General features: G+C 42.0%; 1 protein-coding gene and 1 gene segment (V, D, J or C); both read left to right on the top strand.

The window, feature by feature from the left end:
- The first annotated feature begins 13,254 nt into the window (after positions 1-13,254).
- Positions 13,255-14,600, top strand: LOC111749010 (immunoglobulin kappa variable 4-1-like). The segment is given in 2 exon segments: positions 13,255-13,303; positions 13,529-14,600. Coding segments are annotated over 2 exon segments (483 nt in total).
- Positions 14,601-41,270: 26,670 nt separating this feature from the next.
- LOC104847394 (uncharacterized) lies at positions 41,271-62,419 on the top strand. Its single transcript, XM_064268304.1, has 4 exons — positions 41,271-41,319; positions 41,545-41,980; positions 61,099-61,238; positions 61,462-62,419. Exons 1-4 carry the CDS (start codon positions 41,271-41,273, stop codon positions 61,794-61,796), a joined length of 960 nt encoding a protein of 319 aa, XP_064124374.1. The 3' UTR covers positions 61,797-62,419.
- Positions 62,420-72,089: the final 9,670 nt, after the last annotated feature.

Genomic DNA, 72,089 nt, shown 5'->3' with positions numbered 1-72,089 from the left:
ACCCTGAGAGTATGGCCCCCAACATGCTTTCAGCTCAGTAATGAGTTCACTCCTGAAGTTTACCCTTCCACCAAAGGTTGAACAGACCCACGGAACAAAACAAGGCTAAAGGAGTGCACCAGCCCTGGGACAGGAATTGAAAGGCAGGAGAGAATAGGAAAGATAACAATAGGGAACAAAGGATTGAGAAGGGAAAGTGTTGACATGTCATGGGGTGGTCAACTAATGTCATAGAACACTGTGTGTGCTAAATGTTTGATGAAAAAGAAGTTTGTTCTGTAAACCTTCATCTAAAGTACAATTAAAAAAAGAAAAAACAGATTCCTACTAAAAAATATTGTCTGGTATATGGTGATACCAGGTTAATTGATTAAGAATGTTGGAATCTAGTGCTACAAACTCTCTTTCCCTGGGACTCAGTGAATGAAACTCCTAAAGAGCCTCAAGTCAAAAGAGCTTGATAGGAAAGAAAAAATTGTCTCTTATACATACACAGCCAATAGCCCAGTTTAAGGCAAGGGGAAAAGAGGAAAGAATTTTTATGCCTCAGGTAGTAAATATGATATTCCTGGTAACCACTTGTTGACCTTGATGAATATTCTGTCTTATTTCTCTTTCTTTACATGCATATATAAAGTTGTTCTGTTAGGTTCAGTAATGAATCAAATATAATCAAATCAATTTGAATCAAATCGAATTGAATTAAACAGGATAGAATGAAATAACAAAATATGATAAAATGAAACCTCATCAAAGAAATTTGAGCTCCCTAGAATAGTCAGGGAAAACCATAAAGTTGAAGAAAAATTTAGAGGCTATAAGACCTAGATAGAAACTTACTTGGGCAGATCTCACTCCTCTTTCATATTCTTTTCCTTGGAAATTAGGAACCTCCTTATTTGGTTCTCTCATACCCGAATATCTTGACAGTCCTGGGTGAAAGTTGAAACTAATTATGAGAATTAATCTTAATTGTCTATCCCAGAATGCACCAGCATTATTTATTTAAGGCAAAGTAAAGATTCAAGCAGTCTCTGGGTGGCACAAACAGATTGCACTCACCTACTAATCCAAAGATTGATGACTCAAACCCCCCAGCAGTGCCACCACAGAAAGGCCAGGAAATCAGCTTCCATAACGATTACAGGGAAGGGAACCCCGTGGAGCTCACTTCTGCTGTGACACAATAGAGTAACCATTATTTGGAAGGACCATGAAGATAATGGGTTTTTTTTTTTTTTTTAATGAATTATTTTCATTTTTAAAAGGGCAAAACTTGTTGATTATATTAAAAAAATATAACAAATGTTTACTTCTCAATAATATTTCTGAATAGCAAAAGAGCAATATCTTTTATTTCTGGCTTGATACTAAAGTTACAAGATTTATTAAAACTGATGTACCCTGGATTCAAACTGTACAATTAATATTGCTCGTAACAAAGCTCTTTTACCCTCAGAACTTGTACAAAAAAAAAAGATAGTGGAAAAACTCTTATAAAAGTTGCCCGAGATTGATATCTGCAGGCAAACAGAGGGACAGGGACAGGAAAAGGGAGACAGAGAGAGAGGAAGAATTTGACTCAATGGCAGTGAGTTTGGTTTTCTTGGTTTTATAACAGTAACACTTTAATGTGTCAGGCAAATACAGACATTTTGGACTCCAAGCTGAAACAGGAGAAACATGTCAAGAATTTGACCTGAGTGCCCCCTGGTGTCCTGCTGACTTAGGACCAAAAACCAAAAACCAAACTTGTGGTGGAGTGGAAAGGGACTCATAGTGATCCCAAAGGACAGAGTAGAATCACTCCATAAGGTATCCAAGGAGTGCCTGGTGGATTCAAACTGCCAACCTCTTGGTTAGCAGCCTAACCCTTAACCAGTACGCCACCAGGGTTTCCTAAATACAAAAGAAGTACAGAATCTCCACTCTCCAATGTTTGTCCCTCTTAACAAGGAGCCCTGGTTTTGCAGTGGTTAAAGTGCTTGGATGGTAACCAAAAGGTCTGTGGTTTGAACCCACCATCTGCTCTGCAGGAGAAAGATGAGGCAGTGCTCTTCCGTTAAAGATTTACACCCTTGGAAACTCTATGGAGCACTTCAACTCTGTCCTACAGGGCCGCTATGAGTCAGAATCAACCCATGGGCAGTGGGTTAACTAGAGCACCTGCTTCCATAAAGAAACCCTATGGGGCAGCTCTACTCTGTCCAAAAAGGTTTCTGTGACTCAGAAGTGACTCAACAGCAGCAGGTTATTGAACTAGAGCTCAGGAGGCTCTGGGTGGTGCAAGCAGTTCAAACACTTGGCTGCTGAGCAAAAGGCTGGAAGTTTGAGTCTCCAAGAGGCTTATCAGGAGAAAGGCAAGTTGGCCTGCTTCAGACCAGTCAGCCATTGAAAATCCTATGGAGCCCAGTTCTACTCTTACACACACGGGGTCACCAGGAGTCTCACCTGACAACATGGTAACTGGTTAAGTAGAGCACGAATCCAGGGATCATGTCAAAATGAGCTAGGGGGTCTGAAAACGACCCAGAGGGTCTTCCTGGGTTGCCAGGCAACATGTTGGCTGAGGTCTGGTGGCTGATGTCCCCTAGTTGAAGGCGATCTTAAGCTCTTATTTCTGAGAAGTACCCTTTATGGCTGGCACAAAATGGTGTGAAATATTGTCCCCCCTTAAGATAAATGTTGTGTATCCCATAGGCAAGGTGTAGGGAAGAATATACATTCTATCTCTGGATCTTTACTGTGTGCCTTTTTTCTTAAAGGAACGAAGCAACTGGTAGGCCTCTTTGAGTTCTGGACTTTCATTCCACCCCCAGGTATACTGGTGTGGCCCCTTCACCAGGTACATGGAGTCGGCCAGCATTGAGAGGGCCTCAGAGTAGTAGAGGCTCTGTAGCACGTCCAGCATGCAATGCGGTCAGTTAGGATGTAGGAGACTGAACAAGGCTATCAACCATCCTGACATAAGTGACACTTAGAGGACACCCTCCAAAGAAAAGCCGGAAATACTTTTCTTTTAAAACACTTGCTAAGACAGGCCTATAACATCTCTCAATTAAATTCAATGAGTTCAAATCATGTGAATTATGGCCCTTCAGCTGCTGGGGACTCTCTCCCAGGGAGACAGCCAGGGTCCTGGAGACTGTGTCATCGCCATCTGCTGGCAGGAACCTGCAATGACAGGCACATGGGATGATCCAGAGATGTGCAATCAGGGATCCAAGAAAAAACCAAACCAAAATAATCTCTATCTGCCATAGGCTGACAGGCCCGTGTCACTTGTAGCATTTTTTCATATCTCATTTTAAAATCGTAGCTCTGAATGGAGGGATTATTCTGAATAGAAAACTCCATCTCCGTGTTTAAAAATACCCTCTCCCCTGGAACAGGGCAGAGCAGGAGCCTGAGGTTCTGGACGGTGTCACCATCCTGCAGCTTCTCTCTCCTGTGATGTTGTTCAGGTACCACCCTCCAGAAAAGGGTCCGTTTATGAGGCTCAGATCAGCAGGGCTGAGCCCAGGGTGGGATGGTGGTGAGGGGACATTTACCGCAAGAGCCAGGCACTTTGATAGTGAAAGTCTCAGAGCACAGGGTTGTGGGAGAAAATCTTGTAGGTGCTCTTTTCTGACTCACTCTTTGAATATGGCAGTGATGGGCACTTATGGTCTTGGATTATCTTCCCCGAATGAAGGTTTAACTAGTGATGTGGAGCTAGTGTTTGTGCTATACTACTACTGAAAGGTTAGCAGTTCGAATCCACCTCTGGGTCCTTGAAGAAAGGCCTAGCGATGCACTTCTGTAAGATGAAAAGCCACTTCATTCTGACTCGTGGTGACCCCATGTGTGTCAATGGTATGGTTTTCAATGATTAATCTTGGAAGTAGATCACCAGGTTTTTGTTTATTTTATTTTATTTGTTTTGAGGCTAGGACTAGGAGCTGAGTGTATTAACTGTTAAATATAATTTTTAATTAGTTAATTATTTTTTGATTGTTTCATACGTGGTGGTAAATCTTGCCCTTGTTATTCCATCTAGCCTACAAATGGAAGTCTGTCTTCCACCGAGTTTTAAAATTTTGGTGACTGCATTACTAATTTGTAGAAATTCAACTTGTTCTTCTTCAGATCTGAAGTGTCCCCACTTTTGTTTTCTGTACCTTGCATACAATGTTAAGTATGTCATTTGTTTCTTTGAATAAACTCGTATAATGCCCAAATGTGAAGTATGAACAGAGCTCCTTTTGTTCCCTGTTATTTCCGTTGCATCACATTCGTATTCATATCATGTTGTTGTTCTGCATCATCACATTGGTTCCAACTGATAGTGATCCTCTGTGTACAACAAACCGAAACACCGCCTGGTCCTGAGCCGTCCTCACAGCCTTTGCTATGTTTGAGCCCAATGTTGCAGCCACTGTGTCAGCCCATTTCTTTGAGGCTCTTTCCCTTTTTCTCTGACCCTCTACCTTATGACGCATGATCTCCTGCAAGGACTGCTCCCTCCTGATAATATATCCAAAGTAAGAGAAATGAAGTCTCACCTTCAAGGCTGAAGAGTTCCAGGCCCACCGAGGCCATCCATACCTGGAATGAAACTCTTTGAAGAGTTGGCATTCAATCACAGCTTTACAAAGAAATTGTGCTTGTTTTTCCCTCTCCATTTCCACAAATGATTCTAGAGCCCTTTTATCAGGTCCTACCCACTGTGGGCATGATAGGTTCCACTTTCTCATTGGTTCATATTTCCTTTCTGATCTGAGCCCTCTGGAACCCTAGCTCAGTATGGGCTCCCTGAGGACTTTCAATACGAGTAAATTCAGGGCCTGTCTTCCATTTCCCTGGCCCTTCCATAGCCCCGGAATCCAATCTCAAGTGCTTGCAGTGTCTTTTAGGTATCCTTCAGGATACAGTATCTTCAGAGCTCAGACATTTTCTAGCTATAAATTTTTATCAAACACTGAGACAAAAATTTCCCGTGTTCTTTCCTTTTCTTCTATTTTTTTCTAGCATTTTTTACTGTTTCACAAAACCGTTGATTTGAGGAAACTAGTCCAACATTTATGAAACCTGAACCCATTTCAAATGGTTTTGTTAAAATTGAAGCTATTCGTTAGATTTTAGGTGTTTCAAGCAGCTGAATGGGCTGCTAACCTGAAGATTGGCAGTTTGAACACACCCAGGGCTACCCTGGAAGAAAAGCCTGTCAGTCTGCTTCTATAAAGAATGCAGGAAAGAAAACCCTATGGGGAAACTCTACTGTGTAACAGATCTGGTTTTCATGAGTTGGAATGTGCTGGACTACAAGTTTTTTTTGTTTTTTGGAGAGGTATTAGACCTTCTACTATCCTGCTTTGTTTTTTCTCTTCATAAAATTATACTTTATGTGATATATTTGGCTCTTGAAGTACATTGGCTAGTTTCACAACCTATCGCCCATGTAATTTGCTTTCCATTCACTGACTGCTTTGCATAGGCCCCTCCAACAGCAGGCTGGCTGCTCAGATACTATAAACAGGGCCTTTGCTATGGGAGCTGATCTGCATCGGGCAGGCAGGGGCAGCAAGATGGTGCCACACACTCTGGTCCTCATGTCCCTCTTGCTCTGGGCCTCTGGTGAGAAATGAAAAGTCTTTCAACCTCTCCAGAATAGTATCTTTCTACACTGGATAAAGGATTTTAACATATAATGTTAATGACAGTTATTTGTAAAATGGAACCAATTATTTGTTGATATTTAATATCACTAGAAGTTGTGGTATAAATGGTATATTTTGTTGTATGCGTGAAAAAGTGTGTGTATGAATGTATACATGGTAATTGTCTACTCTGATTGCAGGTGCCAGTGGGGACATTGTGCTGACCCAGTCTCCAGCCTCTCTGGCTAAGTCTCAAGGAGAAACGGTCACCATCAACTGCAAGGCCAGCCAGAGTGTGAGCAACGACTTAGGCTGGTACCAGCAGAAACCAGGACAGGCTCCTAAGCTGCTCATCTCCTGGGCATCCAGCCGGGCATCTGGGGTCCCTGACCGGTTCAGTGGCAGTGGGTCAGGGACAGACTTCACTTTCACCATCAGCAACTTCCAGCCTGAAGACGCCGCAGTTTATTACTGTTTCGCAGCTTATTCTTATGAAGCTACCACAGTGTTTTAGCCTCGAACAAAAACCTCCCCCCGGGGGCTAAAGCCAGTGAGTCTTCAGTGCACCAGCTGCTTCCTTTCTGCTCAGCCCTGAAAGTGCACGCCTCCTCTCTCTGCCTCAAAGACCACATTTCCCGACTAATTCCTTGGAGTATGTGCAGGTTTCAGGAGAACTTAAGGGATGTGGCTTCTTCTGGATCCCCTTTTGTGGGAAATTATAGAAAAAAGAATGCTCTAAAAATCTCTTGTAGGCTTTCTCAGGAGTTTTCATATCACAGGAACTTGCTTGTTTCACAAGGATAGATCACGTGACAGATTTGGGGAAATATCCAGTGTGTTTTCCCCCCTGAAAGATCAGTTAGTTCTCTCTTCCCTGTGCTTCCTTGCCTCTGAAATGTTCTCATTTTAATTCTTAGATTTCCTGGACTTTTTTCTTTCTTTTCAGTCACCCCTCACAACTCTGGACCTAACCCAGTATTAAACTTGGGCCCTTCATACTTAAAATCTCCCTTACAGGACGAAATATTCCTCTCTTACTTTTTCCTTCCATGGATCCTGTTTTCCAACAAAGCTTTCCTGGTCAATGGCAATGAAGGTGTTTTCTTGCTCTAAGCTGCCATTTGACTGGCCTTTTCTCCTCTCCATTTCTGTCAGTGACACTCATTCTTTCAACGGTGAGACTCTAACTCATTAACCCTTTTACTCTAGAAACATGTGACAGCTTTCCCATGTTCTTTTTTCATTAGTTCTCAATTCCTCTTTACATTAATCCCTTGGCTGGGCAAGTTTAATTTAGTGACTGAAGGAAATCATGGTTCTTTCCTGTTGTTAGCTGCCACCTTGTGACTCCAAGACTCATGACAATTCAATGAACAATATTATTGTTGTGATCCACAGGGTTTTCACTGGCTGATTCCTCAGAAGTAGATGACCAGGCCTTTCTTCCTAGTCTGTATTAATATGCAAGTGCTACAGAAACCTGTCCAGCATCACAACAAGATGTGTAGAGGAAGTGTGGTAAATGAGGTCTGTAGGTCCCTGCTCCGGTTTACGCTGACAACCCAAATAGTGTTCCCACTCAGTGTAGATGAGAACCTGACTGTCCCTGCAGCTAGGGAGACTGTCTCTCCTCGGAGGCAGCAGAGATTCTGGTACCTACTCAGCAGGATCTGACCCCTGGAACCTAAAACGTCGGACACACGAGGATAATCCAGAGACGCTGTGTAATCAGGGAGAGAAGGAAGATCAAACCAATGGTCTCTAACTGGGACAAGGGGACAGGCCTGGTTGGCTTGTAGCATTTATTTGATATCTCATTTCAAAATGTAGGCCTATCTGAATAGGAGGATCACTCTGGAGAGAAAACTCCATGTCTGGGAGATGAGGCTCCTGGGGCAGATAGAGGAAGTGTGCGTGTTCAGGACTGTGGAGGAAGGAAGCAGCTGGTGCAGTGAAGACTCACAGGCCTCCAGCCCTGGGAGGAGGCTCGTGTTCCAGGCTGAAGCACTGTGAGAGTGTAGCGATAATGTTGCTAACAGCAATAACCTGCCTCATCCTCAGCCTGGAGGCTACTGATGGTGAGAGTGAAGTCTGCCCCAGACCCACTGCCAGGATGCCCGTCAGGGATCTCGGATGCCTAGTGGGATGCAAAGAAGATAAGCAGCTTAGGAGCCTGTGCTGCTTCCTGCCCATACCAGGCTAAAATGCTGCTAACACTTTGGCTGGACTTGTACTGATGGTGACCTTTCCTCCTGGAGACACAGTCAAGGAGCCTGGAGTCTGTGTTACCATGATGTCCCCACTGACACTGCGATCAGAGAGGACAATTAGTATACATACATGCACACACTTTTTCCTAGGCACATTAAAATACACCTTTTTAAATGTGCATTTCAGTGGAATACGTGTCACACATCATTAACCCATTATTTACCACTACTTCCTGAAATCATTTTTCAGCTCTACAAAGAAACTTCTCTAAAGGGATTGAAGCACTTTTCATTTCTCACCAGAGACCCAGAGCAAAGGAACATGAGGACAGGAGCCTGGAACACCATCTTGCTGCCTTCACCTGCCTGATAAAGATCAGCTCACATTGCAAAGTCCCCATTTATAAAATATGAGCAGCCAGACTTGGCCTGGAGGGTTTATGCAAAGCCATCATTGAATATGGAAGCAAAGTACATGGGCAATTGGTTGTGAAACTAAGCAACGTAAATCAAGATCCAATAAGTAGAAAAGACAAAGAAGTCAACTTAGAAGCTCTAATATCAACTAAGAAGCTCTAAAACTACAAACATGAGCTTCTCTTAAGAAGAGTTTCTATTTGAAATAAAGAAAAAAAAAGGAAATGGGTTAAATGATGGGCTGGTTTCCTCAGATCTACAATCATGGTGAAATAATACAAAATGCTGGAAATATATGAAAACAAGAACAGATGACAATGGACAACTTTTGGCTCACTTTTTGATAAAAATTTATGACCAGAAAATGTCTGAGTTCTAAAGCCACGTTGTATGCTGACAGACAGTTTAAGGTCACTGCATACATTAAAGATTTAATTCTAGCATACGTAAGACCCAAGGAAATGGAAGACAGGCCCAGAAATTACCCAAGTGGGGAGTCCTGAGGGACCTTATGTTGTGCTAGAGCCCAGGGAGGAGGGCTGTAATCCCAAAGTCAGTGTGAAGCAAAGAAAGCAAACCTGTCCTTCCCACAGCTCCTAGGAAATGCTCAAAGGGCTTTAGGGCCATTGTGGAAAAGGACAGGAAAAAATAAGCAAGATTTCCTTGGGAAGTTGTGTCTGAAAGTAAACTTTCCAAGGAGTTTCACTCCAGGTGTGTAAGGCCTAGGTGATTTTGGAACTCTCCAACATTGAAGTTTGTTTCAGAAAGCCCCATAAATAGGTCCGACAAGTGGAAGGTGCTCTGGAAAAGGGCACACCCATCATAAATCCTCAGGACACCTCACAAATAATTTTTCAAAGACTGATACCCCCAAGAAGTCAGAGATCCTTAACATCCAAGAAAATAAGATAACTGGGATATGAATCTGCAGGTGATGCAACTGAAATAACAGAGAACAAAAGGCATTCTCTTCACTCTTTAGATTTGGGAGCTGTGTGAGTTTATTTAGACAAATAAATGATAAACTTTAGATTGCATGCAAGGCACAAAAACTAAAAGCAGGGCACTACAGATCTGAAAAAAATTTCCAGAAATTAGATACAGAATTCACGTCTGTCAGTTTGTCATACTGTGGGGACTTGCGTATTGCTGTGATGCTGGTAGCTATGCTGCTGATATACAAATACCAGGAGGGTCACCACAGTGGACAGATTTCCGCTGAGCTTCCAGACTAAGACAAACTAGGAAGAAGGACCTGGTCGTCTGCTTCTGAAAGAATCAGCCAGTGAAAGCCTTATTAATAGCAGCAGAACAATGTCTGTTACAGTGCCAGAAGATGAGCGCCTCAGGCTGGAAGGCACTCAAAAGACAACTGGGGAAGAGCTGCCTCCTTAGAGTTGACTTTGTTGACACGCATGGAGTCAAGCTTTCAGGACATTGGTGTGGTGATGTGGCATGACTCAAAATGAGAAGAAACAGCTGAACATCCTTTAATAATTGAAATGTGGAATGTATGAAGTCTTAGAAAATGAGAAATTGTCAAAAATGAAATAGAATGCATAAAGATCAATATCCTAGGCATTAGTCAGCTGAAATGGACTGGTATTGGTCATTTTGAGGAGGAAAATCATGTGGTCTACTATGCAGGGAATGACAACTTGAAGGGATGGCGTTGTACTTTTCATCAAGAAGAACATTTCAAAATCCATCCTGAAGTACAAGGCTGACAGTGATAGAATAACATCTACAGGCCTACAAGTAAGACCAGTTAATACAAGTAGTATTCAAATTTCCCCACCAAAGACCAAGGCCAAAGACGAAGACATAGAAGATTTTTACCAACTTATTTGGTCTGAAATTGATTGAATATCCAGTCAGGATGGTGAATGGGATGAGAAAGTCAGAAACAAGGAAGGATCAGTAGATGGAAAATATGGCCTTGGTGGTAGAAAGAATTGTGGAGATTGCAAAATTTGGGGAGTATGAAAAGAGATGGTCTCAGCTTGGTGACTACATAGAAGTCTTTCAGTGAGTGAAAAGGGACATAAATGGAGGGGGATGTGAAATCAGCAGAGTTTTTAAAAATGATGTTTCATGCTGATAGAAGTGATGCTAAAGGGAGGGGAACACGGATAACTCAGAAGAGAGGTGAGGAATGCCAAGATGCCCTTGGAAGGGACAGCAGTATACGAGCAGAGGGCCTGGCCTCAGGTAGGAGGACTGTCTGCTCATCTACAGTAATAGGAAGGAAGGAAGGAAGGCAGCACATGCGGGTGTAGACGCCTGTGGGTCAGAAGATGCATGAGAGGAGCTAGTGGAAGCTCTTCCAAGAAACAGGAAATGAGGTCATTTGCTGAAAGGCAGGATGAGAAGTAGGTGTTAAAATTTGAAGAGAAAAGAAGAGAGAAAGGGTGGAGACCGAACCGACCAGGTAAATGAAGGAACATAGTGAGGCAGGATAAAGGGCTGTCCTGAGGTAAAAAAAGAGGGAGTGTGCATAAATTTACAATGAGAGAATCAGAATAATTATGCGTTTTTTTCCAGCCACATTGTGAACATGGATGCAGGTGTGTGGAGGGTGGAGTTTTATCCAGGGTTTAGGTTTTGCAAAATGAATGTGATGAAATCATGGAGGGGCCATGGCATTCTTGGTTTGGGTGAGGGCATTATTGTAAAGGAGAAGCTTGGAATTTACAGTGGGTATGAATTGAATATCAACTAAGTGGCAGCTAACAACAAGAAGTAGGGAAATGGGAATATGAGGGGTGCAGAGAAAGCCAAAATAGATTTGTTAAAAACTTCTAAGAAGAAGCTAAAATTCTGTCTTATAAAATACAAAAAAAAAAAAAAAAAAGAGAGAGAGACACTCTGTTTTTTAATTTTTCTTATGATTGAAGGACCTTATTTTCTGTTTCTCAGTTTTTTTTTTAAACATATTTGGGATAATATAACTTGTATTGCTTTTATACAAAAGGCAAGCAGGGACCTAGTATTTTTCATTCCTGAGATGTTTTCTCTGACATAAACTTGAGTGGGGAAACAGGGACAGGAATGCTCAGGGGATAAGGGCTCTAGACTTTGGCCTAGAGAGGAGGTGCTGTTCTGGGGCAGCAGTAAAGGCGTTGGGGAGTCAGGGTTGAGGCAAGTTAGAGAGAGTCAGATGGGACTGCAAATGGCCACCTAGTGACCCCAGGATGAGGGCTGAAAGCAGATTTAAAGGAAGAGAGCAGGAAGGGCTGGAGGCCTGCTCTCTTTTGGAGCCAGAGAAGGCCTAGTTGCCGAATTTTCTGACTACTTCATGCCAACTTTTTTCCTTGATCAAAACAAATAAACCACAGCAATCTCTGCAAGAATGCCTAGTAAGTGAGACCTTCCCCCACCTCTGCCCTGGTAAGAGGTTTATATCTGGGGTCACATTGTTATGAGAGGGTATCTTGATTTTCGAACACAGCAGTTTGTTGTACTACCTTTGATCTGATGGTGAGGATGGTGAGAGTGAAGTTGGCCTCAGACCACCACCACTGAAGCGGGCGGGCACCCCATCAACGCGGGTGCAAGTGAAGTCAATCAGGGCCTTAGGAGTCTGTCTAGGTTAAGTGGCTTCTCAGGTCAGTGTAGAGAAGACTCTGACTGGCCCTTCAGCTGATGGAAGGTCTTTCAGGGAAACTTGTGAATCCTGTTTCACCGCCATCTGCTGGCAGGAACCTGCAATGACAGTCACACGGATTGATGCAGAGATTCTGTGCAATCAGGGATACAAGAAACAATGAAGCCAAAATAGTCTAACTGTGATAGCTGGACAGGCCTCTGTTACTGTAGCATTTATTCCATGTCAATCCGTTTCTTTCAGGCTCTTTCTCTTTTTCGCTGACCCTCTGCTTTATGATGCATGATCTCCTGCGGGTCCTCCTGGTCCCTCCTGATAATATATCCAAAGTAAGAGAGACGAAGTCTCACCTTAAAGGCTAAAGGCTTCCCGGCCCACCAAGTCCATCCATAACTGGAAAGAAACTCTTTGAAGAGTCAGCATTCAACCACAACTTTACAAGGACATCCTGCTTATTTTTTTCCTCTCCATTTCCACAAATGATTCTAGAGCCCTCTTATCAGGCCCTACCCCCTGTGGGCATGATAGGTCCCACTTTCTCTTTGGTTCACACATCTTTTGTGATCTCAGCCCTCCTGGACACTAGCTCAATATAGGCTCCCTGAGGACTTTCAATAGGAGTAATTCAGGGCCTGTCTTCCATTTCTCTGGCCCTTCCATAGCCCCGGAATCCAATCTCAAGTGATTGCAGAGTCTTTTAGGTATCCTTCAGGATACGAGTATCATCACAGCTCAGAGATTTTTTAGCTATAAATTTTATCAAACATTGAGGCAAAAATTTTCCATATTTTTCCCTTTCCTTGTTTTTTTTTTTTCCCAGCATTTTTTATTGTTTCACAAAACTGTTGATTTGAGGAAACTAGTCCAAAATTTATGGAACCTGACCCCATTTAAAACAGTTTTTAAGTTAAAACTGGAGCTCTTCATTAGATCTTGGGTGCTTCAAGCAGTTGTGATGGGCTACTGACCTAAAGGTTGGCAGTTTGAACACACCCAGTGGTACCCTGGAAGAAAAGCCTGTCAGTCTGGTTCTATAAAGAATACAGGAAAGAAAACCCTATGGAGCAGCTCTACCGTGTAACACATGGGATTGTCATGAGTTGGAATGAACTGGACTGCAAGTTTTGTTTTGTTTTGTTTTAGATATTAGAGCTTCTATGACCCTGCTTTGTCTTTTGTAGTCATCAAATTATACTTCATGGGATATATTTGGCTCTTGAAGTACATTGGCTAGTTTCACAAACTATCCCCCATGTAATTTGCTTTCCGTTCACTGACTGCTTTGCATAGGCCCCTCCAACACCAGGCTGGCTGCTCAGATACTATAAACAGGGCCTTTGCTATGGGAGCTGATCTGCATCAGGCAGGCAGGGGCAGCAAGATGGTGCCACACACTCTGGTCCTCATGTCCCTGTTGCTCTGGGCCTCTGGTGAGAAATTAAAAGTGTTTCAATCTCTCTAGAGTAGTATCCTTCTATAGTTGAAAAATGATTTTAACATAGCGTGGGAAATGACAGTTATTTTCAAAATGGAACCAATTATTTGCTGATATGTAATATCACTAGAAGTTGTGGTATAAATGGTATATTTTAATGTATGTGTGAAAAAAGAGTGTGTACATATGTATGCATGGTAATTGCCTGCTCTGATTGCAGGTGCCAGTGGGGACATTGTGCTGACCCAGTCTCCAGCCTCTCTGGCTAAGTCTCAAGGAGAAACGGTCACCATCAACTGCAAGGCCAGCCAGAGTGTGAGCAGCTACTTAAACTGGTACCAGCAGAAACCAGGACAGACTCCTAAGCGACTCATCTATAGCGCAACGAACCGGGCATCTGGGGTCCCTGATCGGTTCAGTGGCAGTGGGTCTGGGACAGACTTCACTCTCACCATCACCAACTTCCAGGCTGAAGACGCTGCAGTTTATTACTGTCTGCAAGGCTATAATAATCCACGCACAAGGCTTCAGCCTCGAACACAAACCTCCCGGGGGCTACAGGCCAGTGAGTCTTCACTGCACCAGCTGCTTTCTTTCTGCTCAGCCCTGAACATGCACTCTTCCTCTGTCTGCCCCAAGGACCTCATCTCCTAGCTAATTCCTCATAGTATTTGTAGGTTCCAGGGGAAAATTAAGGGATGTAGCTTCTTCTGGATTTCCTTTTGTGGTAAAATATACAAAAAGAATGCTGTAAAAATCCCTTCTACGCTTTTTCAGTTTTCATATCACAGGAACCTACTTGTTTCACATGGGTAGGTCACATGACTGATTTGGGAAAGGGTCCAGTGAGTTTTCTACCCTGAAAGATCAGTTCTGTCTTCATTGTGCCTTCTTGACTCTAGGAAGTTCTCATTTTAATTCATTATTTTCCTGGACTTTTTACTTTTTCTGCAATCAACCCTCACAACTCTAACCCGATATTATACCTGGATCCTTCATATTTAAAGTCTCCCTCACAGAAGGTAATCTTCCTCTCTTACTTTTTTCCTTCCGTGGATCCTGTTTTCCAGCCAAGCCATCCTGGTCAATGTCAATGAAGGTGTTTTCCTGCTCTAAGCTCCTATTTCACTGGCCTTTTCTCCCCTCCCCATGTCTTTCAGTGGCACTCATTCTTTCAAAGGCCAGTCTCTAACTCATTAACCCTATCACCCTAGAAACATGTGACAGCTTTCCCATGTTCTATTTTCATTAGTTGTCAATTCCTCTTTAAATTAATCCCTTGGGCACCCAAGATTAATTTAGTGACTGAAGGAAATCATGGTTCTTTCTTGTTGTTAGTTGCCATCTTGTCAGCCTCTCAGTCATGATAACCCAATGAACAATAAGCTCTGAATATTGTCATCTAAAGGGTTTTCATTGGCTGATTTTTCACAAACAGATCACCAGGTCTTTCTCTCTAGTCTCTGTTAGTCTGAAAGTGCTGCTGAACCTGTTCAGCACCACAACACCATGCATAGAGGAAGTGAGGTGAATGAGGCCTGTAGGTCCCTCCTCAGGTTTATGCAGATGCCAGCCTAAGTAGTGTTTCCAGTCAGTGTAGAGGAGACTCCGACTGGCCCTGCAGCTAATGGAGACTTTCTCTCCTGGGAGACAGCAGAGATTCTGGCACCTAGTGAGCAGGATCTGCCTGCTGGAACCTAAAAAGACAGGCACCCGAGGATGATCCAGAGATACTCTGCAACCAGGGATAGAAGGGAAATTAAACCAAAATAGTCTCTAACTGAGACAAGTGGACAGGACTGTGTGGCTTGTAACACTTATTTCATAACCCTTTTCAAATCGTAGACCTATCTGAATAGGAGGATCACCCTGGAGAGAAAACTCCATGTCTAGGTTTTGTCTCGCCTGGAACATAGTAGAGCAGGAGCCTAGCATCTGAGTGGCACCTGTCCTGCAGCTTCTCTTTGTGTGATGTTGCTCAGATTCCATCCCCCAGGAAACTCTATTTCATATCTTGCTTGCTTTCTGTCTTTCTGTCTCTCTTTCTCTCTCTCTCTCTCCCTCCCTCCCTTTCTTCCTTCCTTCGTATCTTTCTTCATTCATTCATTCATTCAATTTGGTTGTGGGAACCATGATTGCACAGTGGTTAAGAGCTATGGCTGCTAATGAAAAGGTTAGCAGCTGGAATCTATTGGCTGCACCTTCGAAACTTTATGGGGCAGTTTAGTGTGTCCGATATGTCCGGATGTATTGGAACCAACTCAATGGGAAAGGATTGCGTTTTTTTGTTGTTGCTGTTAAGCACATACACAAGAAAGCACACACTGATTCAACACTTTCTATACTTCGTAGCTTTTTATGAGGCTCAGGTCAGCAGGTGTGAGCTCAGGTTGAGGTGTACCAAGTGAACATTTATGTAAAGAACGACGGAGTGTAATGGTGAGATTCTTAGATAAAAGGATTGTGGGTCAAGAACTTCTAAAGTGCACGTTTCTTACTTTTTAAATAGGGCAGTGCTTTTTGAATATGCCATTTATGTTTTTTTTGGATTCTCTGATGAAAATAGTTATATTTTAGTTTTCCTGCCATAATTCCTGAAGGTGCCTGAGTAGTACAAATAGTTTGTGCTCAGCTACTAACCTAAAGCTTGGCAGTTGGGACCCATCCAGTGGAGCCGCAGAAGAAAGGCTTAGTGGTCTGCTTCCATGAAGGTTACAGTACAGAAAAGTCTATGGAGCTCAGGGCTGCTCTGTAACACATGTGGTTTCTATGAATTGGAATCAAGTCAATGGCAATGGGTTTCATTTTGCTTGATTACAGTTTCTGGGAATGGAAATATATTCTTGAAGATCACTTATTGAAACTATTCATGAGGAAATGGTATTAAACTCAAGTCAAAGAGTCAAAAATATTTGCAAAGACGACATGAACTTATACACAGAAAACCGTGAGGAATCCTCCAGAAAACTACTGAAACTAATAGAAGAGTTCTGTAGAGTTTCAGGCTAAAAGATAAACATACAAAAATCAGTTGGATTCCTCTGTTGTTGTTGTTACGTGCGGTCGAGTTGGTACCGAATCATAGCTACCCTATGCACAAAAGAACGAAACAGTGCCGAGTCCTGCGCCATCCTCGCAATCATTGTTATTCTTGAGCTCATTGTTGCAGCCACTGTGTCAATCCACCTCGTTGACGGTCTTCCTCTTTTCTGCTGACCCTGTACTCTGCCAAGCATGATGTCCTTCTCCAGGGACTGATCCCTCCTGACAACATGTCCAAAATATGTAAGGTACAGTCTCGCCATCCTTGCCTCTAAGGAGCATTCTGGCCACACTTCTTCCAAGACAGATTTGTTCGTTCTTTTGGCAGTCCATGGTATATTCAATATTCTTCACCAACACCACAATTCAAAGGCGTAAACTCTTCTTCGGTCTTCTTTATTCATTGTCCAGCTTTCAGATGCATATGATGTGACTGAAAATACGATGGCTTGGGTCAGGCGCATCTTAGTCTTCAGGGTGACATCTTTGCTCTTCAACACTTTGAAGAGGTCCTTTGCAGCAGATTTGCCCAATGCAATGCGTCTTTTGATTTCTTGGCTGCTGCTTCCATGGCTCTTGGTTGTGGATCCAAGTAAAATGAAATCCTTGACAACTTCAATCTTTTCTCCATTTATCATGATGTTGCTCTTTGGTCCACTTCTGAGGATTTTTGTTTTCTTTATGTTGAGGCATAATCCATACTTAAGTCTGTGGTCTTTGATCTTCATTAGTAAGTGCTTCAAGTCCTCTTCACTTTCAGCAAGCAAGGTTGTGTCATCTGCATAACGCAGGTTGTTAATGAGTCTTCCTCCAATCCTGATGTCCCGTTCTTCTTCTTATAGTCCAGCTTCTTGGATTATTTGTTTGGCATAGAGATTAAATAGGTATGGTGAAAGAATACAACCCTGACGCACAATTTTCTTGACTTTGAACCAATCAGTATCCCCTTGTTCTGTCCGAACAACTGCCTCTTCATCTATGTAAAGGTTCCTCATGAGCACAATTAAGTGCTCTGGAGTTCCCATTCTTCGCAGTGTTATCTATAGTTTGTTATGATCCACACAGTCGAATGCCTTTGCATAGTCAATAAAACAGAGGTAAACATCCTTCTGGTATTCTCTGCTTTCAGCCAGAATACATCTGACATCAGCAATGATATCCCTGGTTCCACGTCCTCTTCTGAAACCAGCCTGAATTTCTGGCAGTTCCCTGTCGACATACTGCTGCAGCCATTTTTGAATGATCTTCAGCAAAATTTTGCTTGTGTGTGATATTAATGATGTTGTTCTGTGATTTCCACATTGAGTTGGATCACCTTTCTTGGGAATAGCCATAAATATGGATCTCTTCCAGTCAGTTGGCCAGGAAGCTGTCTTCCATATTTCTTGGCATAGACGAGTGAGCACCTCCAGCGTTGCATCTGTTTGTTGAAACATCTCAATTGATATTCCTTCAATTCCTGGAACCTTGTTTTTCACCAGTGCCTTCAGAGCAGCTTGGACTTCTTCCTTCAGTACCATCAGTTCCTGATCATATGCCACCTCTTGAAATGGTTGAATATCGACTAATTCTTTTTGGTATAATGACTCTGTGTATTCCTTCCATCTTCTTTTGATGCTTCCTGCATCTTTTAATACTTTCCCCATGGAATCCTTCACTATTGCAACTGGAGGCTTGAATTTTTTCTTCAGTTCTTTCAGCTTGAGAAACGCAGAGCATGTTCTTCCCTTTTTTTTCCCATCTCCAGCTCTTTGCACATGTCATTGTAATGCTTTGTCTTCTCGAGAGGCCCTTTGAAATCTTCTGTTCAGTCTTTTACTCCATCAATTCTTCTTTTTGTTTTCCCTGCTCCACGCTTAAGAGCAAGTTTTAGAGTCTCCTCTGACATCCATCTTGGTCTTTTCTTTCTTCCCTGTCTTTTCAGTGACCTCTTGCTTTCTTCATGTATGATCTTCTTGACGTCATTCCACAACTCCTCTGGTCTTTGGTCACTAGTGTTCAATGCGTCAAATCTATTCTTGAGATCGTCTTTAAATTCAAGTGGAATATACTCAAGGTCATATTTTGGCTCTCGTGGACTTGCTCGGATTTTCTTCAGTTTCAGCTTGAAATTGCATATGAGCAATTAATGGTCTATTCCACAATCTGCCCCTGGCCTTGTTCTGACTGATGATATTGAGCTTTTCCATCGTCTCTTACCACAGATGTAGTCAATTTGATTTCTGTGTGTTCCATCTGGTGAGGTCCATGTGTATAGTCATTTATGTTGGTGAAAGAAGGTACTTGCAATGAAGAAGTCATTGGTCTTGCAAAATTCTATCATTCGATCTCCGGCATTGTTTCTATCACCAAGGCCATATTTTCCAACTACTGATCCTTCTTCATTCTTTCTAACTTTCACATTCCAATCACCAGTAATTATCAATGCATCTTGATTACATGTTTGATCAATTTCAGACTGTAGCAGCTGATAAAAATCTTCTATTTCTTCATCCTTGGCCCTAGTGGTTGGCGCAGAAATTTGAATAATAGTCTTATTAACTGATATTCCTTCTAGGCGTATGGGTATTATCCCATCACTGACAGCGTTGCACTTCAGGGTAGACATTGAAATGTTCTTTTTGATGATGAATGCAACACCATTCCTCTTCAAGTTTTCATACCCAGCATAGTAGACTATATGATGGTCCAATTCAAAATGGCCAATACCAGTCCATTTCAGCTCACTAATGCCTAGGATATCGATGTTTGCGTGTCCCATTTCATTTTTGACGTTTTCCAGTTTTCCTGGATTCATACTTCATACATTCTAGGTTCTGATTATTAATGGCTGTTTGCAGCTGTTTCTTCTCATTTTGAGTCATGCCACATCAGCAAATGAAGGTCCCAAAAGCTTTACTCCATCCACGTCATTAAGGTCAACTCTACTTTGAGGAGGCAGCTCTTCTCCAGTCATCTTTTGAGTGCCTTCCAACTTGGAGGCTCATCTTCCAGCACTATATCAGTTAATCTTCCACTACTATTCATAAGGTTTTCACTGGCTAATGATTTTCAGAAGTAGACTGCCAGGTCCTTCTTCCTAGTCTGTCTTAGTCTGGAACCTCAGCTGAAACCTGTCCTCCATGGGTGACCCTTCTGGTATCTGAATACTGGTGGCATAGCTTCCAGCATCACAGCAACACACAAGCCCCCACAGTATGACAAACTGAGAGGCACGAGGGGGTTGATTCCTCTAAATCAACAAAAAGAATATTGAAGAGGAAACCACCAAATCAATAGCATTCACAGTACCCCCAAGAAGATAAAATACTTAGGAATAAATCTTACAAAAGATGTAAAACACCTATATGAAGAAAACTACAAAGTACTACTGCAAAAAACTAAAAGGGACCTATGTAAGTGGAAAAGCATACCGTGCTCATGGATAGGAAGACTTAACATAGTAAAAATGTCTCTTCTACCAAAAGACATCTATATATACAATGCATTTCTGATCCAAATTCCAACGACATTTTTTAATGTCCTGGAGAAACAAATCACCAACTTCATATGGAAGGGAAAGAAGCCCCAGATAAGCAAAGCGTTACTGAAAAAGAAGAACAAAGTGGGAGGCCTCACTCTGCCTCATTTGAGAACATATTATACAGCCACAGTAGTCAAAACAGCCTGGTACTGGTACAACAGACACATAGACCAATGGAACAGAATTGAGAACCCAGATATAAATCCATCCACATATGAGCAGCTGATATTTGACAAAGGCCCAGTATCAGTTAATTGGGGAGAAGATAGCCTTTTTAACAAATCGTGCTGGCATAACTGGGTACCCATCTGCAAAAAAATGAAACAGGACCCATACCTCACACCATGCACAAAAACTCACTAAAAATGGATCAAAGACCTAAACATAACGTCTAAAATGATAAAGACCATGGAAGAAAAAATAGGGACAACGTTAGGAGACCTAATACAAGCACAAACAGAATACAATACATTACTTAAAATGACAAAGAGAAACCTGAAAACTGGGAGCTTGTAAAAACCAAACACCTATACTTATCTAAAGACTTCACCAAAAGAGTAAAAAGACCACCTACAGACTGGGAAAAAATTTTCCACTATGACATCTCTGACCAGCGCCTGATTTCTAAAATCTATACGATTCTGCTAAAACTCAACCACAAAAAGGCAAACAACCCAGTTAAAAATTGGGCAAAGAATATGAGCATGCACATCACTAAAGAAGATATGTAGGGGGCTCAGATACATGATGAAATACTGTCGATCATTAGCCATTAGAGAAATGCAAATTACAACTACGATGAGATTCCATCTCTCTCCAACAAGGCTGGCATTAATCCAAAAATCACAAAATAATAAATGTAGGAGAGGCTGTGGAAAGATTGAAACACTTATACACTGCTGGTGGGAATGTCTAATGGTACAACCTCTCTGGAAGGTGATCTGGAGTTTCCTTAAAAAGCTAGAAATTGAGAGGGCGGAGCCAAGATGGCAGACTAGGCAGACGCTACCTCGGATCCCTCTTACAACAAAGACACGGAAAAACAAGTGAATCGATCACATACATAACAATCTACAAACCCTGAACAACAAACACAGATTTAGAGACGGAGAACGAACTAATACAGGGAAGCAGCGATTGTTTCCAGAGCCTGGAGCCAGCACACCAGTCAGGTACGGCACAAGCACAGAGACCTGCTCCACCCCCCTGAACTAACCCTGGGAGGGGGACCAGCCGGTTCCACAGGCGGCGTGGGATGCAGCCGGTAGGAGAAGTCCCCGGGAGGCAGTGACTGATCTTGGAGCAGAAAGAGCAGCATCCGAGCCGGGGAACCGTCCCGCAGGGATTTGGACTGGACGCAGGTACGCCATAAACACGGAGAGCTGCTCCACCCCCCTGAACTAACCCCGGGAAGGGGCACAGCCGGGTCACGCGGGGGGCGTGGGACGCAGCCGGTAGGAGAAGTCCCCGGGAGGCAGCGACTGGTATTGGAGTGGGGAGAACAGCGTCCCAGCCGGGACACTCGGACACGGCACAAGCACGGGGAGCTACTCCACCCATCTGAACTAACCCCGGGAGGAGGCACAACTGGTTCTCGGGGGCAGCACGGCCACGTGGCTGGAGGGACGAGAAGTCCCCGGGAGGCAGCGACTGATTTTGGAGTCGAGAGTGCACCGTCCCAGTAGGGGAGCCTTGACGCTGGGCGTGGGGCTGGAAGCGGAGGATCTGACCGTGACTCCAGCGGGCCAGACCCCCCGGGGGCAATCTCCACACAGCCAGCACACATAGGCGAGCGCCCGCGGGAATCTCAGATATAATAGTCATTCCAAGCAAGACAAGCAACTCTGGCTATATTCTGAGGTGCTACTCTCCTATCTCTCTGTTCCCTCCCCCACCCTCCCCAGGCGGCTTCATTAACATCTGAATAGCCTGAGCCAGAGGGAGAACTCTGATAGGGATCTGACTGCAGTTTTTTTTAGTGGATTTTCTGGAAAAACTAGTTTCCCAGTGATGGCTCGGAGACAACAATCCATATCAAACCACTTAAAGAAGCAGACCATGACAGCTTCTCCAACCCCCCAAACAAAAGAATCAAAATCTTTCCCAAATGAAGATACAATCTTGGAATTATCAGATACAGAATATAAAAAACTAATTTACAGAATGCTGAAAGATATCACAAATGAAATTAGGCTAACTGCAGAAAAAGCCAAGGAACACACTGATAAAACTGTTGAAGAACTCAAAAAGATTATTCAAGAACATAGTGGAAAAATTAATAAGTTGCAAGAATCCATAGAGAGACAACATGTAGAAATCCAAAAGATTAACAATAAAATAACAGAATTAGACAACACACTAGGAAGTCAGAGGAGCAGACTCGAGCAATTAGAATGCAGACTGGGACATCTGGAGGACCAGGGAATCAACACCAACATAGCTGAAAAAAAATCAGATAAAAGAATTTAAAAAAATGAAGAAACCCTAAGAATTATGTGGGACTCTATCAAGAAGGATAACCTGCGGGTGATTGGAGTCCCAGAACAGGGAGGGGGGACAGAAAACACAGAGAAAATAGTTGAAGAACTCCTGACACAAAACTTCCCTGACATCATGAAAGACGAAAGGATAGCTATCCAAGATGCTCATCGAACCCCATTTAAGATTGATACAAAAAGAAAAACACCAAGACATATTATCACCAAACTCACCAAAACCAAAGATAAACAGAAAATTTTAAAAGCAGCCAGGGAGAAAAGAAAGGTTTCCTTCAAGGGAGAATCAATAAGAATATGTTCAGACTACTCAGCAGAAACCATGCAGGCAAGAAGGGAATGGGACGACATATACAGAACACTGAAGGAGAAAAACTGCCAACCAAGGATCATATATCCAGCAAAACTCTCTCTGAAATATGAAGGCGAAATTAAGATATTTACAGACAAACACAAGTTTAGAGAATTTGCAAAAACCAAACCAAAGCTACAAGAAATACTAAAGGATATTGTTTGGTCACAGAACCAATAATATCACATATCAGCACAACACAAGGTCACAAAACAGAACATCCTGATATCAACTCAAATAGGGAAATCACAAAAACAAACAAATTAAGATTAATTAAAAAAAAATACACATAACAGGGAATCATGGAAGTCAATAGGTAAAAGATCACAATAATCAAAAAGAGGGACTAAATACAGGAGGCATAGAACTGCCATATGGAGAGTGATACAAGGCGATATAGAACAATACAAGTTAGGTTTTTACTTAGAAAAATAGGGGTAAATAATAAGGTAACCACAAAAAGGTATAACAACTCTATAACTCAAGATAAAAAACAAGAAAAACGTAACGACTCAACTAACATAAAGTCAAGCACTATGAAAATGAGGATCTCACAGTTTACTAAGAAAAACACCTCAGCACAAAAAAGTATGTGGAAAAATGAAATTGTCAACAACACGCATAAAAAGGCATCAAAATGACAGCACTAAAAACTTATTTATCTATAATTACCCTGAATGTAAATGGACTAAATGCACCAATAAAGAGACAGAGAGTCACAGACTGGATAAAGAAACACGATCCATCTATATGCTGCCTACAAGAGACACACTTTAGACTTAGAGACACAAACAAAGTAAAACTCAAAGGATGGAAAAAAGTATATCAAGCAAACAATAAGCAACAAAGAAGAGGAGTAGCAATATTAATTTCTGACAAAATAGACTTTAGACTTAAATCCACCACAAAGGATAAAGAAGGACACTATATAATGATAAAAGGGACAATTGATCAGGAAGACATAACCATGTTAAATATTTACACACCCAATGACAGGGCTGCAAGATACATAAATCAAATTTTAACAGAATTGAAAAGCGAGATAGATACCTCCACAATTATAGTAGGAGACTTCAACACACCACTTTCGGAGAAGGACAGGACATCCAGTAAGAAGCTCAACAGAGACACGGAAGATCTAATTACAACAATCAACCAACTTGACCTCATTGACTTATACAGAACTCTCCACCCAACTGCTGCAAAATATACTTTTTGTTTCTAGTGCACATGGAACATTCTCTAGAATAGACCACATATTAGGTCATAAAACAAACCTTTGCAGAATCCAAAACATCGAAATATTACAAAGCATCTTCTCAGACCACAAGGCAATAAAACTAGAGATCAATAACAGAAAAACTAGGGTAAAGAAATCAAATACTTGGAAAATGAACAATACCCTCCTGAAAAAAGACTGGGTTATAGAAGACATCAAGGAGGGAATAAGGAAATTCATAGAAAGCAACGAGAATGAAAATACTTCCTATCAAAACCTCTGGGACACAGCAAAAGCAGTGCTCAGAGGCCAATTTATATCAATAAATGCACACATACAAAAAGAAGAAAGAGCCAAAATCAGAGAACTGTCCCTACAACTTGAACAAATAGAAAGTGAGCAACAAAAGAATCCATCAGGCACCAGAAGAAAACAAATAATAAAAATTAGAGCTGAACTAAATGAATTAGAGAACAGAAAAACAATCGAAAGAATTAACAAAGCCAAAAGCTGGTTCTTTGAAAAAATTAACAAAATTGATAAACCATTGGCTAGACTGACTAAAGAAATACAGGAAAGGAAACAAATAACCCGAATAAGAAATGAGAAGGACCACATCACAACAGAACCAAATGAAATTAAAAGAATCATTTCAGATTATTATGAAAAATTGTACTCTAACAAATTTGAAAACCTAGAAGAAATGGATGAATTCCTGGAAAAACACTACCTACCTAAACTAACACATTCAGAAGTAGAACAACTAAATAGACCCATAACAAAAAAAGAGATTGAAACGGTAATCAAAAAACTCCCAACAAAAAAAAGCCCTGGCCTGGATGGCTATACTGCAGAGTTCTACCAAACTTTCAGAGAAGAGTTAACACCACTACTACTAAAGGTATTCCAAAGCATGGAAAATGATGGAATACTACCCAGCTCATTCTATGAAGCCACCATCTCTCTGATACCAAAACCAGGTAAAGACATTACAAAAAAAGAAAATTATAGACCTATATCCCTCATGAACATTGATGCAAAAATCCTCAACAAAATTCTAGCCAATAGAATCCAACAACACATCAAAAAAATAATTCACCCAGATCAAGTGGGATTTATACCAGGTATGCAAGGCTGGTTTAATATCAGAAAAACCATTAATGTAATCCATCACATAAATAAAACAAAAGACAAAAACCACATGATCTTATCAATTGATGCAGAAAAGGCATTTGACAAAGTCCAACACCCATTCATGATAAAAACTCTTACCAAAATAGGAATTGAAGGAAAATTCCTCAACATAATAAAGGGCATCTCCAACAGCCAATATCACTCTAAATGGAGAGAACCTGAAAGCATTTCCCTTGAGAACGGGAACCAGACAAGGATGCCCTTTATCCCCGCTCTTATTCAACACCGTGTTGGAAGTCTTAGCCAGGGCAATTAGGCTAGACAAAGAAATAAAAGGTATCCGGATTGGCAAGGAAGAAGTAAAGTTATCACTATTTGCAGATGACATGATTATATACACAGAAAACCCTAAGGAATCCTCCAGAAAACTACTGAAACTAATAGAAGAGTTTGGCAGAGTCTCAGGTTATAAAATAAACATACAAAAATCACTTGGATTCCTCTACATCAACAAAAAGAACACCGAAGAGGAAATAACCAAATCAATACCATTCACAGTAGCCCCCAAGAAGATAAGATACTTAGGAATAAATCTTACCAAGGATGTAAAAGACCTATACAAAGAAAACTACAAAGCTCTACTACAACAAATTCAAAAGGACATACTTAAGTGGAAAAACATACCTTGCTCATGGATAGGAAGACTTAACATAGTAAAAATGTCTATTCTACCAAAAGCCATCTATACATTTAACGCACTTCCGATCCAAATTCCAATGTCATATTTTAAGGGGATAGAGAAACAAATCACCAATTTCATATGGAAGGGAAAGAAGCCCCGGATAAGCAAAGCACTATTGAAAAAGAAGAAGAAAGTGGGAGGCCTCACCTTACCTGACTTCAGAACCTATTATACAGCCACAGTAGTCAAAACAGCCTGGTATTGGTACAACAACAGACACATAGACCAATGGAACAGAATTGAGAACCCAGACATAGATCCATCCACGTATGAGCAGCTGATATTTGACAAAGGACCAGTGTCAATTAACTGGGGAAAAGATAGCCTTTTTAACAAATGGTGCTGGCATAACTGGATATCCATTTGCAAAAAAATGAAACAGGACCCATACCTCACACCATGCACAAAAACTAACTCCAAGTGGATCAAAGACCTAAACATAAAGACTAAAACGATAAAGATCATGGAAGAAAAAATTGGGACAACCCTAGGAGCCCTAATACAAGGTATAAACAGAATACAAAACATTACCAAAAATGATGAAGAGAAACCAGATAACTGGGAGCTCCTAAAAATCAAACACCTATGCTTATCTAAAGACTTCACCAAAAGAGTAAAAAGACCACCTACAGATTGGGAAAGAATTTTCAGCTATGACATCTCCGACCAGCGCCTGATCTCTAAAATCTATATGATTCTGTCAAAACTCAACCACAAAAAGACAAACAACCCAATCAAGAAGTGGGCAAAGGACATGAACACACATTTCACTAAAGAAGATATTCAGGCAGCCAACAGATACATGAGAAAATGCTCTCGATCATTAGCCATTAGAGAAATGCAAATTAAAACTACGATGAGATTCCATCTCACACCAGCAAGGCTGGCATTAATCCAAAAAACACAAAATAATAAATGTTGGAGAGGCTGCGGAGAGATTGGAACTCTCATACACTGCTGGTGGGAATGTAAAATGGTACAACCACTTTGGAAATCTATCTGGCGTTATCTTAAACAGTTAGAAATAGAACTACCATACAACCCAGAAATCCCACTCCTCGGAATATACCCTAGAGATACAAGAGCCTTCATACAAACAGATATATGCACACCCATGTTTATTGCAGCTCTGTTTACAATAGCAAAAAGTTGGAAGCAACCAAGGTGTCCATCAACGGATGAATGGGTAAATAAATTGTGGTATATTCACACAATGGAATACTACGCATCGATAAAGAACAGTGACGAATCTCTGAAACATTTCATAACATGGAGGAACCTGGAAGGCATTATGCTGAGCGAAATTAGTCAGAGGCAAAAGGACAAATATTGTATAAGACCACTATTATAAGATCTTGACAAATAGTAAACCTGAGAAGAACACATACTTTTGTGGTTACGAGGCGGGGAGGGAGGGAGGGTGGGAGAGGGTTTTTTATTGATTAATCAGTAGATAAGAACTGCTTTAGGTGAAGGGAAAGACAACACTCAATACATGGAAGGTCAGCTCAATTGGACTGGACCAAAAGCAAAGAAGTTTCCGGGATAAACTGAATGCTTCAAAGCTCAGCGGAGCAAGCGCGGGGGTCTGGGGAACATGGTTTGCGGGGACTTCTAAGTCAATTGGCAAAATAATTCTATTATGAAATCATTCTGCATCCCACTTTGAAATGTGGCATCTGGGGTCTTAAATGCTAACAAGCGGCCATCTAAGATGCAGCAATTGGTCTCAACCCACCTGGAGCAAAGGAAAATGAAGAACACCAAGCCCACACGACAACTAAGAGCCCAAGAGACAGAAAGGGCCACATGAACCAGAGACCTACATCATCCTGAGACCAGAAGAACTAGTTGGTGCCCGGCCACAATCGATGACTGCCCTGACAGGGAGCACAGCAGAGGACCCCTGAGGGAGCAGGAGATCAGTGGGATGCAGACCCCAAATTCTCATAAAAAGACCAAACTTAATGGTCTGACTGAGACTGGAGGAATCCCGGTGGCCATGCTCTCCAGACCTTCTGTTGACACAGGACAGGAACCATCCCCGAAGACAACTCATCAGAAATGAAAGGGACTGGTTAGCGGGTGGGAGAGAGATGCTGATGAAGAGTGAGCTAATTATATCAGGTGGACACTTGAGATTGTGTTGGCAACTCTTGTCTGGAGGGGGGATGGGAGGATAGAGAGAGAGGGAAGCCAGCAAAATTGTCAAGAAAGGAGAGACTGAAAGGGCTGACTCAAGAGGGGGAGAGCAAGTGGGAGTAGGGAGTGAGATGTATGTAAACTTATATGTGACAGACTGATTGGATTTGTAAACGTTCACTTGAAGCTTAATAAAAGTTATAAAAATAAATAAATAAATAAATAAAATTAAAAAAAAGCTAGAAATCCCAGTCCTCGGACTATATCCTCGAGAATTAAGAGCCTTTACACAAACAGATATATGCACACCCATGTTTATTGCAGCACTGTTTACAATAGCAAAATTTGGAAGCATCCAAGGTGTCCCTCAACGGACGAATGGATAAATAAATTATGGTGTATTCACACAATGGAATAGTACGCATCCCTAAAGAACAGTCATGAATCTGTGAAACATTTCATAACATGGAGGAACCTGGAAGGCATTATGCTGAGTGAAATTAGTCAGATGCAAAAGGACAAATATGGTATAAGACCACTAGTATAAGATCTTGAGAAATAGTTTAAACTAAGAAGAACCCATTCTTTTGTGGTTACAAGAGAGGGGAGGGAGGTAGGGTGGGAGAGGGTTATTTACCCATTAGATAGTAGATAGTAGATAAGAGCTACTTTAGGTGAAGGGAAGGACAACATCCAATACAGGGGAGGTCAGTACAACTGGACTGGACCAAAAGCAAAGAAGTTTCCTGAATAAACTGAATGCTTCAAAGGTCAGTGGAGCAGGGGTGGGGGTTTGGGGACTATGGCTTCAGGGGACACCTAAGTCATAAGCAGAATAAATGCTATTAAGAAAACATTCGGCATCCCAATTTTAGGTGTGGTGTCAGGAGTCTTAAAAGCTGGCAAGCGGCCATCTAAGATGCATCAATTTGTCTCAACTCACCTGGATCAAAGGAGAATGAAGAACACCAAAGTCACAAGGGAATTATGAGCTCAAGAGACAGAAAGGGCTACATGAACTAGAGACTTCATCATCCTGAGACCAGAATAACTACATGGTACCTGGCCACAACCGATGACTGCTCTGATAGGGAGCACAACAGAGAACCCCTGAGGGAGCAGGGGAACAGTGGGATCCAGACACCAAATTCTCATAAAAAGACCAGACTTAATGGTCTAAGACTACAAGAATCCCAGCGGGCATGGACCCCAAACCTTCTGTTGGCCCAGGACAGGAACCATTCCCAAGGCCAACTCATCAGATATGGATTGGACTGGACAATGGGTTGGAGAGGGATGCCAATACGGAGTGAGCTACTTGCATGAGATGGACACTTGAGACTATGTCGACATCTCCTGTCTGGAGGGGAGATGGGAGGGTAGAGGGGATTAGAAACTGGCAAAATGGTCACGAAAGGAGAGTCTGGAATGAGGGAGCAGGCTGACTCATTAGGGGGAGAGTATTTTTAAGTGGGAGTATGTAGTAAGGTGTATACAAGTTTATATGTGAGAGACTGACTTGATTTGTAAACTTTCACTTAAAACACAATAAAAATTATTTTTAAAAAAATGTTTGCAAACAGAAAGGTATCAGAGGCTTCCAATATCCAAAGTTTCATCGCTGGTGTCCAGTGGCGGTGGACCCAGCCCATCTGTGGTGGTGGTGGGATCATATACAAACAACTTCTTTCTCTGATTTATCGTGGACTCTGCTTTTGCCAGCTGGTTTCATGTACATTTTCTACACCATGTTCTGTAGACTTTCAGTCAAATCTGCATGTCACCCGGTAATCATTTCATTTTCTGCTTAGTTGAGACTTTGTTTCTCTTGTGTGCAATCAAAATCCATGACTGATAAGAATATATTTCAATATTTGACAGTATTAGATCTTCATCAATGTTTTTTCACCTTGAATATTAATGTTTATACTAACCATTTTACATTTCTGATTTTTGGAGCTGAAAAAAAAGAAAATCTCATCTGTATATTACTCATTTTTGTTGCTGTTGTTGTTAGGTGCTGTCCAGTCAGTTCCAACTCTTAGTGACCGTATGAACAACACAATGAAACACTGCCCAGTCCTAGGCCATCCTCATAGTTCTTCTTATGCTTGCGCCCATTGTTGCAGCCACTGAGTCAATCCATCTCGTTGAGGGTCTTCCTCTGTTTTGTTGACCCTCTACTTTAACAAGCACAATGTCCTTCTTCAGGGACTGATTCCTCCTGAGAACATATCCAAAATATGTGAGACGAAATTTCACCACTCTCCCTCCTAAAGATCACTCTGGCTGTGTTTCTTCCAAGACAAATTTGTTCCTTCTGGAAGTCCATGCTATGTTCAATATTCTTTGCCAAAACAATAATTCAATTCTTCTTTGGTCTTCCATATTCATTGCCCAACTTTCACATACATAGGAGGCGATTGAAGACATCATGTCTTGGTTCAGGTGCACCTTAGTTTTTAAAGTGATGCCTTTGCTTTTTAGCACTTTAGAGAGGACTTTTCCAGCCAATTTGCCCACTGTCATACATCCTTTGATTTCTTGAATGTTGCTTCCATGGTCATTAATTAGGGATCCAAGGACAATGAAATCCATGACAATTTCAGTGTTTTGTCCATTTATCAGGATGTTCCTTATTAGCCCAGTTATGAAGATTTTTATTTTCTTTATGTTGAAGCATAATCCCTACTGAAGGCTGTGGTCCTTGATCTTCATCAGTAAATGCTTCAATTCCTCTTCATTTTCAGCAAACAACTTTGTGTCATCTGCATCATGCAGGTTGCTAAAAAGTCTTCCTCCAATCCTGATTCCTCATTCTTCTTCATATAATCCATCTTCTCAAACTATTTGCTCAGCATATAGACTGAATAAGTACGGTGAAAGGATACAAGTGTAAAACACACATTTTATGACTTTAAACTATGCAGCATCTCCTTATTCTCTTTGAATGACTGCCTGTTGACCTATGTACAGGTCCTCATGCACACATTTAGGTGTTCTGGAATTCCCATTCTTCGCAATGTTATCCATAATGTGTTACAAACCACACAGTTGACTGCCTTTACATAGTCAGTAAAACACAGGTAAATATATTTCTGGTATTATCTGCTTTTAGCCAGGCTCCGTCTGTCATTAGCAATGGTATCCCTTGTTCCAGATTTTTTTCGGAATCTAGCTTGCACTTCTGACAGTTCCCTGCCACTGTACTGCTGTTGCCACTTTTGAATGAATATTGTTCAATGATTTCCACATTCAGTTGGATTACCTTTCGTGGGAATAGGCATAAATATGGACACAGCCTTAAAATTGTTACCTTTAGAAAGAAAAACATTTCTGTCATTCTGTATCATTCTAGTAGTTTATGGAATAATTGTTGTTCTGCATCTTTCAGTTTGGTTTTTCTTTTTAAAACCAACTTATAAAATTCCTACAAATCATTTTTCTCAACATGAAGTAATTGGGGAAATTCATCACTTAAGGAATTAGTATCTTGTGTCTCCTATACATTTACAAAAGGCTTTTTGGAGGCTATTAAACCAGCATCTTCACCAATTGTTCTCAGCCACACTCCCCCTGAGGACATTTAATATGGAATGATATTTCAACTACCTTAATTCAAGGGGAAGCGTAAGTGGTAAAATGAGAAGCAGGGGGATGGGAAAGTGGGAAAATACTAATGGCTAAATATCGCCAAATATTATCCTGATTAAATATACAAAAAGCCTACTTAACCTCCACATGTATTCAACTTGTGTTGCCACTGTCTGTTTCAAATGTCTGCCTGCCATGCTGACTAAATTTAACTAACAAGTGTACACGGGCAGGAGGATTAGGGTGAGCTCTCAGTCAGCTCTCCTGGCATCTGACCTAGTTGCTCAGAGGCACATGGACCTCCTCCATTCTCCCTGCTGGCTCTGCCATGTCAACACTTGTGCAGCTGACCGGCCACAAACAGGCAGCGTCTGAGGTGTAGCAGAGGTACTCATGGTCCAGAGTCCTCAGCTGGAAACCCATTCCCCTGAGGTCTCCAACATCTTCCTCTCAGCAGCCTCAGAGAATCTGCTGGGACTGCTCCCATCACAGGCCACACATTTAGGCAGCTGGGCCACCCCAGTCAGAGAGGTTTGTGTGCAAGGCTGGACCACTGTGGGAGGAAGTTTTATGCTTTGCTGGCAGTAATAAACTGCAACATCCTCAGCCTCCACCCAATCTGGTCCTGACCCACTGGGACCCGAGAGAACAGGCTTGATGCCCTATAGATTAGGAGCTGTGGAGGCTGGCCCGGCTTCTGCTGGTCCTAGTTCAGACAGGTGTAACCATCACTATGTAGGAGACTCTGACTCTACTTGTAGGAGATGGGGGCTGGCTCTCTAAGTATGACTGGCAGAGAGACTGGAGTGTGAATCACCACAGTATCCCGATTGGAAGTTAAAATTATGAGAGAGAATAAAAGGTTACTACCAATATTAAGAATGATTTTGAAGATTTCCTTCAGGCTAATTAATTGTGTGTGTGAGTGTGTGTGCATGTGTGTGTGAAATTTTTATTCATACCCCAAACGAGACAATTAAAAAAAAAAAAATAGCCTGAGTATGCCAGGCATAAAAGAACCTCTTTCTTTGCTAAAATCTTCACCAGAGAGCAGGTCCCTCTTACTTTTCTGTTCTCTTCTGTTTCACAGATCTAAACACCACATGACTCTCCCAGTGGCTGTGACATAGGCCTCTAACTTGAGAACAGAATCCACACAGGAACCTGTGGTGCCCGCAGAGCTCACCCTCCCCACCTCCTTCTCCTTTCCCATCCCCCCTCTGTCCTCACCAGGGATCCAGAGCTTTAACAGCCCCAGGAGCTGAGCAGGAAGCCTCATTTCAGAAGTTGAAGGAATAAATCCTGATAAGTAAATGCAGATTAGAGCTGACCTTTTATCTCAGACTTGGCCAGGGAAGGTCCTCCCTGGGGAACAATATGCAAATCCCTTAGTGGGTGCAGCAGTGTAGAGAGAACCAAGAGGTGGGTGGACCTCTCTTGTGAGCAAATAACAAAGTGTCTTCTGTGTTTGGAGGAAAAGCAACAGAAATAAAGCTGGTATTGCCTGCAGTAGTGGTCACTTTGGAGTGTAAAAGGCTGTATTCATGTCAAGGACACAATTCACATGGCCCTGGCACTATAAAAAAACATCAGAGACCCTGAAGATGGACAGATGAGTGTCTAGGACCATCTTGCGTGGTTCTCTCTCAGCTAATCTAAAAAAGGAATCATTCCCCACACCCACCATGCTGATCCACAGAGTGTCTGCAAATAATGAGTTGGACTTGAGATCATTCAAGATTGTCTGGTATCCAATAGATAAATGGAAACTTTGGTGAAGTGTAAGACAGTACAAATAGTGGGGAAGCCAGCACAGCTTGTACAAGACAAGGTCATGGTAACTGCATAGATGCATCCAGACTCCCTAAGGGACCAAATTGCTGGACTGAGGGCTGAGGGGACTATGATCTTCGGGAATATCCAGCTCAATTGCCATAACATACTTTATAGAGAATATGTTCTACGTTCTACTTTGGTGAGTAATGTCTTGGCGCTTAAAAGCCTATGAGCTTCCATCTAGGATACTCCACATGTCTCACCCCTTTGGGAGTAAGGAATAATGAAGAAAACTAAAGATACAAGGGAAAGATTAGTCCAAAGGACTAATGGACCACATCTACCACGGCTTCCACCAAACTGAGTCCAGCACAACGAGACGGTGTCCTGCTACCACCACTGACTGCTGTGACAGAGATCACAATAGAGGGTACCAGAAAGAGCTGGAGAAAAATCTAGAAAAAAATTCGGACTCAAAAAGAAAGACCAGACTTCCTGGCCTGACAGAGGCTGGAGAAACCCTGAGACTATGGCCGCCGACATGCTTTCAGCTCAGTAATGAGTTCACTCCTGAAGTTTACCTTTCCATCAAAGATTGAACAGACCCACTGAACAAAACAAGGCTAAAGGAGTTTACCAGCCCTGGGATAGGAACTGAAAGGCAGGAGAGAATAGGAAAGATGATAATAGGAAACAAACGGTTGAGAAGGGAGAGTGTTGACATGTCCTGGGGTGGTCAGCTAATGCCATAGAACACTATGTGTACTAAATATTGGATGAAAAAGTAGTTTGTTCTGTAAACCTTCATCTAAAGTATAATTTAAAAAAAAAAAATTGGAAAACAGATTCCTAGTAAAAAATATTGTCTGGTATCTTCCGATACCAGGTTAATTGTTTAAGAATGTTGAAATCTAGTGCTACAAACTCTCTTTCCCTGGGACTCAGTGAATGAAACTCCTAAAGAGCCTCAAGTCAAAACAGCTTGATAGGGAAGAAAAAAATTGTCTCTTATACATAGACAGCTGATAGCCCAGGTAAGGCAAGGGGAAAAGAGGAAAGATGTTTTATGCCTCAGGTAGTGAATATGATATTCCTGGTAACCACTTATTAAACTTGATGAATATTCTATCTTACTTCTCTTTCTGTATATGTATGTATAAAGTTGTAGTTGTTAGGTGCTGGAAGTCGGTTCTGACTTATGGCAACCCTGTGTACACCACAAGGAGACAGTGCCCAGTCGTGCAGCAGCCTTAGATCCTTTGTTATCTGTGAGCCCATTATTGCAGCCACTGTGTCAAGCCATCTTGTTCTCCTTTTTCACTGAACCTCTACTTTACTAAACATGAAGTCCTTCTCCAGGGACTGGTCCTTCCTGATAACATATCCAAAGAACATGAGATGAATTCTTGTCATTCTGGCTTCTAAGGAGCATTCTGGCTCTAATTCTTCCAAGACAGATTTGTTCATTCTTCTGGAAGTTCATGACAGAGTCAATATCTTTTTCCACAGCATAATTCAAAGGCATCAACTTTTTCTTCAGTCTTTCTTCTTGATTGTCCAGCTTTCACAAGAAAATGAGGTAATTGAAAATGCCATGGTTTGGGCCAGGTGCACTGTAGTTCTCAAAATAACAGCTTTGCTTTTTAACACTTTAAAGAGTTCTTTTGCAGGAGATTTGCCCAATGCAATAAATTGTTTGATTTCCTGACTGCTCCTTCCATGAGCGTTGTTTGTGGACTCAAGTAAAATGAAATCCTTGACCATGTCAATCTTTTCTCCATTTATCATGATGATGATGATTGATCCATTTGTGAGGATTTTTGTCGTCCTCATGTTGAAGTGCAATCAAAACTGAAGCCTGCACTCTTTGATCTTCATCCATAAGTGGCTTCAAGTCTTTTCTTTCTACAAGCATTGTTGTGTCATCTGCACATTGTAGGTTGTTAATGAGCCTTCCTCCAATCCTGGTGCTGTATTCTTCTTCACATAGTCCAGCTTTTCAAACTATTTGCTCAGCATACAGATTAAACAAGTATGGTGCAAAGATACTACCCTGATGTAAAACTTTTCTGATCTTAAACTATGCAGTATCTCCTTGCTCTGTTCCAATGACTGCCTCTTGTTCTCTGTAGTTTTCTCATGTGCATAATAAAGCGTTCTGAAATTCCATGATGAAGGATTGCTTGGTGTCTTAACCTATTGAACTAAAATATCCAGAAAATGAAAAATCTTGTAAAAAATATTTCTTGCTTAGAAAATGGCTTTGAAATGTTCTTATGTTACCTATACACAGACAGTATAATATTCCTAATTCTAAAAGAATCACTATGTCCTGTAAGTTAGGAAACCATACTCTGGCTTGGACAACAAAACTGACCAACAGTCAAAGATGGTCAACCCCTAATAGGCACAAATATAAAGAGCTGGTAAAAGAATGTTAAAAATAACCTCCATTCGTTCCTATGGGGAGCAGCAGATCTCACTAATTCTCTCATTTGATCACACTCAAAGGAATGTTGAAACTTGTATAAATTGGTCACATAGCAGATTATCTACTGTAGTTTGGTGTACATTGAAATGGAAGCTAGGGTGGCAGTTTGGTGTACACTGAATTGGTGTACATTGATTTGGAAGCTAGGGTGTGATTTATAGGACTTGGTGGAACGCTTTGAGTCTGTACCCTTGTGTCAGCGTTTATGGGGCAGAGAGTGTGATATTCTCATACATTCGGTAAACTTTGTTCTGTAGACTTTGTTACTCAAATAGCCCAAACCCACACAGATTTACACAACAGGTCCATTTCCCACCTGGACCCAAATGGAGGTTCTTTCTGATAAAAGGGGAGAGTTTTCCTTTGCTGGGAATTGAGATCAAGCCCCCAGCAGAGGGAGCTTTCCACCTACAGGTGGGCTTGTATGGACTCCTTAGACCTGAGGCATTACAAACAACAATTTGTTGCTATTTACAAACAGCAAATTGTCACCCACTAGGGGATACAATTTGCTGTTTGTAAATAGCAACAAATTGTTTTTTTTAGGGGATACATTCATGGATAAATATTCTGACTGCAGGGAGCTCAGGACAGCTCTGTGAATATGTTTATCTTCTGAGTTTAGATGTTCTCTCTAACCTCTGTGAAAACCAGGGATGTTACCATGCCAGATTTTTCTGGAGGATCAAGGCCCTATTCTCCATCTTCGTAATCTGTGTCTGTTTCCAAATGTCTGAATTACTTTTATTTCTTTTTTTCTTAGAATAAACGGAAAGATCCCGTAGAGACACACAACTGAGTCTTTAGATAGGTGGGAGAAACATTTCCTGGCTCCTTCAGTTGATCCCCAGCTCACTGCAAAGGGGACATTCATTCCATTGACTATCTTGGCATTCTCTGCCTTGTAAGTTACCTCATCTAAGATCCCCTCTCAGGACTCACCCCTGAGGAAAGAGGCCTCTGTCTTCAAATCATGGCCTTCTTAGAAGTCACAACTTGCATGGAAGTTTGATGGTGAGATCTCTCTGCTTGTCTGACCTTGTAAGAAGGCCTGGTTTACCTTAGAGATAGACAGTGGAAGGCCCAAAGAAAATTTTGGGTACCAAAAGGGAATTCTAGTCTTTTTAAATTGTTCCTGAAACTTCCTTTGCCATGAGGATTTGCATGGATATAACAAGAATACAAAGAAAATGTTATTTTTGTAATAGTTTTATTTGGATATTCCAGTTTACCTTCAGAAAAATGGAGAATATAGACTGAGAGTTATCCAATTCCATGATTCTCCTTTCATATTAAACAGTTTCAAGAATTTAAAAAATCGTTTATATCAATTTTAAAAGGACAGTTTAAGACCCTCTGGGAAAATCAAACACGAATTAAATCGCTTAAAATACTTTCTGAAGTCAGTTGATTCTGCCTTAAGCACTTTGTCTCATCACCTATTAGCAAACATTCAAAACTGAAAGCAAGAGTCAAGGGCTCAAGGAACTATTTAGTAGCTGTTCTTTATCTTATAAAAATAGTACAATCTGTTCCTTAGCAAGTGGAAACAGTGACTTTCATCTTTAAGAAGGAAGCATTCTCTAAGCAGTAAACTTCAGCCCAATCTTGGTCTTCTTCTCAGGAACAAAGGATAGCCCAAAGTTACTGCTCTTTGAAACACAAACTAGTCATCTTTCAGTATGCCATGGATTGAATTATGTCCCCCCCAAAACATGTGTATCAACTTGATTAGGCCATGATTCCCAGTATTGTGTGGTTGTCCTCCATTTTGTGATTGCAATTTTATGTTGAGAGGATTAGGATGGGTTTGTAACACCACCCTTGCTCTGGTCACTCCCCTGATCCAAGGTAAAGGGAGTTTACCTGGCATGTGGCCAGAACCACATTTTATTTCTCAAAGATAAAAGGAAAGGGCAGCAAGCAGAGACTTGGGGACCTCAGACTACCAAGGAAGCAAAACCAGGAGCAATAGCTCTTCCTTTGGACCTTGGGTGCCTCAGCCTGAGAAGCTCCTACCCCAGGGGAAGATTGAGGACAAGGACTCTTCTTCCACAGGCAATAGAGAGAAAAAGCCTTCTCCTGGAGCCCACACCCAGAGTTTGGACTTATACTCTACCAGACTGTGAGAGAATAAATTTCTCTTTGTTAAAGTCATCTATCTGTTGTATTTCTGTTATAGCAGTACTAGATGACTCAGAGTTCTTCTAGAAATTTGTATGTTGACCCGTCTAGAACACCTCTTAGGCCAAGGGGAGAATGGAGGGTCAGTAGTAAATCAAATATAATTGAATCAATTTGAATCAAATCAAATTGAATTAAATAGGATAGAATGAAATGATAAAATAAGATAAAAATGAAACCATATCAAACAAATTTCAGCTCCCTAGAATACTCCGGGGATAAAACCATAAAGTTGAACAAAAAGTTAGAGGCTATAAGAACTAGATAGAAACTTACTTGGGCAGATCTCACTCCTCTTTCATATTCTTTTCCTTGAAAATTAAGAACCTGCCTATTTGGTTCTCTCATAGATGAATATCTTGGCAGCCCTGGGTGAAATTTGAAAAGAATTATGAGAATTAGTCTTCATCCTCCATCCCAGAATGCACCAGCACTATTTATTTAAGGCAAAGTAAAGATTCAAGTAGTCCCTGGGTGGCACACACAGTTTGCACTCGCTCACTAATTGAAAGATTGGTGACTCAAACTCCCCCAGCGATGTCACCAAAGAAAGGGCAGGAAATCAGTTTCCATAAAGATTACAGGGAAGGAAACCCTGTGGAGCTCACTTCTGCTGTGACACACATGGGGTAACCATTATTTGGAAGTACCACGAAGAAAACGGGTTTGATTTTTTTTTCTCAATTATTTTTGTTTTTGAAAAGGCAAAACTTATTGATTATATGAAAAAAAGTATAGCAAATGTTTGCCTGTCAATAATATTTTGAAGTCGCAAGAGAGCAATATCTTTTGTTTCTGCCCTGGTATTAAAGTTACAAGATTCAGTAAAACTGATGTCCCTTGGATTCAAACTATGCAATTACTATTGTTGGTAACACTAGCTCTTCTACCCTCAGAATTTGTACAGAAAAAGATAGTGGAAAACCTCTTAGAAAAGTTGCCCGAGATTAACATTTGCAGGCAAACAGAGAGAGGAGGAGAGGAAAAGAGAGAGAGAGAGGAAGAGCTTAAATCAATCGAAGCGAGTTTGGTTTGGTTCTTTTGGTTTCATAACAGCAACAGTTAATGAGTGAGGCAAATACAGAGAACATTTTGGACTGCAAACTGAGACAGGAGAAACATGCCAAGAATTTGACCTGAGTGCCCTAGTGTGCTCTTGACTTAGGACCAAATACCAAAACCAAACTTGTGGTGGAGTGGAATGGGGCTCATAGTGACCTTATATGACAGAGTAGAATCACTCCATAAGGTTTCCAAGGAGTACCTGGCGGATTCAAACTGCCAAACTCTTGCTTAGCAGCTGAACTCTTAACCACTGCGCCACCAAGGTTTTCTAAATACAAAAGAAGTACAGAATCTACACTCTCCAATTTTTGGCCCTCAAGGAGGCTGGTTTTGCAATGGTTAAAGTGCTTCGATGGTAACCAAAAGGTTTGTGGTTTGAATCCACCATCCGCTCTGCAGGAGAAAGATGGGGCAGTCCTCTTCTGTTAAAGATTTACACCCTTGGAAACTCTATGGAGCACTTCAACTCTGTCCTATAAGGCCGCTATGAGTCAGAATCAGCTCAAGGGCAGTGGGTTAACTAGAGCACCTGCTTCCATAAAGAAACCCTATGGGGCAGTTCTACTCTGTCCAAAGAGGTTTCTATGACTCGGAATTGACTCAACAGTAGCAGGTTATTGAACTAGAGCTCAGGAGGCTCTGGGTGGTGCAAGCAGTTCAAACACTTGGCTGCTGAGCAAAAGGCTGGAAGTTTGAGTCTCCAAGAGGCTTATCAGGAGAAAGGCAAGTTGGCCTGCTTCAGAACAGTCAGCCATTGAAAACCCTATGGAGCCCAGTTCTACTCTTACAAACATGGGGTCACCAGGAGTCTCACCTGACAACACGGTAACTGGTTAAGTAGAGCCCAAATCTAGGGATCATGTCAAGATGAGCTAGGGGGTCTGAAATCAACCCAGTGGGTCTTCATGGGTTGCCAAGCAACATGTTGGCTGAGGTCTGGTGGCTGATGTACCCTAGTTGAAGGCGATGTTAAGCTTTTATTTCTGAGAACTGTCGTCTATAAAATGGCGTGAAATATCGTCCCCACTATAAGATAAATGTTGTGTGCCCCATAGACAAGGTGTAAGGGAGAATATACATTCTACCTTAGCATCTTTACCGTGTGCCTTTTTTCTTAAAAGAGAGAAGCACCTGGTAGGCCTCTTTGAGTTCTGGACCTTCATTCCACCGCCAGGCATACTGGTGTGGCCCACACACCAGCTACATAGAGGTGGCCATTCAGAACTGGAATGAAACTCTCTGAAGAGTTGGTATTCAATCACAACTTCACCAGGAAGTCCTGCTTGTTTTTTCCTCTCCATTTCCACAAATGATTCTAGAGCCCTCTTATCAGGTCCTACCCACGGTGGGCATGATAGGTTCCATTTTCTCTTTGATTCACACTTTCTTTGTGATCTGAGCCCTCCTGGAACCTCGCTCAATAGAGGCTCCCTGAGGACTATCAATACGAGTAAATTCGGGGCCTGTTTTCCATTTCTCTGGCCCCTGCATAGCCCCGGAATCCAATCTCAAGTGCTTGCAGTGTCTTTTAGGTATCCTTCAGGATACAAGTGTCATCAGAGGTCAGACGTTTTCTAGCTATAAATTTTTATCAAACATTGAGGCAAAAAGTTCCCATTTTCTTCCCTTTCCTTCTATTTTTTCCAGCATTTTTTATTGTTTCATGAAACTGTTGTTTTGAGGAAACTAGTCCAAAATTTATGGAACCTGAACTGATTTAAAACTGTTTTTAAGTTAAAATTGAAGCTATTCATTAGATTTTAGGTGTTTCAAGCAGTTGTGATGGGCTGCGAACATAACGGCGGGTGGTTTGAACACACCCAGTGACACCCTGGAAGAAAAGCCTGTCAATCTGCTTCTATAAAGAATACAAGCAATAAAACCATATGGAACAGCTCTACTGTGTAACACATGTGCTTGTCATGAGCTGGAATCCGCTGGACTGCAAGTTTTTTTTTTTTAGAGTTACTAGAGCATCTATGACTCTGCTTTGTATTTTCTAGTCATGAAATTATACTTTATGTGATATATTTGGCTCTTGAAGTACATTGGCTAGTTTCACAACCTGTCGCCCATGTAATTTGCTTTCCATTCACTGACTGCTTTGCATAGGCCCCTCCAACACCAGGCTGGCTGCTCAGACACTATAAACAGGGCCTTTGCTATGGGAGCTGATCTGCATCAGGCAGGCAGGGGCAGCAAGATGGTGCCACACACTCTGGTCCTCATGTCCCTGCTTCTCTGGGCCTCTGGTGAGAAATTAAAACTGTTTCAATCTCTCTAGAGTAGTATCTTTCTAGAGTTGAAAAAAGATTTTAACATATAGTGGGAAATGACAGTTATTTGCAAAATGGAACCAATTATTTGCTGATATGTAATACCACTAGATGTTGTGGTATAAAAGATATATTTTAATGTATGTGTGAAAAAAGTGTGTGTACATATATGTGCATGGTAATTGTCTACTCTGATTGCAGGTGCCAGTGGGGACATTGTGCTGACCCAGTCTCCAGCCTCTCTGGCTAAGTCTCAAGGAGAAACGGTCACCATCAACTGCAAGGCCAGCCAGAGTGTGAGCAGCTACTTAAACTGGTACCAGCAGAAGCCAGGACAGGCTCCTAAGCTGCTCATCTACTATGCATCGGACCGGGCATCTGGGGTCCCTGACCGGTTCAGTGGCAGTGGGTCTGGGACAGACTTCACTCTCACCATCAACAACTTCCAGGCTGATGATGCCGCAGTTTATTACTGTCAGCAGGAAAATAACAAACCTCCCACAGTGCTTCAGCCTCGAACACAAACCTCCCTCCGAGGGCTCCAGGCCAGTGAGTCTTCACTGCACCAGCTGCTTCCTTTCTGCTCAGCCCTGAACATGCACGCTTCCTCCGTCTGCCCTAAAGACCACATCTCCTGACTGATTCCTTGGAGTGTGTGTAGGTTCCAGGAGAAACATAAGGGATTTGGCTTCTTCTGGATCCCCTTTTGTGGGAAATTAGAGAAAAAAGAATGCTCTAAAAATCTCTTGTAGGCTTTGTCAGGGGTTTTCATATCATAGGAACCTGCTTGTTTTACAAGCATAGATCACATGACTGATTTGGGGAAGGATCCAGTGAGTTTTATACCCTGAAATATTAGTTCTGTCTTCCTTGTGCTTCTCTAATCTAGAATATTCTCATTTTAATTCCTTATTTTCCTGAACCCTTCCCTTTCTCTGCAATTACCCCTCAGAGCTCTGGACCTAACCTGGTATTAAATCTGGGCCCTTCATGTTTAAAACTTCCCTCACAGAACATGATCTTCTTCTCTTACTTTTGCCTACCATGGACTCTGTTTTCCAGCCAGGCCTTCCTGGGCAATACAAATGAAGGTGTTTTCCTGCTCTAAGCTCCCATTTTACTGCCCTTTTCTCCTTTCTACATTTCTTTCACTGGCGCTCATTCTCTCAAAGGCCAATCCCTAACTCATTAACTCTGTCACTCTAGAAACGGGCCAGCTTTTCCATGTTCTTTTTCCATTACTTCCTCTTTAAATTAATCCCCTGGGCACCCAAGATTAATTTTGTAACTGAAGGAAATCGTGGTTCTTTCTTGTTGTTAGTTGCCATCTTGCCAGCCCCTGAGTCATGACAACCCAACGAACAATAAGATCTGACTGTTTTCATACACAGGATTTTCACAAGCTGGTTTTTCAGAAATAGATCACCAGGCCTTTCTCTCTAGTCTCTATTAGTCTGCAAGTGCTGCTGAAACCTGTTCAGAATCACAACAACTTGCATAGAGGAAGTGAGTTGAATGAGGCCTGTAGGTCCCTTGTCAGGTTTATGCAGTTGCCAGCCTAAGTAGTGTTTCCAGTCAGTGTAGAGGAGACTCCGACTGGCCCTGCAGCTAATGGAGACTTTCTCTCCTGGGAGACAGCAGACATTCTGGCACCTACTGAGCTGTATCTACCCTCTGGGACCTAAAAGGACAGACACCAGAGGATGATCCAGAGATATGTGCCATCAGGGATAGAAGGAAAATCAAACCAAAATTGTCTCTACCTGGGACAAGCAGAAAGGCCTGTGTGGCTTGTAACATTTATTTCATATCTCTTTTCAAATTGTAGACCTACCTGAATATGAGGATCACTCTGGAGAGAAAACTCCATGTCTAGATTTTGTCTCAACTGCAACATAGCAGAGTAGGAGCCTAGCATCAGAGTGGTGCCTGTTCTGCAGCTTCTCTTTGTGTGATCTTGCTCAGATTCCATTGGCCAAGAAAGTCTATTTCATTAAAATATATATATATATATATTTCAGTTTGGTTGTGGTAACCCTGGTTGCACACTGGTTAACAGCTATAGTTGCTAACAAAAAGGTTAGCAGTTCGAATTTATTGGCCGGACCTTGGAAACTTTATGAGGCAGTTTTACTCTGTCCTATATGTCACTGTGTGTTGGAATTGACTCAATGGTAAAGGGTTGCATTTTTTTGTTGTTGCTGTTGAGAACATACACAAGAAAGCACACACTGATTCAACAGTTTCTATATTTCGTACCTTTTTATGAGATTCAGGTCAGCGGGTGTCAGCTCAGGTTGGGGTGTGCCAAGCTCACAGTTATGCAAAGAACCACAGAGTGTAATGTTGAAATTCTTAGACCAAAGGATTGTGGTTCAAAAACTTCTAAACTGCATGTTTCTTATTTTTTGAATAGGGCAGTACTATTTGAATACGGCAAATATGGTGTTCTTGGATTCTCTGATGAAAATAGTTATATTTTAGTTTTCCTGCCATAATTGCTGCAGGTGCCTGAGTGGTGCAGACAGTTTGTGCTCAGCTACTACCCTAAAGGTTGGCAGTTGGGACCCCCCCAGTGAAGCCACAGAAGAAAGACTTAGTGGTCTGCTTCCATGAAGATTACAGCACAGAAAAGTCTATGGAGCACAGGGCTGCTCTGTAACACATGTGGTTGCTAGGAATTGGAATCAAGTCAATGATAATGGGTTTGATTTTGGTTGATTACACTTTCTGGGAATGGAAATACATTCTTGAAGAGCACTTATTGAAACTGTTCATGAGGAAACGGTAATAATGCTCAAACCACAGAATCAAAAATGTTTGCAAAGACGTCATGGTCTTATACACAGAAATCCCTAAGGAATCCTCAAGAAAACTACTGAAACTAATAGAAGAGTTCAGCACAGTTTCAGGTTACAAGATAAACATACAATAATCAGTTGGATTCCTCTACATCAACAAAAAAGAACATCGAAGAGGAAACCACCAAATCAATACCATTCACAATAGCCCCAAGAGGATAAAATACTTAGAAATAATTCTTACCAAAGATGTAAAAGACCTATAAAGTACTACTGCAAGAAACTAAAGGGGACCTACGTAAGTGGAAAAACATACCTTGCTCATGGATAGGAAGACTTAACATAGCAAAAATGTCTATTCTACCAAATGACATCTATATATACAATGCATTTCCGATCCAAACTCCAACGACATTTTTAATGTCATGGAGAAACAAATCACCAACTTCACATGGAAGGGAAAGAAGCCCCAGATAAGTAAAGCATTACTGAAAAAGAAGAACAAAGTGGGAGGCCTCACTCTGCCTGGTTTTAGAACATCTTATGCAGCCACAGTAATCAAAACAGCCTGGTACTGGTCCAACAACAGACACATAGACCAATGGAACAGAATTGAGAACCCAGATATAAATCCATCCACATATGAGCAGCTGATATTGACAAAGGCCCAGTGTCAGTTAATTGGGGAAAAGATAGTCTTTTTAACAAATGGTGCTGGCATAACTGGATATCCATCGGCAAAAAAATGAAACAGGACCCATACCTCACACCAAGCACAAAACCTAACTCCAAATGGATCAAAGTCCTAAACATAAAGTCTAAAATGATAAAGGTCATGGATGAAAAAATAGGGACAGCATTAGGAGCCCGAATACAAGGCATAAACAGAATACAATACATTACTTAAAATAACGAAGAGAAACCAGATAACTAGGAGCTCCTAATAATCAAACACCTATGTTCATCTAAAAACTTCACAAAAAGAGTAAAAAGAACACCTACAAAATGGGAAAAAATTTTCAGCTATGACATTTCCAACCAGCGCCTGATCTCTAAAATCTATGTGATTCTGCTAAAACTCAACCACAAAAAGACAAATAACCCAATTAAAAATTGGGCAAAGAATATGAGCATGCACATCACTAAAGAAGATATTTAGGGGGCTAACAGATACATGAGGAAATGCTGTTGATCATTAGCCATTAGAGAAATGCAAATTAAAACTGCGATGAGATTCCATCTCTCTCCAAGAAGGCTGGCATTAATCCAAGAAACACAAAATAATAAATGTTGGAGAGGCTGTGGAAAATTGGAACACTTATACACTGCTGGTGGGAATAAAAAAAAAAAAATATGGGACTGTAAAATGGTAAAACCACTCTGGAAGGTGATCTTGCATTTCCTTAAAAACCTAGAAATAGAACTGCCATACAACCCAGAAATCCCAGTCCTTGGAATATATCCTAGAGAAATAAGAGCCTTTACAGAAACAGATTTATGCACACCCACGTTTATTGAAGCACTGTTTACAATATCAAAAAGTTAGAAGCAACCAAGGTGTCCCTCAATGGACGAAGAGATAAATAAATTGTGGTATATTCACACAATGGAATACTACGCGTCAATAAAGAACAGTGAGGAATCTGTGAAATATTTCATAACATGGAGGAACTTGGAAGGCATTATGCTGAGTGAAATAAGTCAGATGTAAAAGGACAAATATGATATAAGAGCACTATTATAAGATCTTGAGAAATAGCTTAAACTGAGAAGAATTCATTCTTTTGTGGTTACAAGAAGGGGAAGGGAGGGAGGGTGCGAGTGGGTTATTTACCGATTAGATAGTAGATAAGAACTACTTTAGGTGAAGGGAAGGACAACACTCAATACGGGGGAGGTCAGTACAACTGCACTGGACTAAAAGCAAAGAAGTTCCCTGAATAAACTGAATGCTTTGAAGGTCAGCGGAGCAGGGGCAGGAGTTTGGGGACTATGGCTTCAGGGGACACCTAAGTCATTGGCAAAATAAATTCTATTAAGAAAACATTCGGCATCCCAATTTGAAGTGTGGTGTCAGGTGTCTTAAAAGCTAGCAAGCGGCCATCTAAGATGCATCAATTTGTCTCAACTCACCTGGATCAAAGGAGAATGAAGAACACCAAAGTCACAAGGGAATTATGAGCCCAAGAGACAGAAAGGGCTACATGAACTAGAGACTTCATCATCCTGAGACCAGAATAACTACATGGTGCCCGGCCACAACCGATGGCTGCCCTGATAGGGAGCACAACAGAGAACCCCTGAGGGAGCAGGAGAACAGTGGGATGCAGACCCCAAATTCTCATAAAAACACCAGACTTAATGGTCTAAGACTAGAAGAATCCCAGAGGTCATGGTCCCCAAACTTTCTGTTGGCCCAGTACAGGAACCATTCTCAAAGCCAACTCATCAGATATGGATTTTACTGGACAATAGGTTGGAGAGAGACGCCGATAAGGAGTGAGCTACTTGCATCAGGTGGACACTTGAGATTATGTTGGCATCTCCTGTCTGGAGGGGAGATGGGAGGGTAGAGGGGGTTAGAAACTGGCAAAACGGTCACGAAAGGAGAGTCTTGAATGAGGGAGCAGGCTGACTCACTAGGGGGAGAGTAAGTGGGAGTATGTAGTAAGGTGTATACAAGATTATATGTGAGAGACTGACTTGACTTGATTTGTAAACTTTCACTTAAACCACAATACAAATTATTTAAAAAAAATGTTTGGAAACAGAGTGGTATCAGAGGCTTCCAATATCCAATGTGCCATCACTGGTGTCCAATGGTGGTGGAGCCAGTTCATCTGTGGTGGTGCTGGATCACATACAACGTCCTTCTCTGATTTATCGTGAACTGCGCTTTTGCCAGTTGGTTTCATGTACATTTTCTACACCATGTTCTGTAGACTTTCAGTCAGGTCCGTGTGGCACCAGGTAATCATTTCATTTTCTGCTTAGTTTAGGCTTGGTTGGATTCTCTTGTTTGCAATCAAAATCCCTGAATGATAAGAATATAATATTTGACAGTATTAGATCTTCATCAATGTTTTTTCACCTTGAATATTAATGTCTATAGTAACCATTTCGCATTTGATTTCTGGAGTTGAAAAGAAAAATCTCATCAGTATACTGTTCATTTTTGTTGTTGTTGTTAGGTGCTGTCCAGGCAGTTCCAGCTCTTAGTGACCGTACAAACAACACAATGAAACACTGCCCAGTCCTAGGCCATCCGCGTAATCCTTCTTATGCTTGAGACCCTTGTTGCAACCACTGAGTCAATCCATCTCGTCAGGGGTCTTCCTCTGTTTTGTTGACCCTCTACGTTATCAAGCATAATGTCCCTCTGCAGGGCCTGATCCCTCCTGAGAACATATCCAAAGTATGTGAGATGAAGTTTTGACACCCTCCCTCCTAAAGATCATTCTGGCTGTACTTGTTCCAAGGCAAATTTATTCCTTTGGAAGTCCATGTTATGTTCAACATTCTTCACGAACACAATAATTCAAAGGCATCAATTCTTCTTTGGTCTTCCTTAGTCATTGCCCAACTTCCACATGCATAGGAGGCGATTGAAAACATCATGGCCTGGTTCAGATGCATCTTAGTCTTTAAAGTGACCTCTGTGCTTTTTAACACTTTAGAGAGGTCTTTTGCAGCCAATTTGCCCGGTGCCATGCATCCTTTGATTTCTTGAATGTTGCTTCCATGGGCATTGATTACAGATCCAAGGACAGTAACATCCATAACAATTTCAGTGTTTTGTCCATTTATCAGGATGTTCCTTATTAGCCCAGTTGTGAAGATTTTTGTTTTCTTTATGTTAAAGTGTAATCCATACTGAAGACTGTTGTCCTTGATATTCATCAGTAAATGCTTCAAGTCCTCTTCATTTTCAGCAAACAAGTTTGTGTCATCTGCATCATGCAGGTTGCTAAAGAGTCTTCCTCCAATCCTGATTCCTCATTCTTCTTCATATAATCCATCTTCTGAAACTAGTTGCTTAGCATAAAGCCTGCATAAGTATGGTGAAAGGATACAACTGTGACACACACATTTTATGACTTTAAACCAGGCAGCATCTCCTTATTCTCTTTGAATGACTGCCTGTTGACCTATGTACGGGTCCTCATGCACACATTTAGCTGTTCTGGAATTCCCATTCTTCGCACTGTTATCCATAATGTGTTACAAACCACACAGTGGAATGCCTTTACATAGTCAAAAAAACACAGGTAAATATATTTCTGGTATTATCTGCTTTTAGCCAGGATCCATCTGACATTAGCAATGATAGCCCTTGTTTCAGGTTGCTGTCTGAATCTGGCTTGCATTTCTGGCAGTTCCCTGCCAATATACTGCTGTAGCCACTTTTGAATGAATATTGTTCGATGATTTCCACATTCAGCTGGATTACCTTTCGTGGGAATAGACATAAATATAGACACAGTCTTAAAATTCTGACCTTTAGAAAGAAAAACCTTTCTGTCATTCTGTATCCTTCTAGTAGTTTATGGAGTAAATGTCGTTCTACATCTTTCTGTTTGCTGTTTATTATTAAAACCCAACTTATAAAATTCCTCAAAATCATTTTTCTCAACAAAAAGTAATTGGGGAAATTCAGCGGTTGAGGAATTAGCATCTTGTGTCTGCTATACATTTACAAAAGTCTTTCTGGAAGCTGGAACACCAGCATCTTCACCAATTCTTCTCAGCCACACTCACCCTGAGGATATCTATAGAGAATGATATTTCAACTCTCTTAATTCAAGGTGAACCGTAAGTAGTAAAATGAGAAGCATGGTGTTGGGAAAGTGGGAAAATACTAACGGCTAAATATCACCAAATATTATCCTGATTAAATATACATAACCTCCAGATGTATTCAACTTGTGTTTCCCCTGTCTGTGTCAAATGTCTTCCTGTCATGCTAACTAAATTTAACTGACAAATGTACACAGGCAGGAGGATTAGGATGAGCTCTGAGTCAGGTCTCCTGACATCTGGTCTAGTTGCTCAGAGGTACTTGTACCTCCTCCATCCTCCCTGCTTTCTCTGCCATGTCAAGACTGGTGGAGCTGACCGGCCACGAACAGGCAGTGTCTGAGGTGAAACAGAGGCACTCATGGCCCAGAGTCCTCAGCTGCAACCCATTCCCCTGAGGTCTCCAAAGTCTTCCTCTTAGCAGCCTCAGAGGATCTGCTTGGACTGCTCATCACACAGGCAACACATTTAGGAAGCTGGGCCACCCCAAGCAGAGGGGTTTGCTTGCACGGCTGTATCACTGCAGGAGGAAGCTGTATACTTTGCTGGCAGTAATAAACTGCAACATCCGCAGCCTCCACCTGTTACCGCAAATTGCGGATTTGAGCCTCCTGCCGCAAGCCAATAGTGAGACAGAGGGAGGTAAGCGGCAAGACGATTTTACCGAACACCATGTTCAAGAGACAGAGGGGGCAAAGTTGCCCCCAGATTCTGTCTGCCCCAAGAGGGCTACAGAAGGGTTTTATAGGGAGAGGGTCAGCGTTTAGAAATTCCCAGGAATGTTGATTCTTCTTTGAGGGGGACGTAATGACCCAGTGACTTATTGTTGACGTCTTGGAGTCCTCTTTACGCCGTCCTGGTTTCGGTTACTGGATGGGTCCGGGTTTTGCTCAATTATCTCGGGTCCTGATGGTATCACTCATTGTTTTTCTCACCTCGGAGAGAAGCATGATTTAATCAACAACAAGAATCTTGATTACCTCGTTTTTCTACAATGGTATTTGTTTTTCTACAATGGAACAATTATGAGACAGATTCCAGAGCAAATAATCGACGTTTTTAAAGACTGAATATTTTACTCACAGCTTATACAGCTAAACTGGAAAATATATTCTCTCTTATTTTAATACTAAAACACTACAGACAATGTATTTTCTCTACTTCAATCCCCCCTATTTCTGAAGCTTTCTCAATCTTGGGAAATGGAGCGCCGCTCAATCTGGCTGTTTCCTGCTGAAGAGGGGCATGAAGTCAGGGAATGTTTATTTAGGGTGGGTCTTAGAAGTAGAGTTAGTATAAAAGGCAATGGTGTCTTATTGAATCAGATGGTGAACATCCCCTTGGTTGACTGGAGAATTCTCTCGGCCAATTAGGGCAAATGTATTTCTTGCTTTTAAGGTGGTCTCAGTTCCTTGGGCCCAGATTTTTAGAAAACAGGGAACACAAATACACATCATTAAAATTACAATTCCCAAGGTGACAAGAGGGACTAACCAAGATTCTATGGATGGGAGTAGATTCGAGATCCAATGCCACAGTCCACTCGCCCGTGCTATGGGATTTGTCCATTCAGCAACTTTGTGGATTGCTTTTAATCTGATGTCCACTTCCTCCAAAGTGTTAACCCAGGTACAACAAGTCTTATTAATTATGGCACAAACACCCCCTGATTCTGCCAATAAGAAGTCCAACGCAATTCTATTGTCTAAGACCACTTCAACCAGGGAATTTAAGGAGGTTTGCTGGGCCTTCAGGGCTCTTTCTGTACCCATGGCTAACAAATGGATTGTATCCGAAAGGTTTTGAAAAGCCATTTCCGAATGGTACATGCCTAGTCCGGGGATTATGGTCTTCAGACACCACCAACCAAAACCAGTTTTTTTTACGACCAGGTTACTCCAGCCAGTTTCAGAGAGGAATGAGTAGTCAGGAGGAATTCATATGGTCCCAACCAAATGGGGGCCAGTTCATCTTCTAGATGTTGATTTTTCTAAACCTTTAACAGGACCCAATCCCCTGGCTTGAACTTATGAAGAGGCACATTAGAGGGGGAAGACAAATGGGAAGAGGCATATTTGTCAATGGTACTTGTAACTGCTCCTAAGGATTGGACCCAATCTCTCTTTTCAACTTCTGTCATGACAGAGGTGTGGAAAGTTGACCCTTTTAGGAATGGTCTCCCATATATAAATTCATAAGGACTCAACTTAAGCCCACTTCGAGGGGCCACCCGAATCTGAAGTAGGGCAATTGGTAATACTTGTAACCAAGTGGAGTGGGTTTCTTGGCAAACTTTAGCTAGAGTCTTTTTCAAAGTATGATTTATCTTTTCAGTCTTTCCAGTAGATTGTGGTCTCTATGCTGAGTGCAGTTTCCAGGTGATGTCTAAGGCCTTATTAAGTTCTTGATTTACCTGGGCCACAAAGGCTCCCCCATTGTCGCTCTGAATTGAGAGTCGCATATCAAATCGGGAAATAATCTCTTTGAGTAATACCTTAGTCACTTCTTGAGCTTGTTCAGTCTGGCAAGGAAAAGCCTCTACCCTCCCAGAGTATGTGTCTACAAAAACCAGTAAATATCAGAAGTTTCCAGGTGCGCGAGGCATTACTGTAAAATCTACTTGCCAATTTTTTCCCATGTTCATTCCTCAGTGCTGGATTCTTGGCTCTGCTGGGTGGGGTACCATCTTTGGATTGTTTTTAGGACTTAACGGACAACTTTGGTGACCTCACATACTGTCTTAAGAATCTGTGGTACCCAACAATTTGTTGAACCCATTCGAGACTTGGGTCTCTTCCACACTGCGTGCTTTCATGCAGAGTTGATATTATATTATATTGTACACTTGGTCTTCTGGTAACAATATTTATTCTTCAAAATTAGTCAGCCATCTAGGGTGTGGTGAAGACTGAAACCTCCACTCTTGGAGGGGCAGCCTCCAAGATATTTGTCAGGGTTACCACTGTATATCCTGCCGCTCGACGTCCTTCATGCCTGAAGCTACTTCCATCTGTGAATATTTGAATGTCAGAATCCTGCGGTGGGACATCAGACAGGTCAGACTTACTTGAATAGACTTCTTCAGTGACCTCTACACAGTCGGTTATTGGCGGATCCTCAGATACTGGCAGTAAGGTAGCGGGGTTCAGGGAGGAGACAGGTTTTAATACAACATTAGGGGTATTTAATAGGATGGCCTAGTACTGTCCCATGCGGCCTGCTGTAAGCCAGAACCCCCCTTTTTTGTTCTAAAAGAGGAAGAACTGTGTGTGGGGTATTTACAGTCACCTTTTGGCCAAGTGTGAACTTTTCAGCTTCCAGGAGCAGATCGCAGGTTGCAGCCAACGCCTGTAAACACTGTGGCCATCCCTTAGCAACAGTGCCCAATTGCTTTGAGAAGTATGCCACAGGGCGCGGTGCTGGGCCCAAAGTCTGACTCAGAACTCCCACAGCAATCCCCTTCCTCTTATGCACAAACAGTTCAAAAGGTTTTTGTAAATCAGGCAGTCCCAACGCTGGGTCCGTCATTAACTTATATTTAATTTTTTTCAAGGGCTTCCTCCAGTGTCCAAGATAAAGTCTATGGGGCATCCTCCCACCTTAAGGTCACCCGGGGCTCACGGAGGGAGATGGCCAATGGCGATATGGGTCCTGGCTTCGTTCCTCCGATTCATCTCTAGGGGATGATGCTTCCTAGTAAGCCTGTAAGGTGGCTGGCTGCACCGATTTCTTTGGGCTATTGGGACACTCGCGTTTCCAATGCCCACGCTTTTTGCGATATGCACACTGGCCTGACCCCAAAGAGGGTCTTGGTCTATGTTCTGGCCTTAACCACTTTCTAGGCCCCTTCTCTTTCTCAGAATTCGGAGGTGACAGTGCAACAGTGAGTAAAGCAGCCTTCTGTTTCGTTTTTTGCTTTTCTTTTTGTTTGGCTGCCTAGTCTCTGTTATTACAGAATTTAAAAGCAATTTCCAGCAGCTGTCCCATAGGCATGCCCAAACCTCCTTCTAGCTTCTGTAACTTTTTACGTATGTCTGGGGCACTTTGGGTAATGAAAGTCATATTCAGAAGTACGGAATTTGGGGGGGTCTCAGGGTCTATATCCATATATTGCCGGAAACCATTTGTCACCCTCTCCAAAAAGGTGGAAGGGTCCTCTTTTTCTCCTTGTATTATGTCTCTCAATTTTTGCAAACTCTTAGGTTTAGGGACCCCAAACTTTGAGCCCACAGTAAGACAATTCTGATGTAGTTGAAGTCGACCCCGCCCATCAGCGCTATTATGATCCCGTCCCGGATCTGGGGTAGGGACAGCTTTCACACCTGGGGGCCTTGATTCATTAAAAAAAAAAAAAAATTTTTTTTTTTTTTTTTTTTTAAATCATGTAGTGTGTCTGCCTCCTTTTGTGCCTGTTCTAACACCATCCGACGCTCTTCTACAGTAAGGAGAGTAGTTAGAAAGTTTGTATATCTGCCCAAGTAGGGCGGTGAGTTGGGAACAGAAAGAAAAAGTTCAGTCATGCGATTAGGGTTGCTCCGATATGGCCGGTGTGATTTTTCCAATTATATAAGTCAGAGGTGGAAAATTGAATATATCCCAGTATCGGCCTCCGGGGACAGCCTGCTTCATCCACCCCCGCTAGTGCCTCTGGAAGAGGATATCCTCCTGCCTGGTGGTCCGGAGCTCCCTCACTGAAAACTGTATCCTGTCGGGTATGAGAAGGGGAAACCATACCTGAAGACGTGTCTCCACCGCCCATCTCCTCCGTGTCTCCCCTTTCTGCTCCCCTCGTTGGACTAGTACTAGAGTCTGGTTCTGGCCCTGGTGGGGAAGTGTGCGTTCTCCTCCTCCGACACTGTCCTCCTCGACCAGCGGCATCACCGCCACCATAAGGAGGAGTTGGGGCCGCAGCGGAAACCAGAGCCCATCCCTCCAGCAAGGGGTCCTCACGGGAAGAGTCAGAAACCACTTTTGGTTTCTCTTTGCCTTGAAAAAGAACTTGGTTAGAAGGGTGCATATTCTGATATAGTGACATAAAAGCTTGAACCTAAGGGACTCCGCCTCATTTCTTTTCTTTTCTAAAAAACAGGTCCAATTGAAAAATTGTATTAAAGTTGAATGACCCAAACCTAGGCAAAGCTTCCTGACTTGCCAATTTATCTTGTGGTCAAACACTATTGCATAGAAAAATCATCTTTTTAGTCATTGGGGCATAACTATAGCACCCCCAACTGGTCAGAATGCATGCCAAGTGGGGCTCTACCAGTATGGAGGATCCCCCTCCCATCCCTGGTCCCCGGTGTAGTTTCTCAACAGTGATGGAAGGACGGGCCCTTCTCCTTTCTGCTTGAATGCAATCTGTGTCCCAATCTACTTGAAATTCAATCTCTGCTGTTATCAACTTAATTTCAGTTAAAATGCCCCTGATGCTGATTTTTGGTCCCCAATTCTCACTGAGAAGGTTTTCCAACAACACCTGAGCTTGATATGCTACTGAAAATTTATGAAACCAGCCATCATGCTCAGAAAACTGGGACCAAAAGTATTCACGGACTTGGGAACAGGTTGTATACAGATAGGGGCTGACACGACGACCGAGACTGTGCAGTACCTCACATGCCTCAGTTGGACACTCTCCATCAGTCAAGTTCAAGCGAAGTTCCCACATTCACACATATACATACACACATACGCATACACACGTGCACCAACTACTTGGCGGGCCTCACATTCACCCTCGGCAATCTCAACCTCCCAGACAATCCCTAGAATGAAAGAGGTAAACTTGACAACCTCAGCTGCCTCAACCTCCCAGCCAATCCTAAGAATGACAGAGATAATCTTGACAGCCTCATTCACACACCCAAAAAACTAAAACCAAGACTCTAGAGCCACCAAGAGTCCCTTATACGAACCTACTCACAGGGTCAGTCATCGGAAACAGCACTGGCTTCAGAAACCAAGAGTCTAAGCCCCCTCTGGGCTTTCTCTATCTGCTCTGCCCCTGAGCCCAACAGGGAGAGGATTCGCAGACTCGCCCCAGGAGTTTTTCCTTAGCCAATCTTGCGCCCTGCTTAGCTTGTTTCTGCACGGTTAGGGACCCGCAGTGTCACTGCGAGAATAAGGACCCTACAATGTTTCCCTTATGAGGTTAAAAAAAAAAAAACCTCCAGCAGCCACTTAAGGGTTAATTGGCCGGTCCTAGCCCCACCCAGGGCCACCACCTCTCAAGGGTCAAAATGCCCCACTCTGGGGGCCAGAATTTGTTACCTCAATTTGCAGATTCCAGCCCCTTGCCTCAAGCCAATAGTGAGACAGGAGGAGGTAAGCAGCAAGAGGGCTTTACTGAACACCCTGTTCAAGAGACAGAGGGGGCAAAGTTTCCCCCAGATTCAGTCTGCCCCAAGAGGGCTACAAAAGAGTTTTATAGGGAGAGTTTAGAAATTCCCAGGAACGTTGATTCTTCTTCGAGGGGGACCTAATGACCAAGTGAATTATTGTTGACCTCTTGCAGGCCTCTTTACACCAGCTTGGTTTCTGTCACTGGATGGGTCCAGGTTTTGCTCAGTTATCTCTGGTCCTGACGGTATTGCTCATTGTTTTTCTTACCTCAGAGAGAAGCATGGTTTAATCAACAACAAAGATCTTGATTACCTTGTTTTTCTACAATGGAATTTGTTTTTCTACAATGGAACAATCGTGAGACAGATTCCAGAGCAAATAATCCACGTTTTCAAATACTAAAGGTTTTATTCAAAGCTTATACAGCTAAACTGGAAAATATATTCTCTCTTATTTTCATACTAAAACACTACAGAAAATGTATTTTCTCCCCTTCAACACCACCCTTACTCTGGTCACCGCCATGATCCAAGGTAAAGGGAGCTTCCCTGTGGTATGGCATGAACCACCTTTTATCTCTCAAGAGATAAAAGGAAAGGGAAGCAAGCAGAGAGTTGCAGACCTCAGAGCACCAAGCAAACACCACCTGGAGCAAGGGTGCTCTCTTTGGACCTTGGGTCTCTCAGCCTGAGAAGCTCCTACACCAGGGGAAGATTGATGACAAGGACTCTTCCTCCAGAGCCAATAAAGACAAAAACCTTTCTCCTGAAGCCGAAACCCTGAGTTTGGACACGAAACCTACTAGAGTGTGAGAGAATAAATTTCTCTTTGTTGAAGTCATCTACCTGAGGTATTTCCATTATAGCAGCACTAGATGACTCAGAGTACTTCTAGAAATTTGTATGTTGACCCCTCTACAACAGCTCTTAGGCCAAAGGGAGAATGGACGGTCAGTAATAAGTCAAACATAATCAAATCGATTTGAATCAAAATGAATTGAATTAAACAGGATAGAATGAAATAATATATTAAGATAAAATGAAACCAAATCAAACCAATTTCAGCTCCCTAGAATAGTCAGGGGATAAAACCAGGAAGTTGAACAAAAATTTAGAGGCTATAAGAACTGGATAGAAACTTACTCGGGCAGATCTCACTCCTCTTTCATATTCTTTTCCTTGGAAGTTAGGAACCTCCTTGTTTAGTTCTCTCATAGGCGAATATCTTGGCAGCCCTGGGTGAAATTTGAAATTGATTATGAGAATTAATCTTCATGGTCCATCCCAGAATGCACCAGCAGTATTTATTTAGGGCAAAGTAAAGGTTCAAGTAGTCCCTGGGCGGCACAAACAGTTTGCACTCACCCACTAATCCAAAGATTGGTGACTCAAACCCCCCCAGTGGTGCCACCAAAGAAAGGCCAGGAAATCAGTTTCCATAAAGATTACAGCAAAGGAAACCCTGCGGAGCTCACTTCTGCTGTGACTCACATGGGGTAACCATTATTTGGAAGGACCATGAAGAAAACGGGTTTGGGATTTTGTTTTCAATTATTTTTGTTTTTGAAAGGGCAAAACTTGTTGATTATATGAAAAGGAGTATAGCAAATGTTTGCTTGTCAATAATATTTCTGAGTAGCAAAAGAGCAATATCTTTTGTTTCTGCCCTGGTATTAAAGTTACAAGATTCAGTAAAACTGATGTACCTTGCATTCAAACTATACAATTAATATCGGTAGTAACAGTAGCTCTTCTACCCTCAGAATTTGTACAGAAAAAGATAGTGGAAAACCTCTTAGAAAAGTTGCCCGAGATTAACGTTTGCAGGCAAACAGAGAGAGGGGGAGAGGAAAAGGGAGATGGAGAGAGAGGAAGAATTTGACTCAATGGCAATGAGTTTGGTTTGGTTTTCTTGGTTTTATAAGGAGTCAGGCAAACACAGAGAACATTTTGGACTGCAAACTGAAACAGGAGAAACATGTCAAGAATTTGACCTGAGTGCCCCCTAGTGTCCTGCTGACTTAGGACCAAAAACCAAGAACCAAATTTATGGAGGAGTGGAATGGGGCTTTTAGTGGAATCACCCCACAAGGTTACCAAGGAGTACCTGGTGGATTCTAATTGCCAAATTTTTGGTTAGCACATGAACTCTTAACCACTACATCACCAGGGCTTCCTAAATACAGAAGAAGTACAGAATCTACACTCTCCAATTTTTGGCCCTCCTAACAAGGAACCCCGGTTTTGCAGTCGTTAAAGGGCTTGGATGGTAACCAAAAGGTCTGTGGTTTGAACCCACTATCCACTCTGCAGGAGAAAGGTGGGGCAGTTCTCTTCCGTTAAAGATTTAAACATTTGGAAACTCTATGGAGCACTTCAACTCTGTCCTAGAGGGCCGCTATGAGTCAGAATCAACCCAAGGGCAGTGGGTTAACTAGAGCACCTGCTTCCATAAAGAAACCCTATGGGGCAGCTCTACTCTGTCCAAAAAGGTTTCTATGACTTGGAATTGACTCAACAGCAGCAGGTTATTAAACTAGAGCTCAGGGGTCCCTGGGTGGTGCAAGCAGTTCAAACACTTGGCTGCTGAGCAAAAGGCTGGAAGTTTGAGTCTCCAAGAGGCTTATCAGGAGAAAGGCAAGTTGGCCTGCTTCAGACCAGTCAGCCATTGAAAACCCTACGGAGCCCAGTTCTACTCTTACACACACGGGGTCACCAGGAGTCTCAGCTGACAACATGGCAACTGGTTCAGGAGAGCACAAATCCAGGGATCAAGTCGAGATGAGCTAGGGGGTCTGAAAACGACCCGGAGGCTCTTCCTGGGATGCCAGGCAACATGTTGGCTGAGGTCTGGTGGCTGATGTCCCCTGGTTGAAGGTGATCTTAAGCTTTTATTTCTGAGAAACGTCCTCTGGAGCTGGCACAAAATGGCGTGAAATATTGTCTCCACAGTAAGATAAATACTGCGTGCCCCATAGACAAGGTGTAAGGGGGAATATACATTCTACCTCAGCCCCTTTACTGTGTGCCTTTTTTCTTAAACAAACACCTGGTAGGCCTTTTTGAGTTCTGGACCTTCATTCTACCCCTAGGTACACTGGTGTGGCCTATACACCGGGTCCATGGAGTTGGCCAGCGTTAAGAGGGCCTCTGAGTAGCAAAGGCTCTGTAGTAGCTCCAGCATGCAGTGTGGATATAGGATATTGAACAAGGCTATAAAAAAAAAAAATTTTTTTTTTCATCAACCATGCTGACATAACTGACACTTAGAGGACACTCTCCAAACAACAGCAGAAAATGCTTTTCTTTTAAAACACCTGCTAAGATAGACAATGTTATGGCCTATAACATCTCTCAATCAAATTCAATGAGTTCCAATCATCTGAATCATGGCCCTTCAGCTGCTGGGGACTCTCTCCTAGGGAGGCAGCCAGGGGTTCTGGAGACTGTGTCACCGCCATCTGCTGGCAGGAACCTGCAATGACAGGCACATGGGATGATGCAGAGATGCTGTGCAATCAGGGATCCAAGAAACAACCAAACCAAAATAATCTCTATCTGCGATAGGCGGACAGGCCTGTGTTGCTGGTAGCATTTATTTCATATCTCATTTTAAAATTGTAGCTCTGAATGGAAGGATTACTCTGAAGGGAAACTCCATCTATAGGCTTGCAAATATCCTCTTCCCTGGAACAGAGCAGAGCAGGAGCCTGAGGTTCTGGATGGCGTCACCATCCTGCAACTTCTCTCTCGTGTGATGTTGTTCAAGTTCCACTCTCTAGAAAAGGCTCCATTTATGAGGCTCAGGTCAGCAGGGTTGAGTCCAGGGTGGGGTGGTGGGGAGGGGACATTTATGGCAAGAACCAGAGAGTTTGATGGTGAAAGTCGCAGAGCACAGGGTTGTGGTAAAAAATGTATAGGTGCTCTTTTCTGACTTCCTGTTTGAATACGGTAGTGAAGGGCACCTATGATCTTTGATTATCTTCCCCAGATGAAGATTTAACTAATGATGTGGAGCTAATGATTTGTGCTGAAAGGTTAGCAGTTCGAATCCACCCGTGGGGCCTTGGAAGAAAGGCCTAAAAATGCACTTCTGTAAGATGAAAAGCCATTGGCTGTTGACTTGATTCTGACGCATGGTGACCCCACGTGAGTGAATTGTATTATTTTCAATGTTTCATTTCTCAGAAGTAGATTGCCAGATTTTTTGTTTATTTTATTTGGTTTTGAGGCTACTGTTCTTTGACTAGGAGCTGAGTGCATTAACTGTTAATATAATTTTTAATTAATTAATTACTTTTTGATTGTTTCATGCATGATAGTGAATATTGCCCTTGTTATTCCATCTAGCCTACAAGTGGAAGTCTGTCTTCCACCGAGTTTTAAAATTTTGGTGGCTCTATTTCTAATTTGTAGAAATGCAACTTATTCTTCTTCAGATCTGAAGTGTCCCCATTTTTGTTTCCTCTACCTTCCATACAGTGTTAAGCTTCTCATCTGTTTCTTTGAATAAACTTGTATAACGCCCAAATGTGAAGTATGAACAGAACTCCTTTTGTTCCCTGTTATTTCTGTTGCATCACATTCGTATTCATATCATGTTGTTGTTCTGCATCATGAAATTGGCTTCAACTGATAGTGACCCTCTGTGTATAACAAACAGAAACACTCCCTGGTCCTGAGCCATCCTCACAGCCTTTGCAATATTTGAGCCCAATGTTGCAGCCACTGTGTCAATCCATTTCTTTGAGGCTCTTTCCCTTTTTCTCTGACCCTCTACCTTATGACGCATGATCTCCTGCAAGGGCTGGTCCCTCCTGATAATATATCCAAAGTAAGAGAGATGAAGTCTCACCTTCAAGACTGAAGAGTCCCAGGCCCACCAAGGCCATCCATACCTGGAATGAAACTCTTTGAAGAGTTGGCATTCAATCACAGCTTTACAAGGAAATCCTGCTTGTTTTCCCTCTCCATTTCCACAAATGATTCTAGAGCCCTCTTATCAGGTCCTACTCACTTTGGCATGATAGATTCCACTTTCTCTTTGGTTCACACTTCCTTCGTGATCGGAGCCCTCCTGGACCCTTGCTCAATATAGGCTCCCTGAGAACTTTCAATGAGAGTAAATTCGGGGCCAGTTTTCCATATTTCTGGCCTGTCCGTAGCCCTGGAATCCAATCTCAAGTGCTTGCAGTGTTTTCAGGTATCCTTCAGGATGTGAGTATCTTCAGAGCTCAGGCATTTTTTAGCTATAAAATTTTATCAATCATTGAGGCAAAAATTTCCCATATTCTTTCATTTCTTTGTTTTTTTTTTTTTTTTTTTTCCAGGATGTTTTATTATTTCACAAAACTGTTGATTTGAGGAAACTAGTCCAACATTTACTGGGTTTCTGGGGTTTTAGTCCAACATTTATGGAACTTGAACACATTTAAAATTGTTTTTAAGTTAAAATTAAATTATAGGTTTTTCAAGCAGTTGTGGTGGGCTGTTAACATAAAGGTTGGCAGTTCGAACACACCCAGTGGTACCCAGGAAGAATACGTCAGTTTCCTTCCATAAAGAATACAGGCAAGATAAGCCAATGGGACAGCTCTACTGTGTAACACATGCGATTGTCATGAGTTGGAATCCACTGGACTGCACTATTTTGTTGTTGTTTTTGAGAGATACTAGAGCATCTATGACTCTGCTTTGTATTTTCTAGTCATGAAATTATACTTTATGTGATATATTTGGCTCTTGAAGTACATTGGCTAGTTTCACAACCTGTCGCCCATGTAATTTGCTTTCCATTCACTGACTGCTTTGCATAGGCCCCTCCAACACCAGGCTGGCTGCTCAGACACTATAAACAGGGCCTTTGCTATGGGAGCTGATCTGCATCAGGCAGGCAGGGGCAGCAAGATGGTGCCACACACTCTGGTCCTCATGTCCTTATTGCTTTTGGCCTCTGGTGAGAAATTGAAAGTGTTTCCATGTCTCCAGAGTAGTATCTTTCTAGAGTTGAAAGATGATTTTAACATATAGTGGGAAATGACAGTTATTTGCAAAATGGAACCAACTATTTGCTGATATGTAATATCACTAGATGTTTTGGTATAAATGGTATATTTTAATGCATGTGTAAAAAGAGTGTGTACATATGTATGCATAGTAATTGCCTACTCTGATTGCAGGTGCCAGTGGGGACATTGTGCTGACCCAGTCTCCAGCCTCTCTGGCTAAGTCTCAAGGAGAAACGGTCACCATCAACTGCAAGGCCAGCCAGAGTGTGAGCAGCTACTTAGCCTGGTACCAGCAGAAACCAGGACAGGCTCCTAAGCTGCTCATCTACGATGCATCCAGCCGGGCATCTGGTGTCCCTGACCGGTTCAGTGGCAGTGGGTCTGGGACAGACTTCACTCTCACCATCAGCAACTTCCAGGCTGATGATGCCGCAGTTTATTATTGTCAGCAGGGTAATAACCCACCCCCCACAGTGCTTCAGCCTCGAACACAAACCTCCTCCTGAGGCCTACAGGCCAATGAGTCTTCACTGCACCAGCTGCTTCTTTTCTGCTCAGCCCTGAAATTGCACACTTCCACCGTCTGCCATAAAGACCACATCTCCTGACTGATTCCTTGCAGTATGTGCAGATTCCAGGAGAAACTTAAGGGATGTGGCTTCTTCTGGATCCTCTTTTGTGGGAAATTATAGAAAAAAGAATGCTCTAAAAATCTCTTGTAGGCTTTGTCAGGAGTTTTCATAACACAGGAACCTGGTCATTTTACAAGGATAGATCACATGACTGGTTTGGGGAAGGGTCCAGTGAGTTTTATACCCTGAATAGTTCTGTCTTCCTTGTGCCTTCTTTACTCTAGAGAATCCCCATTTTAATTCCTTATTTTCCTGGACCCTTTCCTTTCTGTGCAATTACCCCTCGCAGCTCTGGACCTAACCCAGTATTGAATCTGTGCCCTTCGTGTTTAAAATTTCCCTCACAGAAGGTGATCTTCCTCTCTTACTTTTTCCTTCCATGGATTCTCTTTTCCAGCCAAGCCTTCCTGGGCAATGTCAATGAAGGTGTTTTCCTGCTCTAAACTCCCATTTTACTGCCCTTTTCTCCTCTCTCCATTTCTTTCAGTGGCACTCATTCTTTCAAAGTCCAGTCTATAACTCATTAACCCTAACACTCTAGAAACAGGGCCCAGTTTTGCCATATATATATATATATTTTTTTTTTTTACCTTACTTCCTCTCTAAATTAATCCCTTGGGCACCCAGGATTAATTTCATGGCTGAAGGAAATCATGGTTCTTTCTTGCTGTTAGTTGCCATCTTGTCAGACCCTGAGTCATAGCAACCCAACGAACAATAAGAGCTGACTGTTTTCATCCATGGGATTTTCACTGGCTGATTTTCAGAAGTAGATCACCAGGCCTTTCTCTCTAGTTTCTATTAGTCTGAAAGCACTGCTGAAACCTGTTCAGCATCACAACAACATGCATAGAGGAAGTGAGGTAAAGAAGGCCTGTACGTCCCTCCTCAGGTTTATGCAGTTGCCAGCCTAAGTAGTGTTTCCAGTCAGTGTAGACGAGACTCCGACTGGCCCTGCAGCTAATGGAGACTTTCTCTCCTGGGAGACAGCAGACATTCTGGCACCTAGCGAGCAGGATCTGCCCGCTGGGACCTAAAATGACAGGCACCTGAGGATGATCCAGAGATACTGTGCAATCAGGAATAGAAGGAAAATCAAACCAAAATGGTCTCTAACTGGGACAAGTGGACAGGTTTCTGTGGCTTGTAACATTTATTTCACACCTCTTTTCTAATTCTAGACCTATCTGAACAGGAGGATCACTCTGGAGAGAAAACTCCACGTCTAGGTTTTGTCTCACCTGGAACACAGCAGAGCAGGAGCCTAGCACCTGTGTGGCACCCATACTGCAGCTTCTCTTTGTGTGATGTTCCCAGATTCCATCCCCCAAGAAACTATATTTCATAGCTTTTTTTTTTTTTTTCAGTTTGGTCGTGGTAACCCTAGTTGCACACTGGTTAAAAGCTATGGTTGCTAACGAAAAGGTTAGCAGTTCGCATCTACTGGCCACACCTTGGAAACTTTATGGGGCAGTTTTACTCTGTCCTATGTGTCCCTACGTGTTGGAATCGATTCTATGGGAAAGGGTTGCATTTTGTTGTTGCTGCTGTTCAGAACATACACAAGAAGGCACACACTGATTCAAAAGTTTCTATACTTCGTAGATTTTTATGACGTCTAGGTCAGCAGGTACGAGCTCAGGTTGGGGTGTGCCAAGCAAACATTTATGCAAAGAACCACGGAGTGAAAGGGTGAAATTCTTAGATCAAAGAGTTGTGGTACAAAAACTTCTAAAGTACATGTTTCTTACTTTTTGAATAGGGCAGTGCTATTTGAATATGGCAAATATGGTTTTTTAGATTCTCTGATGACAATAGTTATATTTTAGTTTTCCTGCCATAATTCCTGAAGGTGCCTGAGTGGTGCAGGCAGTTCATCCTCAGCAAGTAACCTAAAGGATGGCAGTTGGGACCCTCCCAGCGGAGCCAGAGAAGAAAGCCTTAGTGGTCTGCTTCCATGAAGGTTATAGAACAGAAATGTCTATGGAGCTCAGGGCTGCTCTGTAACACATGTGGTTGCTAGGAGTTGGAATCAAGTCAATGGTAATGGGTTTCATATTGGTTGATTACAGTTTCTGGGAATGTAAATATATTCTTGAAGAGCATTTATTGAAACTGTTCCTGAGGAAATGGTACTAATGCTCAATTCACAGAGTCAACAATATTTGCAAACAGAATGGTAGCAGAGGCTTCCGATATCCAAAGTTTCACCGCTGGTGTCCAGTGGTGGTGGAGCCAGTCCATCTGTGGTGGTGGTGGGATCACATACAAACAACTTCTTTCTCTGATTTATCGTGAACTGTGCTTTTGCCAGCTGGTTTCATGTACCTTTTCTACACCATGTTCTGTAGACTTTTAGTCAAATCTGCATGTCACCCAGTAATCATTTCATTTTCTGCTTAATTTAGACTTGGTTGGTTTCTCTTGTTTGCAATCAAAATCCCTGACTGATAAGAATATATTTCAGTATTTGACAGTATTAGAGCTTCATCAAAGTTTTGTCACATTGAATATTAATATTTATAGTAACTGTTTTACATTTCTGATTTTTGGAGTTTCAAAAAAAAAAATCTCATCAGTATCTTGTTCAGTTCTGTTGTTGTTGCTGTTAGATGCTGTCCGTTCAGCTCCAACTCCTAGCGACTGTATGAACAACACAATGTAACACTGCCCAGTCCTAGGCCATTCTTATCAGTCTTGTTAGGCTTGTGCCCATTGTTGCAGCCACTGAGTCAATCCGTCTGGTTGAGGGTCTTCCTCTGTTTTCTTGGCCCTCTACGTTACCAAGCATAATGTCCTTCTGCAGGGACGGATCCCTCCTGATAACATATGCAAAGTATGTGAGATGAAGTTTTGACACCCTCCCTCCTAAAGATCACTCTGGCTGTACTTCTTCCAAGACAAATTTGTTCTTTCTGGAAGTCCATGATATGTTCAATATTCTTCGCCAACACAATAATTCAAAGGCATCGATTCTTCTTTGGTCTTCCTGATTCATTGCCCAATTTCACATGCATAGGAGGCGACTGAAGACATCATGGCTTGGTTCACATGCATCTTAGTATTTAAAGTGACTTCTTTGCTTTTTAACACTTTAGAGAGGACTTTTCCAGCCAATTTTCCCAGTGCAATGCATCCTTTTTTACTCGAATGTTGCTTCCATGGTCATTGATTAGGGATCCAAGGACAATGAAATCCATATTTTGTCCATTTATCATGATGTTACTTATTGGCCCATTTGTGAAGAATTTTGTTTTCTTTATATTGAAGTGTAATCCATACTGAAGGCTGTGGTCCTTGATCTTCATCAGTAAATGCTTCAAGTCCTCTTCATTTTCAGCAAACAACTTGGTGTCATCTGCATCATGCAGGTTGCTAAAGAGTCTTCCTCCAATCCTGATTCCTCATTCTTCTTCATATAATCCATCTTCGACTGAATAAGTATGGTGAGAGGATACAACTGTGACACACACATTTTATGACTTTAAACCATGCAGCATCTCCTTATTCTCTTTGAATGACTGCCTGTTGACCTATATACAGGTCCTCATGCACACATTTAGGTGTTCTGGAATTCCCATTCTTCGCAATGTTATCCATAATTTGTTGCAAACCACACAGTTGAATGCCTTTGCATAGTCAATAAAACACAGGTAAATATATTTCTGGTATTATCTGCTTTTAGCCAGAATCCCTCTGACATTAGCAATGATATCCCTTGTTCCAGGTTGCTGTCTGAATCTGGCTTGCATTTCTGGCACTTCCCTGCCAATATACTGCTGTAGCCACTTTTGAATGAATATTGTTCGATGATTTCCACATTCAGTTGGATTACCTTTCATGGGAATAGGCATAAATATAGACACAGTCTTAAAATTCTGACCTTTAGAAAGAAAAACATTTCTGTCATTCTGTGTCGTTCTATTAGTCGATGGAGTAAATGTCATTCTACATCTTTCTGTTTGCTTTTTATTTTTAAAACCCAACTTACAAAATTCTTAGAAATCATTTTTCTCAACATGAACTAATTGGGGAAATTCAACGCTTGAGGAATTAGCATCTTGTGTCTCCTATACATTTACAAAAGGCTTTTTGGAGGGTATAAAATTAGCATCTTCACCAATTCTTCTCAGCCATACTCGCCCTGAGGACATCTAATATAGAATGATATTTCAACTATCTTAACTCTAGGGGAAGTGTAAGTGGTAAAATGAGAAGCTGGGGGTTGGAAAAGTGGAAAAATACTAACTGCTAAATATCACCAAATATTATCCTGATGAAATATACAAAAAGCCTACTTAACCTCCACATGTATTCAACTTGTGTTGCCACTGTCTGTGTCCAATGTTCGCCTGTCATGTTGACTAAATTTAACTGACAAATGTACAGGGGCAGGAGGATTAGGATGAGCTCTCAGTCAGCTCTCCTGGCATCTGGTCTAGATGCTCTGAGGCACTTGGAACTCCTCCATGCTCCCTGTTGGCTCTGCCATGTCAAGACTGGTGCAGCTGACCGGCCACGAACAGGCAGTGTCTGAGGTGTAGCAGAGGCACTCATGGTCCAGAGTCCTCAGCTGCAACGCATTCCCCTGAGGTCTCCAACATCTTCCTCTTAGCAGACTCAGAGAATCTGCTGGGACTGCTCCCCACACAGACCACACATTTAGGCAGCTGGGCCACCACAATCAGAGAGGTTTGTGTGCAGGGCTGGACCACTGTGGGAGGAAGTTGTATACTTTGCTGGCAGTAATAAACTGCAACATCCTCAGCCTCCACCCTGCTGATTTACAGAGTGAAATCTGGTCCCGACCCACTGGGACCCGAGGGAACAGTCTTCATGCCCTATAGAATAGGAGCTGTGGAGGCTGGCCCGGCTTCTGCTAGTCCTAGTTCAAAAAGGTATAACCATCACTAAGTAGGAGACTCTGGCTTGACTTGTAGGTGATGGTGGCTGGCTCTCTAAGCATGACTGGCCAAAAGATTGGAGTGTGAGTCACCACAGTGTTCCCATGGGAAGTTAAAATTATGAGAGAGAAGTGAAAGGTTACTGCCAATATTAAGAAGGGTTTTCAAGATTTCTTTCAGGCTAATTAATTGTGTGTGCGTGTGTGTGCGTGTGTGAAATTTTAATTCATACCCCAAACCAGACAAATAGAAAAAAAAAATAGCCTGAGAATGCCAGGCATAAAAGAACCTCTTTCTTCACTAAAATCTTCACCAGAGAACAGGTCCCTCTTGTGTTCTCTTCTGTTTCACAGATCTGAACACAATGTGCCCTTCTAGTGGCTGTGACATAGGCATCTAACTTGAGAACAGAATCCACACAGGAACCTGTGGTGCCCCCAGAGCTCACCCTCCCCACCTCCTTCTCCTTTCCCATCCCGGCTCTGTCCTCACCAGGATCCAGAGCATTAACAGCCCCAGGGGCTGAGCAGGAAACCTCATTTGGAGAAGATGAATGAATAAATCCTGATAAGTAAAGCCAGATTGGAGCTGAACTTTTATCTCAGACTTGGCCAGGGAAGGCCCTCCCTGGGGAAAAATATGCAAATCCCTTGGTGGGTGCAGCAGTGTGGAGAGAACCAAGGGGAGGATGGGCCTCTTCCGTGAGCAAATAACAAAGTGTCTTCTGTGTTTGGAGGGCTACCAGCAGAGATAAAATTGGTACTGCCTGCAGTAGTGGTCACTTTGGATTGTAAAAGGCTGTATTCATGTCAAGAACACAAAGCACATGGCCCTGATAGTGTAAGAAAATATCAGAGACCCTGAAAATGGACAGATGGGTGTCTAGGGCCATCCTGCATGGTTCTCTCTCAGCTAATCGAAAAAAGGAATCATTCCCCACACCCACCATGCTGACCCACAGAGTGTCTGCAAATAATGAGTTGGACTTGAGATCATTCGATTTTGTCTGGTATCCAATAGATAAGTGGAAACTTTGGTGAAGAGTAAGACAGTACACAATAGTGGGGAAGGCAGCAGAAATTGTACAAGATAAGGTCATGGTAGCTCTATAGATGCATCCAAACTCCCTAAGAGATCGAATTGCTGGGCTGAGGGCTGAGGGGACTGTGATCTCAGGGAATATCTAGCTCAATTGCCATCACATAGTTTGTAAAGAATATGTTCTACGTTCTACTTTGGTGAGTAGTGTCTGCGGTCTTAAAAGACTGTGAGATGCCGTCAAGTATACTCCACTTCTCTCATCCCTTTGGGAGTAAGGAATAGTGAAGAAAACTAAAGACATAAGGGAAAGATTAGTCCAAAGGACTAATGGACCACATCTACCACAGCTTCCACTAGACTGAGTCCAGTACAATGCGACAGTGTCTTGCTACCACCACTGACAGCTGTGACGGAGATCACAGTAGAGGACCCCAGAAAGAGCTGGTGAAAAATGTAGGAAAAAAGTCTAACTCAAAAAGAAAGACCAGACTTGCTGACCTGACAGAGACTGGAGAAATCCAGAGAGTATGGCCCCTGACATGCTTTCAGCTCAGTAATGAGTTCACTCCTGAAGTTTACTCTTTAGCCAATGATTGAACAGATCCACAGAACAAAACAAGGCTAAAGGAGCGCACCAGCCCTGGGACAGGAATTGAAAGGCAGGAGAGAATAGGAAAGATGGTAATAGGGAAAAAAGGGTTGAGAAGGGAGAGGGTTGACATGTCGTGGGGTGGTCAACTAATGTCATAGAACACTGTGTGTACTAAATGTTTGATGAAAAAGGACAATTAAAAAAAAAAACAGATTTCTAGTAAAAAATACTGTTTGGTGTCTGGTGATACCAGGTTAATTGTTTAAGAATGTTTGAATCTAGTGCTACAAACTCTCTTTCCCTAGGACTTAGTGAATGAAACTCCTAAAGAGCCTCAAGTCAAAAGAGCTTGATAGGGAAGAAAAAAACTGTCTCTTTTTTTTTTTTTTTTATACATAGACAGCTAATAGCCCAGTTTAAGGCAAGGGGAAAAGAGGAAAGAATTTTTATGCCTCAGGTAGTGAAAATGGTAATTTTCCCACCTTGATCATATTCAAAGGAATGTGGAAACTTCTGTAAATTGTTCACAGAGTAGATTATCTCCACTGTAGTTTGGTGTACATTGAATTAGAAGCTAGGGTGGCAGTTTGGTGTATATTGAATTGGCGTACATTGAAATGGAAGCTAGGGTGTGATTTGTAGGACTTGGGAAACAGCTGTGGAGTTGGAACTCTTTGAGTCTGTTACCCTAGTGTCAGTGTTTATGGGGCAGAGAGTGTGATATTCTCACACATTTTGCAGACTTTGTTTTGTAGACTTTGTTACCCAAATAGCCCAAACCCACACAGATTTACACAAGAAGTCCATTTCCTACCTGGACCAAAATCGAGATTCTTTCTGACAGCAGGTGAGTGTTTCCTTTGGTAGGAATTGACATCAAGCCCCTAGCAGAGGGAGCTTTCCACCTGCAGGTGGGCTTGAATGGATTCCTTAGCTCTGAGGCATTACAAATAACAATTAGCTGCTATTTACAAACAGCAAATTGTCACCCACTAGGGGATACATTCATAGAAAAATATTCTGACTGCAGAGACCTCAGGACAGCTCTGTGAATGTGTTTATCTTCTGAGTTTGAATGTTCTCTCTAACCTCTGTGAGAAACAGGGATGTTACCATGCCAGACTCTTCTGGAGGCTCAAGACCCTATTCTCCATCTTCATAATCTGTGTCTGTTTCCAAATGTCTGAATTACTTTTCTTTCTTTTTTCTTTGAATAAACCGAAACATCCCGTAGAGACACACAGCTGAGTCTAAGATAGGTGGGGGAAACATTTCCTGGCTCCTGCAGTTGATCCCCAGCTAAAAAAAAAAAAAAAATTTTTTTTTTAAAAGGGGACATTAATTCTATTGACTATCTTGGCATTCTCTGCCTTATAAGTTACCTCATCTGAGATCCCCTCTCAGGACTCACCCCTGAGGAAAGCGGCCTCTGTCTTCAAATCATGGCCTCCTTAGAAGTCACAACTTGCCTGCAAGTTTGATGGTGAGATCTGTCTGCTTGTCTGACCTTGTAAGAAGGCCTGGTTCACCACAGAGATGGAGAGTAGAGGACCCAAAGAAAACTTTGGGTACCAAAAGGGAGTTCTAGTCTTTTTAAGTTGTTGTTGAAACTTCCTTTGCCATGAGGATTCATATGGATATAACAAGATGACAAAGAAAATGTTATTTTTGTATTAGTTTTATTTGGATATTACGGTTTACCTACAGAAAAATGGAGAATATAGCCTGAGAGTTCTCCAATTCCATGATTCTTCTTTCATATTAAGCAGTTTCAAGAATTTAAAAATCTGTTTATATGAGTTTTAAAAAGGACAGTTTAAGACCCTCTGGGAAAATCAAACACTAAATCACTTAAAATGATTTCTGAAGTCAGTTGATTCTACCTTAAGCATTTTGTCTCATCACCTATTAGCAAACATTGAAAACTGAAAGCAAGAGTCAAGGGTTCAATGAACTACTTAGTAGCCATTCTTTGTCTTATAATAATAGTGCAGTCTATGCCTTACCAAGTGGAAACAGTGACTTTCAGCTTTAAGAAGGAAGCATTCTCTCAGCAGTAAACCTCAGCCCTATCTTGGACTTTCTGTCAGGAATGAAGGATAGCCCAAAGTTACTGCTCTTCCAAAGATAAACTAGTCATCTTTCAGTATGCCATGGGTTGAATTATGTCCCCCCAAAAATGTGTGTATCAACTTGATTAGGCCATGATTCCCAGTACTGTGTGGTTGTCCTCCTTTTTGTGATTGTAATTTTATGATGAGAGGATTAGGATGGGTTTGTAACACCACCCTTACACTGGTCACCCCCCTAGTCCAAGGTAAAGGGATTTTACCTGAGATGTGGCCTGAACCACATTTTATCTCTCAAGAGATAAAAGGAAAGGGAAGCAAGTAGAGAGGTGGGGACCTCAGACCACCAAGGAAGCAGAACCAGGAGCAAGAGCACTTCCTTTGGACCTTGGGTGCCTCAGCCTAAGAAGCTCCTACACCAGAGGAAGATTGATGACAGAGACTCTTCTTCTAGAGCCAATGGAGAGAAAAAGCCTTCTCATGGAGCAGACACCCTGAGTTTGGACTTGAAACCTACTAGACTGTGAGAGAATAAATTTCTCTTTGTTAAAGTCATCTACCTGTGGTATTTCTGTTTTGCAACAAAGATGAGTCAGAATACTTCTAGAAATTTGTATGTTGACCCCTGTAGAACAGCCATTAAAAGGCCAGGGGGAGAATGGAGGGTCAGTAATAAATCGAATATAATCAAATTGATTTGAATGAAATCGAATTGAATTAAATAGGATAGAATGAAATAATACAATAAGATAAAAATGACACCAAATCAAACCAATTTGAGCTCCCTAGAATAGTCAGGGGATAAACCAAAAATTTAGAGGCTAGAAGAACTAGATAGAAACTTATTTGGGCAGATCTCACTCCACTTTCATATTCTTTTCCTCAGAAATTAGGAACCTCCTTATTTGGTTCTCTCATAGGCGAATATCTTGGCAGCGCGGGGTGACATTTGAAACTGATTATGAGAATTAATCTTCATCGTCCATCCCAGAATGCACCAGCAGTATTTATTTAAGGCAAAGTGAAGATTCAAGTAGTCTCTGGGCGGCACAAACAGGTTGCAATCACCCACTAATCTAAAGACTGGTGACTCAAACCTCCTCAGGGATGCCACCAATGAAAGTCCAAGAACTCAGTTTCCATAAAGATTATAGCAAAAGAAACCCTGTGGAGCTCACTTCTGCTGCGACACACATGGGGTAACCGTTATTTGGAAGGACCATGAAGATAATGGGTTGGTTTTTTTTTTTTTTTTAATTATTTTTGGTTTTGAAAGGGCAAAACTTGTTGATTATATGAAAAAAAGTATAGCAAATGTTTGCTTGTCAGTAATATTTCTGAGTTGCAAGAGGGCAATATCTTTTGATTCTAGCTTGATACTAAAGTTACAAGATTCAGTAAAACTGATGTACCTTGGATTCAAACTATACAATTAATTTTGGTAGTAACAGCAGCTCTTCTGCCTTCAGAATTTGTACAGAAAAAGATAGTGGAAAACCTTGTAGGAAAGTTGCCCAAGATTAACATTTGCACGCAAACAGAGAGCGGGGAGAGGAAAAGG

This window comes from Loxodonta africana, chromosome 15 (genome assembly GCF_030014295.1).
Source record: "Loxodonta africana isolate mLoxAfr1 chromosome 15, mLoxAfr1.hap2, whole genome shotgun sequence".
In the NCBI taxonomy this organism is placed as follows: domain Eukaryota; kingdom Metazoa; phylum Chordata; class Mammalia; order Proboscidea; family Elephantidae; genus Loxodonta; species Loxodonta africana.
Note: the sequence above shows the minus strand (reverse complement) of the source record. Positions and strands in the feature narration are given on the sequence as shown.

Bases quoted from the DNA above. Each gene is read 5' to 3' on its own strand.
- LOC104847394 (XM_064268304.1), top strand. From the start codon at position 41,271: ATGGTGCCACACACTCTGGTCCTCATGTCCCTGCTTCTCTGGGCCTCT. The intron at 41,320-41,544 runs GTGAGAAATTAA...CTCTGATTGCAG, and splicing joins CCTGCTTCTCTGGGCCTCTG to GTGCCAGTGGGGACATTGTG. The intron at 61,239-61,461 runs GTGAGAAATTGA...CTCTGATTGCAG, and splicing joins CTTATTGCTTTTGGCCTCTG to GTGCCAGTGGGGACATTGTG.